Source organism: Triticum aestivum, chromosome 1D (assembly GCF_018294505.1).
Source record: "Triticum aestivum cultivar Chinese Spring chromosome 1D, IWGSC CS RefSeq v2.1, whole genome shotgun sequence".
Classification (NCBI taxonomy): domain Eukaryota; kingdom Viridiplantae; phylum Streptophyta; class Magnoliopsida; order Poales; family Poaceae; genus Triticum; species Triticum aestivum.
Window position 1 is genome coordinate 59,827,917 of NC_057796.1, and position 72,089 is coordinate 59,900,005.

Below are 72,089 nucleotides of genomic sequence, written 5' to 3' on the forward strand. Positions count from 1 at the left end.
GTTTGTTGAAAAGTTTCTGTAATCAAGATTCACAAAGTTTCCGTGAGCATGAACAAAGTTCAAGGAGCTCCCCCACTTCAACCATGCTCTTGTCTCTCTCACTTTCACTTTCCTTTTTGAAAAAGTTTTGGGTTCCCCTCTTTATTTTTTTGTTTTTAAACTAAATGAAAGAACTCAACAGAAATAAATGACTCTCTAAAACTTCCGGGTTGTCTCCCTGGCAGCGCTTTCTTTAAAGCCATTAAGCTAGGCATATAATGCTCAAGTAATGGATCCACCCGGATCCCAAGGTATATCAAAGCCAATTTTAATTAACAATGATCCGTAATTTAGTGGTGGGCACAAAGTAACATATATCATGTAATGTCGAAGTTTAACTCTCCTCCTATGCATCGGCATGTCATAAAAGAACAATTCATGCACACAAAGTAAAGGCCAATGCATAGTATAAACAGTTTCTTGCAATTTTATCGTGTTGGAAACATAGAGAGGTGGAGATATAGTTCCTCTCTCATAATAATTGCAAGTAGGAGCAGAAAGCACATGCATATTATATTCATCAAATTCATCATGTGCAACGGTAAAAGGCAACCCATCAATATAATCCTTAATAAGTGCAAACTTCTCCGATATAGTGTAGTCGGGAGAATTCAAAAAGATAATAGGACTATCATGCGTGGGTGCAATAGCAACAATTTCATGTTTAACATAAGGAACTATAGCAAGTTCATCTCCATAAGCATAATTCATATTGGCATCTTGGCCACAAGCATAGCAAGCATCAAGTTCATCAAAAAGGGATATTTCAAACGAATTAAAGGGATCATAGCACTTATCATAGCAATCATCCTTCGGTAAGCACGAAGGGAAATTAAACAATGAATGACTTGAAGAGTTACTCTCACTAGAAGGTGGGCACGGGTGATCAATCCGCTCTTCCTCCTTTTGTTCTTCGCTCTCCTCCTCATCTTTTTCATCCAATGAGCTCATAATGTCATTAATTTCTTCTTCCATAGACTCCTGCAAAATACTAGTCTCTTCTTGGATAGCGGGGGAGTCCTCAATATAAGGTTTAACATAGGCTTAGAAGCATAATTATCATAGAAATATTCAAGTATGGCAAAATTTTCAGATTTGTAAAGAGTAGCATCATACTTTTCAATCAAAGAAGCAATTTCATAAGCACCCTTAAAAGCAACAAATTCTTCAATTTGTTGAACATCATAGTAATTATAAACACCCTTAGCATACGAAGATACGATTCCATTATCACTAAACTCACATTGGTAGGGAAGGTGTTTCTTAGGGTTTTCAGAACAACAAGTCACATCATATATTTCACATAAATTCCAAGCATAGCATTGCAAACAATGAATCTGATCCAGTAAAATTTTCCCTTTTTGAGATAAGAGGTGTCGCACAAAACAAGCATGCTCATCTAAAGATTTGCCCTCAACTAAGCTAGTTGGGGTTTCAGCACGAGCACAAAGGGATCAAAGATGATCCAAGTAAAAGGCTTCAGGAGTGTGATAAATTTTGAGTGGTTCTTCAACCATTGGTTCAGTAGGTACAACTAATCTTTTTTGGCATTTTGCGTTTCCTACCCATAACTAAAGATAGAAAACAACTAAGAACAACAATTAAAAATTACTTAGTGATAAAGCAAACAAGCACACACGAGAATATTCACCCCACGCTATCACTCCCCGGCAATGGCGCCAGAAAAAGGTCTTGGTAACCCACAAGTATAGGGGATCAATTGTAGCCTCTTTTGATAAGTAAGAGTGTCGAACCCAACGAGGAGCTAAAGGTAGAACAAATATTCCCTCAAGTTCTATCGACCACCGATACAACTCTACGCACGCTTAACGTTCGCTTTACCTAGAACAAGCATGAAACTAGAAGTACTTTGTAGGTGTTTTTGGATAGGTTTGCAAGATAATAAAGAGCACGTAAATAAAAAGAGGGGCTGTTTAGATAAAGAAGCAATAAAGTTAGTATAGCGAGTGTGGAAAAGTGGTGGTAGGAGTTGCGAAATTGCCCCTAAGCAATTGACTACTTTACTAGACCGATAGCAAGTTTTATGTGGGAGAGGCCACTTCTAGCATGTCATCCCTGACTTGGAATTCTATGCACTTATGATTGGAACTATTAGCATGCATCCGCAACTACTAACGTTCATTAAGGTAAAACCCAACCATAGCATTAAGATATATTGGTCCCCCTTCAATCCCGTATGCATCAATTTCTATGCTAGGTTGAAGCTTCTGTCACTCTTGCCCTCCATTACATAGTCCTATGAACATACAACTAACCATACGGTGTGATCCACGCGCGCGCTCATATGATGGGCACCAAAGGACAGCAACATAACCACAAGCAAATTAAACCAATCATAGCAATTCATCAATTACCGATAGGACAACGAAAATCTACTCAGACATCATAGGATGGCAACACATCATTGGATAATAATATGAAGCATAAAGCACCATGTTCAAGTAGAGGGTACAGCGGGTTGCGGGAGAGTGGACCGCTCTAGATAGATGGTGGAAGGTGATGAAGATGTTGGTGAAGATGACGGAGGTGTTGGTGTAGATTGCGGTGATGATGATGGTCCCGGCGGTGTTCCGGCGCCACCGAGAGAGAGGGGGAGAGAGCCCCCCTCCTTCTTCTTCTTCTTCCTTGACCTTCTCCCTAGATGGGAGAAGGGTTTCCCCTCTGGTCCTTGGTCTCCACGGCATGGAGGGGAGAGAGCCCCTCCGAGATTGGATCTGTCTCTCTCTGTTTCTGCCTTCTGGATTCTACCCTTTCACGGTTTCTTTTATAACCGGAGATCCGTAACTCCGATAGGGCTGAATTTTGGACACGGTCTCTATCCGGAAATTAGCTTTCTTGCGGCGAAAGAAGGGCTCCAACCGCCTTACGGGGTGTCCACGAGGGTCAGGGGCGCGCCCCTTGCCTCGTGGCCCCCTCGGGCATCGTATCGCGTTGATTCTTCTTCCCAAAAATCACATAGATTCCAAAAAAAATCTCCGTCAGTTTTTATCCCGTTTGGACTCCGTTTGATATGGATTTTCTGTGAAACAAAAAACATGCAACAAACAGGAACTGTCACTGAGCACTGGATCAATATGTTAGTCCCAAAAATAGTATAAAAAGTTGCCAAAAGTATATGAAAGTTGTATAATATTGGCATGGAATAATCAAAAATTATAGATACGACGGAGACGTATCACTCTGCTTCCCGCCCTTTGGGCTGCTGAAAAGAGACCTTCAGTCCCAGTTGGTGGCACCAACCGGGACTAAAGGTGGCGTTGGTCCCGGTTGGTGCGACGAACCGGGACCTAAGCCTTTCCTATATAAGAAACACTTGGCGAAAATTTAGAATTTTTATCGCCAGTTGCCCCCCACGACGCCGACCTCCTCGACGCCGCCAGGCTACCCCACCGCCGTCGCCCGTGCCCCCGAGCCCACGCCGACGCCGTCCGCCGCCCCTGAGCCCACGTCGACGCCGTCCACCGCCCACGCCGTCGCCCTCCGCCGCCCCCGAGCCTGCCCGGCCGCGCCCCTGCGCCACGACCCGCCCCCACCGTCACCATCGTCGTCGGCCACGCCCCTGCCCCGGCTCGCGCCCCCCACCGTGGCCGTCGCCAACGCCCTTGCCGCCCCCGCCGTCGCCCTCGCCGGCCGCCCCCGATGTGAGCCCCTGCTGCCACGGCTCTGGTCATTGCATTTTTTTTCATATAATGTGTGTTATTTTTTTGCTCATTGCATTTTTCCATATATATAATGTATATATGTATGTGGTAGCTATATGATGAATGGATGTGGCTACGTATGTATGAATATAATGTTCATAGCATTTTTTGTTTATATATCTTTTTTTCATATATGTATTAATTTTTTATTTAGGTTATTAGTAGATGACGATTTTAGGTTCGTGCATTTTAGGTTAGTGTAGAGGAAAAAGTAAAATTAGTACTTGAACTAGTTGATTTAATAAAACTATTTTATTTTATTTATAATAAGTGCTTAGTAGTTAAACTAGTTGATTTAATAAAACTACTTTATTTTACTATATATAGAAGTAGTTTATTTTTAGTAAGTACTACTTTATTTTATTTATAGTAAGTGCTTAGTAGCTAGTTGAACTAGTTGATTTAATAAAACTACTTTATTTTACTATATATAGAAGTAGTTTATTTTTAGCAAGAAAATTAATAGAACTGGTTTATTTTTTAGTTCAAGCAATTATTCCCGCATCGACGTCGACGATGCCTATCCCGCATCCTCGTCGTTGACTCGGCGGAGGAGGCCGGCTTGATCAGAGGGGCCATGTCCGGGACTGGGCTCCGCCGGGCTGGTATTGGGAGGTGCTACCTGCCGGGGGGCGTAGGTTGGTGAGGAGCCAGCCCGTCGTTGACCCGATCCTTGTTTGGTGGCGGTCGCGTGGGCCAGTGAAGGTGCCGAGGCTTCCGGACATCGCGGAGGTGCTACGTCACCGTCTCAGCGAGGAGGACGAGCACGTCCATCACTACATGGTTGCGTTGGAGGGTAGGTTCGACAATACCTGGCAGGTTCTTCAGGGATCTCACTGGAGCTATGATCCTGTGATAGTTCCTTCTCTTTGGGTGTCCACCGCCCGCGCCGATACCCGTCGGGCGCTACGGTTCTAGCTGTATTAGTGATGCTATATGTATGATAGTATTCAAGGTGTATTAGTGATAATATTCGACGATGTACGGACGCAGGAGATGATGTAGTTTTTCTTATAATTGAATGCATGCTAATTTGAATACTACTTTATTTTACGATTTGGTTTTGCTTATTGAATGCTCAAATTGGAAAAGTACTCCTACTTTGAATGCTAAAATTGCAGAGCACTATGCAAGGCGTATGCATTTGACTAGTTGCTAGCTTATAGGGTTTTTGTTTTTGCAGAAATCTAGGAGCCCCTCCATCATCCCCGCTGTCGTCCCCGTCACCGACCCCCCTCCGACCTCGAGGTGAGACCAGCCAAATCTCCATGTCAATATGAGTCCTATATATATGAGAGGATGATATGTCCTTTTTTAGGAAGATAATTAAACGATATTTTGGGTTGACTTTAAGTTTGTCGAGTCTCCACCATATATGAGAGGACGAAGAATCCCGACTGTTGTCGTGGGGGTAGCTTCTCCTTCGTTCCCGTGTGCTAGACAATTTGGTGTAATGCACTCGGGAACGAAAGGAGGAGCTACCATCACCGACGGTCGCAATGTCAGAGAGGAATCAGTGAGGGAGAGTCTCCACCATATATATATGAGAGTACGAAGAATCCCAACTGTTGTCGTGGGGGTAGCTTCTCCTTCATTCCCGTGTGCTAGACAACTTGGTGTAATGCACTCGGGGATGAAAGGAGGAGCTACCATCACCGACGGTCGAATATGTACACCACATGAGCTGAGTGTTTTCAAGAAAAGACTCGACAGACCGATAGTCAACCCGTGTTGAATAATAATGATCTAATTTAGGTTTTTAGTACATATATTTAATTGTAAAAGTTTAATATTTGAATTATGAACATAGGAAATGTCGTACTCGGACGACGAAAGTCTTCCGGGGGAGTGCGACTGGTGCCACGACGACTGAGGTCTGTGCGACAGGCCTCACCTGGACGAAGGTCAGTGCTTCAGCATTAAGCTGGAGGAGACCTTTGATGTTGAAACGGTATGCAACAACGACAAGTGTTATTTTTTCGTAATTAAGCACGACTTCAACTATTTCAACGTGTAATTTTCATCTTTTACAATTCGACTAGCTTATCCCATGCCATGCAAGACGCTATGTCTTGGAGAGGATGGGTTTTGAAGACCATGAAAATATGGAAACAAAGAAAATTCACCTAAGGACCCATCATGATATGGATTTTGAAGTAAATCTGTATAATTCTGAGAGCGTAACCCATTTTGGTTGCAAAAATTGGGAAGCATTTTGCAAGATGTATGATTTTGATGAGGGTATGCTTGTCGCCATGGATCTTGGTGATCCTGACATCGACCAAGACAATATGGACATTTGGGTCCTTGTTGATACGCCTCCAATTCTACCGCTACGTGAGTTTCTCAAACATAGTTATTAACTAAGTTATATTGTTCATTTCAAAATAGTTGACAGCTTATTTCCATTGACAGCTTATTTTGATTGTTCGAACAATGTGCGGAACATGGTAGACAGAACCTACTACACCGATGGCTCTGAGTTAACTTATAAGGAGAAAAATCATCTGGTCGCATTTTGTACTGATTTTGAGAATTACAATATCTATTGTAAAACTCCTCCACATTATGGTCAATACGTGCCACTAGTGCACGTGTTGAACTATGGTAACATCCATGGAGATGCCATGGTAAGATTTTTTAGTATTACGACATCTGTGCATCTTTTGCATAAATTGTTTTAAAACTTAACTACATTGCTAACTACGAAGTTATTACTATATGTTTTTCAACAGGAAATCCCGAATGATTGCGTGCCTCATCTGATGTATCAGAGTGGTCGCCTTGATGTTTTGAACATACGTCCAGGTCATCCTACGAATCTCAACTGTCCATACCGGATTTCTAAAAGAAGTGGAGACATGAAAATAAAGGAATGGAAAAAATGTATGGACAGTCGTAAGGAGGTTCTTGGAAGCAAAAGGGAGCGAAGCGCAAGAATTGGAGACAGGATGATCTCCATTCTCCATAATGGAGAGTCAGGGTCTATATTGTTTTATGCTATTTTACCTTAAAGAGGGTATTTAGGTCCTACCTAATACTGATGATCATGTGCCTAGAACAATTAAGTAGGGTTGGTTCGATGACTATGAGGATGATGATCGTATGACTTGTTATTAATAATGAGTAGAAGTTGTATGATGATGATTAGTAGGACTTATTATTATTATGATGCATGATGCGGGCATGAAGATTTATTATATATCAGTGGGTGAAATGAACATGGATTGGATTGAAGTGAAGGCAACATGCATGCGGTGCATGTCGAAAGTAGTACTAATCCAAACTTGATCAAGTTAGGATTAGTATTACTTTCGACATGCACCACATGTTGCCTTCAGTTTAATCTAAGCCATGTTTAGGCATAGCAGTAGCGTTGGTAAACCAAGCACGGAAATAAGAGAGGACACTTCTCTCTGTTAGCTAGCTAACACACCCTAAATTACCCCCTAAACCACCCCCTTTCAAAAAAAACAAAAACCTCAGCTCCTGCCAGCTGCTGACGCGTGGATGCCTATTGGTCCCTGTTGGTGCCACCAACCGGGACTAAAGGCCCTCCTGCCTGGGCTCGCTGCACCATCCACGTGGAGGCCCATCTGTCCCGGTTCGTGTAAGAACCGGGACTAAAGGCCTAGGGCATTAGTAACGACCCTTTAGTCCCGGTTCAAAAACCGGGACAAAATGGGCCTTACGAACCGGGACAATAGGCCCTTTTTCTACTAGTTTAAGAAACAAAGTGCTATGTTGTTCAAAGTGGATTCTGAAAAAGCATATGATAAAATCAAGTGGCCTTTTGTGCATAAAATGCTAAAACTCAAAAACTTCCCGAACAGGTGGTGTGATTGGATTATGCACACCATGAGAGGGGGTCAGGTGGGAGTTAAAGTCAATGACAGTGTGAGCCCTTTTTTGAAACTCATAAAGGGCTTAGGCAAGGAGACTCTTTATCTCCTCTGCTTTTTGACTTAACTGTTGATGCTTTAGCCATCATTTTGGACAAAGCTAGAACAGAAGGGTATATAAAAGGAGTGCTTACTGATTTCCATGAAAATGGTGTGAATATGTTACAATATGCAGATGATACCATATTCCTATTACAAGATGATGAGGAATCTGCTAGAAATCTTAAATTCATCTTGACTGCTTTTGAACAGATGTCAGGACTGACAATTAATTTCCAGAAAAGTGAAATTTATCTGTTTGGGGAAGATAAAAACAAAAGTGAAAAATACCAAGAAATGTTTACATGTGCTTTGGGGGGGGGGGGATGCCTCTGAAATATCTTGGATTACCTATTTCTCATAAAAGAATTAGAAGTAACATGTGGAAAAATATGACTGAGAAAATTGAGAAAAGATGCCTCTGAAATTGCTTAATATAGCTGGCAGAGTTACTCTAGTGCAGTCTTGTCTTACAAATATTCCTATTTATATGATGTCCTTCTTTCTTCTTCCTGCTGGAGTGAAAAAAGTGGACTTCTATAGAGCCAGGATGTTGCAGCGGGCTGAAGAAGATAAAAAGAAATACCACTTAGTTAAATGGAAGACTTGCTGTCTACCAAAACAACAAGGGGTAATGGGGGTAACGAACTCGGAATTATTCAATATTGCTTTACTTGCTGAATGTTTGTGGAAACTAGAAGATGAGGAGGGATTATGGAACATATCATTAGAGGAAAATACATCAAAGACAAATGTCTGTCTAGAGTGGACCACAAGAATGGAGCCTCCTAATTCTGCTCTAGTCTCATCAAAATTAAAAAATACTTCTACCCACATATAAAAAAGAAACTAGGAGATGGAAAAAAACACTAGGTTCTGGGAAGACTGGTGGGTGGGAGACAAACCTTTGAAAGATGCTTATTCTTCACTATATTTTATTAGTAATGATCATGGCATCTCTGTTAGAGAAGCCATTGATAAAGGATGGGGGCACTTTTATTTTTAGAAGATCTCTGTTTGGTGATACTGGTCTTACATGGAAGAGTCTAAGAGAAAGATGTCAAGAGGTTCTCATGTATGGAGGGAGGGATAGACCTATGTGGATGCTTACTGCAGATAAAAAATTTGCTGTTAAATCCTTATACCTTCATCTTATCAAGACTGATGTGGGTTTTCCACAGAAATTCTTATGGAAAACAAAGGTGCCAGCAAAAATTAATTTTTTCCTGTGGTTGTTGAATAAAAAAAAGTATTCTGACAAGAGACAATTTATTGAAAAGGGGGTGGAAGAGTGATAAACATTGTGTTTTCTGCGGGAAAGATGGGACTATTGATCATCTATTCTTCTCCTATTCGGTTGCTAGACTAGTATGGAATTTAGTTGGGAGTGCTTTTGATCTAAAACAAATTCCGGCCAATTTAAAAGATTGTTTTGGTAGTTGGCTTAGTAGATTTCAGAAAAATGATAAGAGGCTAGTTCTGACTGGCACTTCAGCCCTACTTTGGGCGATCTGGATTTGCGAAAATGATATTATCTTAGATAGAAAAAAGATTAATGACCCAATGTGCATCGTTAAAATGATGTGCAGCTGGATTACTGACTGGGTTATTTTGCAGAAAATGGACCCAGAGGAAAAAATGTTATGCTAGGAGCAAGACTCATAGAGCAGGTGGCAAGTGAAATTTACAGGGCTGCTCAAGGAGGGCGCTTTGGTGTGAAGAGTCTGGAGCAGTGATGGTGGTGAATGACGATGGAGGACGCCTGGTTCCACCTAGTCGTTGGTTTATGTGTTAGATGGCTGTCTTTTGGATGTAATAGCTTAAGATGTAATGCTTCCTGTCAAAAACTGTGGCCGCTGTTAGATCGTAGCTTTATGTTTGTGTTGGAGCTCGGTCCTTAAAATGCACTCGTTATGCTGGTTTCTTTAATGGAAATCGAAGGGGAAACCCTCTTTCGCTCAAAAAAAAAAAACTTCAAGCAGCTGCTCAAAACTAAGCTGAGTGAAAACCCTCATGTCAAAGAGATCCGGGGGGCCGGTCTCATCATTGGCATCGAGCTCGACGTACCAGCTGGTCCTTTAGTCGATGCATGCTTGGATGCTGGTGTCTTTTTGCTGACGTCCGGGAAAGGCAATGTGGTGAGGCTTATGCCTGCGCTCATCGTGTGGGAGAAGGATCTGAAGCAAGCTGCAGAGGTGATAAGGGAATGCCCACCTGCTCTTGAAGCCTCTACCCCTGGTGATAAGGGAATAAAATGTCAAGTTGGACTATTGTGATGTTGAAGTTCTATTCAAAGTTTGGAAGGAAACAATTCCTGTGTTGTTGTCGGTATAAGTCTTTTACAAGGATGGCATGGACATTGCACATCTCTTGACTGAAAACAGGAACATCAGTTATGCAGAAGCCTAGCAAGAACTCCGACGATGGGCGCGACAGTGTAGGTCGATGGCTCGCCTTGCTGGTAATTTCCCCGAGAATCGTCGTAATGGTCGTTGTTGTCAGGCCCTCCGACGATGGCACCGTCGAGCACATTCAAGTTGGGCGCAGACCTGTGGAAGTAGTCGGCTCCCTTGCCGCAGGAGATCTTCCCCGGGTTGTTCTTGGTGGATGGCAGCGAGGCGCCGCGGTGGTGCGGCTGCAACGGGTACCGCTTTCCAACCCCAACCATGTAGCTCATCTTCATGGGGTTCTTGCCAAGGATGTAGTCAACCTGTGACCGTGCGAACGAGACGAGCTGCGCCGGCGGCAGCCTCACGCCGCCGCACTGCAGGGAAGCCCTCGCCGCCGCCAGTTGGTCGGCGTGCGTGACGAGGACGAACATCGCCGTCGTGACGTCCTGCAGGTTAGACCAGGGCTGCAGGTAGAGCATGCCGCCCGGGGTTAGCCGCCCGCTGCGGCCGTCGCCGTGCTGAAGGACGTTGCAGAGGAAGCTCTCCACGTTGCTCCTCATCTCGGCGTGGCGGCCGTTGTTGGGCAGCTTCCCTTGGAGGATGAGCTGCAACATGGCCGGCACACTCATCAGTTACTGAAACTAAAAGTTGCCGTCGGCCAGACCTACTAGGATCATCATGGTACACTTACCTTGGCGACCAGTGCCTGGGCTCCGACGAACTTGTCATCCCAACCCAAGGACTGCGGCACCCCGCCGACGTTGTTGGCGCCGGCGATGTAGGCCTTGTACTCCTGGTGGCCGGTGGCGATGTAGAGCCAGATAGCTGCCCACAGCAGCTCGTCCTGTTCCAAACAAGTTTCAGTATTTTGCTTTACAATTATGCTATGTTTCTGTTCATTATTATGACATTAATTAGTGATGTGCTTCCTACCTCGTCGCCGCTGCTACTGTAGAAACTTCTGGCCGATGGAATGCTGTTCTAGTAGAGGCCACGGTGGTTCTTGGCGAACTGAAACAACTGCAGAAGCAAGTGACTCAAGAAATTAGCTGATACAGTTTCGTCTGTCTGTGTGCACAAATACAAGTCCACCTTCAGTTTCCTAGCAATAATTAATTCATTTGACATTCATTTTTTGCCACTATATGACCACAGAAGCCGTCCAATTTGTGTTGTGCATGCATATAATGGCCCAATTTAAAGGGCAAATTAATATGTGCGCCGCTCTATTTTCTTACATAGTGCGGCCATCCATGGTGTAATTACACCATGATTACCTACTGTTTTTTGACCATCCATTGTATAATCTCTCTGCATGTAAGTAATGCGCACCTGTTTCGCGTGCTTCAGAAGCGTCGACGCGTACCGGGGGTCGCCGCGCGGCCCCGTGAACGCGACGGAGGCCACGGCCAGCGCCGCCGCCGTCTCGGCGGCGACGTCGGAGCCCGGGTGGGTGGTGTTCACCATGTAGGACCTCCGAGGCGTGTCCATGTCCTCCGGCCGCTCCCAGCACGCGTGGTCGGAGTCGCCGTCGCCGACATTCACGTAGAGCACATCGGGGCGGGCGTGTGCCTTGGCCAGGTAGTCGGCGCCCCACCGCACCGCCTGGAGCGCGTGGCCCAGCTCCCCCGCCGCGGCCAGCCGGCTCCGGTGCTCGACCACGCTCCACGACAGCATCGTCACCGTGAACGCCATCGGGAACCCGAATTTGACGTTGTCGCCGGAGTCGTAGTAGCCGCCCGTGAGATCCACCTGCACGTCGATCGATCAAGCATGTCAGCATGCACGAACCAAACATGTACAACGTACCACACATGCATGCATCGCCGACGTGCTTACCCCGTGGTCGGCGCCGTCCTTGAGGGCCGAGTTTCCGCGCCACTGGACGCGCTGGGTCGGCGGCAGCCTGCCGGAGCGCTGCGCCTCGAAGTAGAGCAGCGACTTGGTGAGCGCGGCGGCGTAGTCCCGCTGGGCGGCTCCGCACGCCATGGTTGCCAAAAACCCTACCACGGCGGCTACGAGCAGCAACCCTAGCGCTACTCACCATCTTCGTCGTCCTCGGCGTTAACTAGCTAGTAGTTTCTTTCCACTTAGGTCCTACCGTTGTATTGTATTGTACCACCGCGTTGTGTGTGCAGTGGAGTGATCAGCGAGTATGCTATGCTCCTCCCGTCGATGGGACGACTGTATTTATAGGCGCAAGTAAGGAGATGGGCGAGGAACAAGCTAGGTTTCAATCCACTATGAATTGGTGAAACAAATCCGATCCATCAGAAATGCACGCATTGATATCCTAGAATAATTACGCGCCATGCATGTGCGGGTGTTGATTTGTTTTGACGATGTGCGGAGATTTTGTGACCTTCAGAAACCGGGTGCCAAATGTAAACATATCCTCCCCGTATCTGAACTTATTTGGCGGAATTAACTTTATTGGAGAAGGTCGATATTTCCTACAGCCAGTTCATATATTTTTCGGACACATTTCAGATCATGCATTTATCGGTGTATATGGATCTCTTTTGCGAATAAAAGGACTATATTGATTACTCTGAGTTTTTTATACTATCTTTGGAGATCGAAGAGTTAACACACAAGATGGACAATGAAAAACGTCGCACTGCACTGCGCCTGCCTGACTTGGTCTTCTTGAGTGAGAGAACGGATGGATATCATTATTTTAGAAAAGGACTATGGATATCTGGGAATCAATGACTGAGCTCTTTATCTTATTGCACAATATGACATGGGTAGAAGGGGTTTGCTACAATTGGCAACTTTTATGTGAGTTTGAGAAAACACGAGATTAATCCATGAGATAACACCCTAAGCTTCCATCAAACAAGCAACACTACAATACAATTAAGAAGCCTATTTAGAACATGAGCAATGTGAGGGCTGTCTAAGAAGAAAATAATTACATTATTGCATTTTTTTGAGAATGACATTCTTGCCATTAATCGGTGCTCATCCTTCTCTTTTGCCCTTAATTTTCGTGTGTGCCCTTATGCTCTTGCTCTTGTCATGATTTCGTCCTGTCGAAACCGTTTGACCGTTAATGCGACGTTGGATTGACTGTTCTACCCCTACGATACCACTCGCTGATGCGTGGGACCCAGACATAGCTCGATCACATTGGCCAATGCCATGTGGGACCCAACACATCTATCCTTTTCAAATGGCATATCACATAATTGAACTTAACACGGTATTAAGCAACAACTCATAGTACAAATGACATACCACAAAATTGAACTCAACACTTCACTTAATTATATAGCAGTTCATAGTTAATACGAGTCAATCGAATTGAACCTTCAAATCCAAAATACAACCCTAAATAGTTTGAACTACACATAATTAAACTTCACTAACTAAACATCGCCGAAACAGGAGGGAGGCTCCAAAGCCACCTAGTTGTCATCCCGGGAGCCGGATGAGGCTGCCTACCGCCTCGTCCACCTTATAAAAGGAGATGACGCTGTCGCCCTCCGAACAATTGCCACCACCCAAAACTGTGGCCTCTCAGCGTTGAGATGTTTTTCTTTCTTATTAGTCCTGATAATCTCGGTATGCCACTTGCACGTGGGGGCTCAAGGTAGTATAAGAATATTGATTCCCCTGGTATTAGAGCATCTCCAACAGATGATGTATAATAGGGCACCCAATGATAGTTTTAGGGCACCAGATTTTGTGTGTGTAACAGATGATTTAAAATAGGGCACCAAACATTTCTGCCATAGCAAATGATGTAAAATAGGGCATATAGTCATTGCATATTAGGATATTTCAAAATACCAAATGTTCTAACTTAAACACAAGTTCAAATTAAACGTGATAACACTACGAAAGTACTACGATAGACTCAGTACTATCCACACACTATTCATCACCATCATCTCCATCGCCGCATGGTTCCAAAGCTCCATGAACGACTCAATCTCTCTATCGACCTCGAACTCTTCTTCGTCGTCGTCGGACTCAAGCATGATCACAGAGGGGCTTGCCTCGTCCTCCCCCTTGATCACTGAGAGGCCAGTTCTTTAATTTTTCGGACACGTTTCAGAATGCATTTATCGATGCATATGGATCTCTTTTGCAAATAAAAGGACTATATTGATTACTCTAAGATTTTTATACTATCTTTGGAGATCGAAGAGTTAACATACAAGATGGATAATGAAAAACGTCTCACTGCACTACGCCTGCGTGACGTGATCTTCTCAAGTGAGATATCGGATGGATACGTTGGAATCAATGGCTGAGCTCTTTAGCTTCTTGCACAATGGGATGGGTTTTTACTACTCCAATAGCCAATAGATTAGTAGTAGTTTCTGGGCCTCATAGAAGGGGTTTGCTTCAATTGGCAACTTTTCTGTTAGTTTGAGAAAACAAGATATCAATCCATGAGATAACACCCTAAGCTTTCATCAAAGAAGCAACACTGCAATACAATTAAAACGCCTATTTAGAACATGAGCAATGTGAGGGCCATCTAAGAAGAAAATAATTACTCTTTATAATAGATCTGGTCCTTTTCGAAAAAAGAAGCCTATTTAGAACATGACCAATGTGAGGGCCGTCTAAGAAGAAAATATTTACATTCTTGCCTTTTTTTAGAGAATGACTCCGTCCTCTCAAAGCCGTTTGACCATTAGTGCGACGTTGGATTGACCGTTCTGCCTCTGCGAGCCCACTCACTGATGTGTGGGACCTAGACCTAGCTCGATCACAATGGCCACTGCCATGTGGGACCCAACACATCTATCCTTTTCGAATGGAATATCACATAATTGAACTTAACACAGTACTAAACAACAACTCATAGTTGCAATGACATACCACAAAATCGAACTCAACGCTTAACTTAATCATATACTAGTTCATAGTTAATACAAGTCAATTGATTTGAATCTTCAAATCCAGAATACAACCCTAAATAGGTTGGAGTACACATAATTAAACTTTACTAATTAAACATCGCCGAATCAACAGTGAGGCTCCAAAGCCACCTAGTCGTCATCCCTTGAGCCGGATGAGGCCTCCTACCGCCTAGTCCACCTTATAAAAGGAGATGACGTTGTTGCCCTCCCAACAGTTGCTACCACCCAAAACTTAGGCCTTTGAGCATAGAGATGTTTTTTTACCGGTCCCGACAGTCTCCGATATGCCACTTGCATGTGGGGGCTCAAGGTTGTTCGAGTTCGCCCTCAGGATCGATCACATCAAATCAGGAACATACACAACAGAAAAACGGATAGCCAAGTATACGTCTCGTACCCTAAAATTTCCTCTTTAGTTTTTTCCTTTTCTCTTCGTTGTTACAGATCTCACGCAACGCTGCATATATATACGCATAGCCAGGACTAACTATCCTACTCGAAGCTGACTCACCCAAGTCAACATGTACCAAAACTAGCACACAGAACCGACTCAACCGAAACTATTCCAACTATATGATGCACCGCGCGTTGCTGCGGAAATTTATTACATATTTTTCGAGTAACATGCTAGTCAATAAGATGATAATAGTTGGATATAATATTATAATACCTCAACACTGCTGCAGGGATTTGTATGAATTAATTGTACCAAGAATGACGTTAGGATGTACTGGAAATTTCCTAAAGATCCCACGTGTGTGGCAATGACTGCGACCAAAGAATCGGCGACAATATGCATGTTTAGCATCTGCAGCAACCAGCAGAAGGCATAATAAAGTAGAACAAAGTATATCATAGAAAAGAAAGATAAAGGGCATAAATATGATTTCTTCTTTCAAACTCCAAGAAGCTATTACTCAGTTTCATACATGTAACTAAGAAAACAGTAGTAAAAATGAAAATTGGTTGTCAACTTTTCTCAAGAACATCTTCTCAGATCTAAATGCTAGTAGAAGGATCGACAAAAGCTTACAATTACGGATAAATGTCAAATTTGGTGCTTGCAAAGATTATCTGAATTATTCCTTTGACGGTTGAGTTAGTGAACATCATGTTAAGAGGTATAGGTCTGATTGATACCAAGAACGTGATGCTCAAATGCGTTGTAGATAAATCAAATAGATATCATGCATACTGCGGGACTAAATATTTTAGGTGGCTTCAAGAACCTAACTAACCCTGTTAAGTTGCATATGCCTACAGTAGTTCTTAGCAGCTGCACTGGGGCTGGTCAAGGGGACTGGTCGAATAGCATGACCCTACGAAGAACTTTCTGGGATATCCATTTTGTGCATTCTTACGAACATAGGGCCTCAATAAAAATATTTATTAGAAACCTGTTATCAACTAATGGAATAATGGTCATTTTGTTTCGTCCGGCGTGCTAATCAAACTTAACACTGTTGTAACGAACTGGCTTATACAATCGATCTTTTTTTGGAAATGGAGGCGTACCCCCGACCTCTGCATCATAATGATGCATGCAGCCATCTTATTAAAAAATCTCAATGTATCACAAAGTCATAAAGGTATTACAGCTCGTAAGCGGAGCAAAACAAATAAAAGAAGTACATGCTCAAAATCACAACCAGTAAAGCAAAATAAAGGATAAGCTCCCTAGACTCCTATCCTATTATGCGACCGCCATCCGAACCGGTTGAATATAGCCCGTGCTACCATCTCCCACTGGTTGCACCCAGTAACCAAAGGCTCCCTGGAGTCCATAGGAGTGAGTAAGGACTACGTACGGATCCATGCGGTAGCTCTGAAGATAACCTGCAAGAAAGTTAAATTGTGTTGTCTGATAAAAATCAAATCATTCCTACAATTCCATATAGCCCACAGAAGCGCACATATTCCAATCCGAATACGAGCACGTTCCAAACAACGATTCAATGTCAACTGGAGGAGTAATGTTGAAGGCTATATGAATGGTTCTCCAAAGTAATTTGGCGAGTGGGCATTCAAGGAATAGGTGTCGTATTGTTTCATCATGATCACAAAAACAACAACGTGAACTACCTACCCATCGCCTCTTGATTAAGTTGTCCTTGGTGAGTATTACTTGCTTCTGGAGAAACCACATAAAAAATTTAATACGGAAAGGCACCTTAATCTTCCAAATATGCAACAATCTTGAGATTGGGCCAGAATTAATCAAATCCATATAAAAAGATTTCACCGTAAAAAACCCCATTCTTAGCTAGCGTCCATTGCGTCGAATCCGGCTGGTCAGAAAGTTGAACATCTATCAATCTCCGAACCAAGTGCAACCAGGCATTCCATCGCTCACCAACTAACGCATGTCTGAACTGAATATTCAAGGGGATCGTTTGGAACACCGTGGCTACGTAATCCTCCTTGCGTTGCACAATGTTATAAAGGGTGGGATATTGTACGGCCAGGGGTGACTCTCCTAACCACGTATCCTCCCAAAATCTTGTTGACATCCCATTGCCAACCAAGAATTTGACCCTACGAAAGAACAAATCCTTCGTTCTCATAAGCCCTTTCCAGAATGGCGAGTCGGTTGTGAAAGTGCAACTATCCCTGGGTGGTTTTGGTAATTATTAACAACATATAGCTCATTGAGCTAATGATATTTCAAGATAAATATTTCAGGAGAGCTCAATGATTGGCATGGCATGGATTAGGAATGTGGACCCCTCAAAATGCTAAGGACACATATTGGCTCAAGCTCAAGACTCTATATTTTATTTTTAGTGATCCAAGATCACATTGAGTCCATAGAAAAAGCCAATACTATTAAAAGGGATGAGGTGTTGCTTAATGGGTTACTTGCTCAAAATGCTTAATGATATGCTCCAAAACCCTCAACCACTTTCTCATATGACATATGTCCCAAACCAAAAGTCAAACTCGGCCCCACCGAAACATTCTATCCGGCGCCACCAAGTTCTCTTGACATAACCACTGCCACAAACCCTAGCCAGTTCGGTCTCACCGATAGGGATCTCGGTCTCACCGAGATGGGGTTGCAAACTCTCTGTTTCCCTTCATAACGTTTCGGTCCAACCAAGATGAGCGATCGGTCCCACCGAGTTCGAAATGCAAACTCTCTGTTTCCCCTTCGTAACGTTTCGGTCTCACCGAGATGAGCGAATCAGTCCCACCGAGTTTGCCTGGCCAACTCTCTGGTTAGCTTATTACCAAAATCGGTCCTACCGAGTTTGTGTAATCGGTCTCATCGAGATTACATTATGCCCTAACCCTAATGAAATCGGTCCCATCGAGTTGACTTGTCGGTCCCACCAAATATCCTAACGTTCACATTTTGAACTAAATCGGTCTGACCGAGTTCCATTATTCGGTCCCACCGAGTTTGGCGATTTGTGTGTAACGGTTAGATTTTGTGTGGAGGCTATATAAACCACTCCACCCACTCTTCATTCGTGGAGAGAGCCATCAGAACATGCCTACACTTTCAGCATACATTTTCTGAGAGAGAACCACCTACTCATGTGTTGAGGTCAAGATATTTCATTCCAACCACATAAATCTTGATCTCTAGCCTTCTCCAAGTTGCTTTCCACTTAAATCATCTTTCCACAAAATCCAAATCTGAGAGAGAGAGAGTTGAGTGTTGGGGAGACTATCATTTGAAGCACAAGAGCAAGGAGTTCATCATCAACACACCATCTATTACCTTTTGGAGAGTGGTGTCTCCTAGATTGGTTAGGTGTCACTTGGGAGCCTCCGTCAAGATTGTGGAGTTGAACCAAGGAGTTTGTACGGGCAAGGATATCGCCTACTTCGTAAAGATCTACCCTAGTGAGGCAAGTCCTTCGTGGGCGATGGTCATGGTGGGATAGACAAGGTTGCTTCTTCGTGGACCCTTCATTGGTGGAGCACTCCGTGGACTCGCGCAACTGTTACCCTTCGTGGGTTGAAGTCTCCATCAACGTGGATGTACGATAGCACCACCTATCGGAACCACGCCAAAAATCTCCGTGTCTACATTGCGTTTGCTCCCTCCAAACTCCTTCCTTTACCTTCATGTGCAATGTTTTACATTCCGCTGCTATACTCTTAGACTTGCATGTGTAGGTTGATTGCTTGACTAGTGCTAAGTTGCTAAAATCTGCCAATACTTAAAATTGGGAAAAGGCTAGATTTTTATTTGGTCAAGTGGTCTAATCACCCCCCTCTAGACATACTTTCGATCCTACAAGTTGGTCTCATGGTAACCTGGGCTACCGTTTTCGACTGCAAATATTTATTGCGCAAAATCTGTGCCCCCATGCCTTCCGGCTCTGTCTCCAACCTGTAGAGCCATTTGCTCATAAGGCGTTTATTCTTGATTTCTAAGTTCTCAATACCCAGACCGCCCTAGTCTTTTGGCCGAGAAAGGATGTCCCATCGCGTTAGTCGGTATTTCCTTTTGGCCTCATCTGACTGCCCGAAGAAAGGAGACCTGAAGAAATCAAGTCGCTTACGTACCCCTTCCGGAATTTCGAAGAAATATAGTAGGGACATCGGCATACTGGTCAGTACCGAATTAATCAGCACTAGCCGACCTCCATAAGACATATTAAGTATGGGGAAAAAAATGCCAACACACAGTAGGTGTGTCTCATGACAGAAACATCGACCCATCTCTGAACATGCTCAAGGAAGCCAAGACAAACATATTCAATAGGCCAAGTGCATGATATAGTAAAGAAGCAACAGACTAGAGGAAGTGTGAGAATGGAGAGATCAGGAACATGGTACGTGTTGCAGCCGAACTATGTTACAATTTTGTGACCTTCAGAAATGCACGCATTGATATCCTAGAATAATTACGCGCCATGCATGTACGGGTGTTGATTTGTTTTGACGATGTGTGGAGATTTTGTGACCTTCAGAAACCGGGTGCCAAATGTAAACGTATCATCCCCGTATCTGAACTTATTTGGCTGAATTAACTTCATTGGAGAAGGTTGATATTTCCTATAGCCCAGTTTATATATTTTTCGGACACGTTGCAGATCATGCATTTATCGGGAATAAAAGGACTATATTGAATACTCTGAGATTTTTATACTATCTTTGGAGATCGAAGAGTTAACATACAAGATGGATAATGAAAAAGGTCACACTGCACTACGTGCATGACTTGATCTTGTCAAGTGAGAGAAGGGATGGATATCTGGGAATCAATGACAGAGCTATTTAGCTTCTTTTTTTTGCGGGGGAGCTATTTAGCTTCTTGCACAATATGAGATGGGCTTTTACTACTCCAATAGCCAATAGATTAGTAGTAGTTGTTGGCCTCATAGAAGGGGTTTCCTACAACTGTCAACTTTTCTGTTAGTTTTTGAAAACAAGATATAAATCAATGAGATAACACCCTAAGCTTTCATCAAACAAGAATCACTGCAATACAATTAAAAAGCCTATTTAGAACATGAGCAATGTGAGGGCCGTCTAAGAAGACAATATTTACATTCTTGCCTTTTTTGGGAGAGAATGACATTCTTGCCATTAGTTGGTGCTCACTCTTCCCTTTTGCTCTTTTATCATGATTTCGTCCTGTCAAAGCCGTTTGACCATTAGAGCGATGTTGGATTGACCGTTCTGCCCCTGCGAGCCCACTCATTGATGTGTGGGACCCAAACCTAGCTCGATCACATTGGCCACTACCATGTGAGACCCAACACATCTATCCTTTTCAAATGGCATATCACATAATTGAACTCAACACATAGTATTAAACAACAACTCATAGTTCCAATGAGATACCACAAAATTGAACCCAACACTTAACTTAATCATATACCAGTTCATAGTTAATATGAGTCAATCGATTTGAACCTTCAAATCCAAAATACAACCCTAAATAGTTTGAAGTACACATAAATAAACTTCACTAATTAAACATCGTTGAAGCAGGAGGGACGCTGCAAAGCCACCTGATCGTCATCCCGAGAGCAAGATGAGGCCTCCTACCGCCTAGTCCACCTTATAAAAGGAGATGACACTGCTGTCGTCGCAAAAGTTGCTACCACCCAAAACTTTGGCCTTTGAGCATAGAGGTGTATTTCTTATTATCAGTCCCGATAGTATCCAGTATGCCACTAACACGTGGGGGCTCAAGGTAGTATAAGAATATTGATGACCTTGATATTAGAGCATCTCCAACGGATGATGTATAATAGAGCACCCAAAGAAAGTTTTAGGGCAAACCGTTTTTTTCTATGTATCAGATGATTTAAAATAGGCCACCAGACATTTTCCGCCATAGCAGATGATGTAAAATAGGGCACATGGTCATTGCATATTAGGAAATTTCGAAATACCAAATGTTCTAACTTAAAGACGAGTTCAAAATTAGACATAATAACACTACGAAAGTACTACGATAAAATCAGTACTACGCACGCACTACTCATCACCGTCATCCCCGTCGTCGACATGGTTCCAAAGCTCTATGAACGACTCAATCTCTCTATCCACCTCAAACTCTTCTTCTTCGTCATCAGACTCAAGCATGATCACAGAGGGGCTTACCTCTTCCTCCTCCTTGATCACCGAGAGGCTAGTCTCGTCCTCCTTATTGATCGCCTTCTAGCATTGCGCGTCCTGCTCCTCAGCCCAGCGGTGCGTCACAACATCCTCAGCTCAATGGCGGCGGTGGAGCGGTGTCCGATGTCATGGGAACGATTCTGACAGTCAGAAGTAGGGTACAAACAAGGGCTGATCCTAGCTACGACGCAAGTGTAACACAAGGGTTTTATGAGTTTGGGCCCCTCTCGGAGGAGGTAACAACCCTACGTCTCGAGCTCTGGGGGTTGTGTTTTCTTCTTGTATCTGGTGATTATATACCATGGATGCCAACCCTTGTCTTAATGCTACGGGGAGCTTATGTAGAGTGTGCCACCCGTTGGGCTAGCTACGTTACGGAGGGATTTGATGATTGAAGTCATTATAGGCATTACTCTTAGTAACTGATGCATTGAATACTAATAACTCATGAAGACATGCGCCTCTTGATGCTTCAGAGACCAAGCTGTCTGTCTGTCTTCCTTTGTCCAAATCCTCATGGACTAGCCGAGTGTCTTGACGCATCCAACGTTGGGGAACGCAGTATTTCAAAAAATTTACCTACGATCACGCAACATCTATCTATGTGATGCATAGCAACGAGCAGGAGAGTGTGTCCACATACCCTCGTAGACCGAAAGCGGAAGCGTTAAGTAACGCGGTTAATGTAGTCAAACGTCTTCGCGATCCAACCGATCAAGTACCGAACGCACGGCACCTCCGCGATCTGCACACGTTCAGCTCGGTGACATCTCTCGAACTATTGATCTAGATGAGGCCGAGGGAGAGTTTCGTCAGCACAACGGCATGATGACGGTGATGATGAAGTTACCGACTCAGGGCTTTGCCTAAGCACTACAACGATATGACCGAGGTGGAAATCTGTGGAGGGGGGCACCGCACACGGCTAAAACAATTGTTGACTTGTGTGTTCTTGGGTGCCCCCTGCCCCCATATATAAAGGAGCAAGGGGGAGGCCGGCCGGCCCTCATAGGGCGCGCCCCAAGTAGGATTCCTACTAGGAATCCTATTCCTAGTAGGTTTCCAACAAGGGAAGAAAGGGGGAAGGAAGGAGAGGGAGAGAGGGAGAGGGAAAGAGGGAGGCACCGTCCCCTCCTAGTCTAATTCGGACTCCTCAAAGGGGGGGGGGCAGCCAGCCCTAGGGCCCCTCTCCTCTCTCTCTCACAAGGACCATGTTGGCCCATTAGTTCCCCCGGGGGTTCCAATAACCCCTCGGCACTCCGATATTTATCCGGTGTCCGAAAAACATCGTCCAATATATCAATCTTTATGTCTCGACTATTTCGAGACTCCTCGTCACGTCCGTGATCACATCCGGGATTCCGAACAACATTCGGTACATCAAAACACATAAACTCATAATACCGATCGTCATCGAACGTTAAGCGTGCAGACCCTACGGGTTCGAGAACTATGTAGACATGATCGAGACTCATCTCCAGTCAATAACCAATAGTGGAACCTGGATGTTCATATTGGCTCCCACATATTCTACGAAGATCTTTATCGGTCAAACCGCATAACAACATACGTTGTTCCCTTTATCATCGGTATGTTACTTGCCCGAGATTCGATCGTCGGTATCTCAATACCTAGTTCAATCTCTTTACCGGTAAGTCTCTTTACTCGTACCATGATGCATCATCCCGTAACTAACTCATTAGTCAGATTGCTTGCAAGGCTTATAGTGATGTGCATTACCGAGAGGGCCCAGAGATACCTCTCCGACAATCAGAGTGACAAATCCGAATCTCGATCTATGCCAACTCAACAAACACCATCGGAGACACCAGTAGAGCATCTTTATAATCACCCAGTTACATTGTGACGTTTGATAGCACACTAAGTGTTCCTCCGGTATTCGGGAGTTGCATAATCTCATAATCATAGGAACATGTATAAGTTATGAACAAAGAAATAGCAACAAACTAAACGATCATCGTGCTAAGCTAACGGATGGGTCTTGTCAATCACATCATTCTCTAATGATGTGATCCCATTAATCAAATGACAACTCATGTCTATGGCTAGGAAACTTAACCATCTTTGATTAACGAGCTAGTCAAGTAGAGGCATACTAGTGACACTCTCTTTGTATATGTATTCACACATGTACTAAGTTTCCGTTAATACAATTATAGCATGAATAATAAACATTTATCATGATATAAGGAAATATAAATAACAACTTTATTATTGCCTCTAGGGCATATTTCCTTCAGTCTCCCACTTGCACTAGAGTCAATAATCTAGATTACACAGTAATGATTATAACACCCATGGAGTCTTGGTGTTGATCATCTTTTGCTCGTGAGAGAGGCTTAGTCAACGGGTCTGCAACATTCAGATCCGTATGTATCTTGCAAATCTCTATGTCTCCCTCCTTGACTTGATCGCGGATGGAATAAAGCGTCTCTTGATGTGCTTGGTGCTCTTGTGAAATCTGGATTCCTTTGCCAAGGAAATTGCACCAGTATTGTCAAAAAAGATTTTCATTGGACCCGATGCACTAGGTATGACACCTAGATCGGATATGAACTCCTTCATCCAGACTCCTTCATTTGCTGCTTCCGAAGCAGCTATGTACTCCGCTTCACACGTGATCCCGCCACGACGCTTTGCTTAGAACTGCACCAATTGACAGCTCCACCGTTCAATATAAATACGTATCTGGTTTGTGACTTAGAGTCAGCCGGATCAGTGTCAAAGCTTGCATCGACGTAACCATTTATGACGAGCTCTTTGTCACCTCCATAAACGAGAAACATATCCTTAGTCCTTTTCAGGTATTTCAGGATGTTCTTGACCGCTGTCCAGTGATCCACTCCTGGATTACTTTGGTACCTCCCTGCTAAACTGATAGCAAGGCACACATCAGGTCTGGTACACAACATTGCATACATGATAGAACCTATGGCTGAAGCATAGGGAATGACTTTCATTTTCTCTCTATCTTCTGCAGTGGTTGGGCATTGAGTCTGACTCAACTTCACACCGTGTAACACAGGAAAGAACCCTTTCTTTGCTTGATCCATTTTGAACTTCTTCAAAACTTTATCAAGGTATGTGCTTTGTGAAAGTCCAATTAAGCGTCTTGATCTATCTCTATAGATCTTGATGCCCAATATATAAGCAGCTTCACCGAGGTCTTTCATTGAAAAACTCTTGTTCAAGTATCCTTTTATGCTATCCAGAAATTCTATATCATTTCCAATCAACAATATGTCATCCACATATAATATTAGAAATGCTATAGAGCTCCCACTCACTTTCTTGTAAATACAGGCTTCTCCAAAAGTCTGTATAAAACCATATGCTTTGATCACACTATCAAAACATTTATTCCAACTCCGAGATGCTTGCACCAGTCCATAAATGGATCGCTGGAGCTTGCACACTTTGTTAGCATCCTTTGGATTGATAAAACCTTCTGGTTGCATCATATACAACTCTTCTTCCAGAAATCCATTCAGGAATGCAATTTTTACATCCATTTGCCAAATTTCATAATTATAAAATGCAGCAATTTCTAACATGATTCGGACGGACTTAAACATCGCTACGGGTGAGAAGGTCTCATCGTAGTCAACTCCTTGAACTTGTCGAAAACCTTTCACAACAAGTCAAACTTTGTAGACAGTAACATTACCGTCAGCGTCAGTCTTCTTCTTGAAGATCCATTTATTCTCTATGGCTTGCCGATCATTGGGCAAGTCAACCAAAGTCCACACTTTGTTCTCATACATGGATCCCATCTCAGATTTCATGGCCTCAAGCCATTTCGCGGAATCTGTGCTCATCATGGCTTCCTCATAGTTCATAGGTTCGTCATGGTCAAGTAACATGACCTCCAGAACAGGATTACCGTACCACTCTGGTGCGGATCTTACTCTGATTGACCTACGAGTTTCGGTAGTAACTTGATCTGAAGTTACATGATCATCATCATTAGCTTCCTCACTAATTGGTGTAGGAGTCACAGGAACTGATTTCTATGATGAACTACTTTCCAATAAGGGAGCAGGCACTATTACCTCATCAAGTTCTACTTTCCTCCCACTCACTTCTTTCAAGAGAAATTCCTTCTCTAGAAAGGATCCATTCTTAGCAACGAATGTCTTGCCCTCGGATCTGTGATAGAAGGTGTACCCAATAGTCTCCTTTGGGTATCTTATGAAGACACATTTCTCCGATTTGGGTTCGAGCTTATCAGGTTGAAGCTTTTTCACATAAGCATCGCAGCCCCAAACTTTAAGAAACGACCACTTGGGTTTCTTGCCAAACCACAGTTCATAAGGTGTCGTCTCAATGGATTTAGATGGTGCCCTATTTAACTTGAATGCAGCCGTCTCTAAAGCATAACCCCAAAACGATAGCGGTAAATCAGTAAGAGACATCATAGATCGCACCATATCTAATAAAGTGCGGTTACGACGTTCGGACACACCATTACGTTGTGGTGTTCCGGGTGGCGTGAGTTGCGAAACTATTCCGCATTGTTTCAAATGAAGACCAAACTCGTAACTCAAATATTCTCCTCCATGATCAGATTGTAGAAACTTTATTTTCTTGTTATGATGATTTTCCACTTCACTCTGAAATTCTTGAACTTTCAAATGTTTCAGACTTATGTTTCATCAAGTAGATATACCCATATCTGCTCAAATCATCTGTGAAGGTCAGAAAATAATGATAAACGCCGCGAGCCTCAATATTCATTGGGCCGCATACATCAGTATGTATTATTTCCAATAAATCTGTTGCTCGCTCCATTGTTCCGGAGAACAGAGTTTTAGTCATCTTGCCCATGAGGCATGGTTCGCAAGTACCAAGTGATTCATAAGCACGTGATTCCAAAGAGTCCATCAGTATGGAGTTTCTTCATGCGCTTTACAACAATATGACCCAAACGGCAGTGCCACAAATAAGTTGCACTATCATTATCAACTCTGCATCTTTTGGCTTCAATATTATGAATATGTGTATCACTACTATCGAGATTCAACAAAAATAGACCACTCTTCAAGGGTACATGACCATAAAAGATTTTACTCATATAAATAGAACAACCGTTATTCTCAGATTTAAATGAATAACCATCTCGCATCAAACAAGATCCAGATATAATGTTCATGCTTAACGCTGGCACCAAATAACAATTATTCAGGTCTAAAACTAATCCCGAAGGTAGATGTAGAGGCAGCGTGCCGACAACGATCACACCGACTTTGGAACCATTTCCCACGTGCATCGTCACCTCATCCTTAGCCAATCTTCGCTTAATCCGTAGTCCCTGTTTCGAGTTGCAAATATTAGCAACAGAACCAGTATCAAATACCCAGGCACTACTACGAGCATTAGTAAGGTACACATCAATAACATATATATCACATATACCTTTGTTCACTTTGCCATCCTTCTTATCCGCCAAATACTTGGGGCAGTTCCGCTTCCAGTGACCAGTCCCTTTGCAGTAGAAGCACTCAGTCTCAGGCTTAGGTCTAGACTTGTGCTTCTTCACTTGAGCAGCAACTTGCTTGCCATTCTTCTTGAAGTTCCCCTTCTTCCCTTTAACCTTCTTCTTGAAACTGGTGGTCTTGTTGACCATCAACAATTGATGCTCCTTGATTTCTACCTCCGCATCCTTTAGCATTGTGAAGAGCTCAGGAATTGTCTTATCCATCCCTTGCATATTATAGTTCATCACAAAGCTTCTGTAGCTTGGTGGCAGTGATTGAAGAACTCTGTCAATGACACTATCAACTGGAAGATTAACTCCCAGCTGAGTCAAGTGATTATGATACCCAGACATTTTGAGTATATGTTCACTAACAGAACTATTCTCCTCCATTTTATAGCTGTATAACTTATTGGAGACTTCATATATCTCAATCCGGGCATTTGCTTGAAATATTAACTTCAACTCCTGGAACATCTCATATGCTCCATGACGTTCAAAACGTCGTTGAAGTCCCTGTTCTAAGCCGTAAAGCATGGCACACTGAACTATCGAGTAGTCATCAGCTTTGCTCTGCCAGGCGTTCACAACGTCTGGTGTTGCTCCTGCAGCGGGTCTTTCACCTAGCGGTGCTTCCAGGACGTAATTCTTCTGTGCAGCAATGAGAATAATCCTCAAGTTACGGATCCAGTCCGTGTAGTTGCTACCATCATCTTTCAACTTGGCTTTCTCTAGGAACGCATTAAAATTCAAAGGAACAATAGCACGGGCCATTGATCTACAACAACATAGACATGCAAAATACTATCAGGTACTAAGTTCATGATAAATTAAAGTTCAATTAATCATATTACTTAAGAAATCCCACTTAGATAGACATCTCTCTAATCATCTAAGTGATCACGTGATCCAAATCAACTAAACCATGTCCGATTATCACGTGAGATGGAGTAGTTTTCAATGGTGAACATCACTATGTTGATCATATCTACTATATGATTCACGCTCGACCTTTCAGTCTCAGTGTTCGAAGGCCATATCTGCATATGCTAGGCTCGTCAAGTTTAACCCGAGTATTCTGCACGTGCAAAACTGGCTTGCACCTGTTGTATGTGAACGTAGAGCTTATCACACCCGATCATCACGTGGTGTCTCGGCATGACGAACTGTAGCAATGGTGCATACTCAGGGAGAACACTTATACCTTGAAATTTAGTGAGAGATCATCTTATAATGCTACCGTCGAACGAAGCAAAATAAGATGCACAAAGGATAAACATCACATGCAATCAATATAAGTGATATGATATGGCCATCATCATCCTGTGCCTTTGATCTCCATCTCCAAAGCACCGTCATGATCACCATCGTCACCGGCTTGACACCTTGATCTCCATCGAAGCATCGTTGTCGTCTCGCCAACTATTGCTATCACGACTATCGCTACCGCTTAGTGATAAAGTAAAGCAATTACATGGCGATTGGATTGCGTACAATAAAGCGACAACCATATGGCTCCTGCCAGTTGCCGATAACTCTGTTACAAAACATGATCATCTCATAAAACAATTTATATCATCACGTCTTGACCATATCACATCACAACATGCCCTGCAAAAACAAGTTAGACGTCCTCTACTTTGTTGTTTGCAAGTTTTACGTGGCTTCTACGGGCTTAGCAAGAACTGTTCTTACCTACGTATCAAAACCACAACGATTTTTCGTCAAGTGTGTTGTTTTAACCTTCAACAAGGACTGGGCGTAGTCACACTCGATTCAACTAAAGTTGGAGAAACAGACACCCACTAGCCACCTGGGTGCGAAGCACGTCGGTAGAACCAGTCTCGCGTAAGCGTACGCGTAATGTCAGTCTGAGCCGCTTCATCCAACAATACCGCCGAATCAAAGTATGACATGCTGGTAAGCAGTATGACTATTATCGCCCACAACTCTTTGTGTTCTACTCGTGCATATAACACCTACGCATAGACCTGGCTCGGATGCCACTGTTGGGGAACGCAGTATTTCAAAATTTTTACCTATGATCACGCAAGATCTATCTATGTGATGCATAGCAACGAGCGGGAGAGTGTGTCCACGTACCCTCGTAGACCGAAAGCGGAAGCGTTAAGTAACGCGGTTGATGTAGTCGAACGTCTTCGCGATCCAACCGATCAAGTACCGAACGCACGACACCTCCGTGATCTGCACACGTTCAGCTCGGTGACGTCCCTCGAACTCTTGATCCAGCTGACGCCGAGGGAGAGTTTCGTCAGCAGGACGACATGATGATGGTGATGATGAAGTTACCGACGCAGGGCTTCGCCTAAGCACTACAACGATATGACCGAGGTGAAAATCTGTGAAGGGGGGCACCGCACACGGCTAAAACAACTGTTGACTTGTGTGTTCTAGGGTGCCCCTGCCCCCGTATATAAAGGAGTAAGGGGGAGGCCGGCAGGCCCTCATAGGCCACGCCCCAAGTAGGATTCCAACTAGGAATCCTATTCCTAGTAGGTTTCCAAAAAGGGAAGAGAGGGGGAAGGAAGGAGAGGGAGAGAGGGAGAGGGAAAGAGGGGGGCGCCGCCCCCTCCTATTCCAATTTGGACTCCTCAAGGGGGGTGCGGCCATCCCTAGGGCCCCTCTGCTCTCTCTCTCACAAGGCCCATGTTGGCCCATTAGTTCCCCCGGGGGTTCCGATAACCCCCCGGCACTCCGATATTTATCCGGTGACCCCCAGAAATAATCCGGTGTCCGAATAACATCGTCCAATATATCAATCTTTATGTCTCGACCATTTCGAGACTCCTCTTCATGTCCGTGATCACATCCGGGACTCCGAACAACCTTCGGTACATCAAAACACATAAACTCATAATACAGATCGTCATCAAACGTTAAGCGTGCGGACCCTACAGGTTCGAGAACATGTAGACATGATCGAGACTCATCTCCGGTCAATAACCAATAGCGGAACCTGGATGTTCATATTGGCTCCCACATATTCTATGAATATCTTTAGCGGTCAAACCGCATAACAACATACGTTGTTCTCTTTATCATCGGCATGTTACTTGCCCGAGATTTGATCGTCGGTATCTCAATACCAAGTTCAATCTCGTTACCGGCAAGTCTCTTTACTCGTTCCGTAATGCATCTTCCCGTAACTAACTCATTAGTCACATTCCTTGCAAGACTTATAGTGATGTGCATTACCCAGAGGGCCTAGAGATCCCTCTCCGACAGTCGGGTGACAAATCCTAATCTCGATCTATGCCAACTCAACAAACACCATCGGAGACACCTGTAGAGCATCTTTATAATCACCCAGTTACGTTGTGACGTTTGGTAGCACACTAAGTGTTCCTCCGGTATTCGGGAGTTGCATAATCTCATAGTCATAGGAACATGTATAAGTTATGAAGAAAGCAATAGCAACAAACTAAACGATCATGGTGCTAAGCTAACGGATGGGTCTTGTCAATCACATCATTCTCTAATGATGTGATCCCATTAATCAAATGACAACTCATGTCTATGGCTAGGAAACTTAACCATCTTTGATTAACGAGCTAGTCAAGTAGAAGCATACTAGTGACACTCTGTTTGTCTATGTATTCACACATGTACTAAGTTTCCGGTTAATACAATTATAGCATGAATAACAAACATTTATCATGATATAAGGAAATATAAATAACAACTTTATTATTGCCTCTACGGCGTATTTCCTTCATCCGGGTGGATGAATGTCTTCCGAGTGGATGAATGTCATCCGAGCGAAATGAATCTTGATTACCACCCGTCTGGATTGGTATCCCAGGGATTTCGGTGTCTGGTGTTGTGGGCCCTAAATTCGTCCTAGATGTACTCTTTATGACCCTACTTGTAGTGGGAAATGGCAACCCCAACATTAGCCACAGAGTTCGTTGAGATTTTGTAGAACGAGTGTACTAAAAACTTGATTCGGCCCGAGTACTGCAGAGGCACTCGGCGCCTGTCGTCAAGCTTTAGTTAACCATTTGAACAAAACTCCAACGGATTCTAGACCCAGTGCTTCTCGACTGATCGGGGATTTTTTTTTTTTGGGAAGGTCATCATGGCTAGATTTATTGATCATCAAATAAAGATACATCGTCTATGAGTTTGTTAACTAGACAACCCGGAGGATCATCCAACCATGAGCTAGAGAATTTATTACAATAACTAAACTTAGCTAGCACATGCTTCGCTTGATTTGCCGATCTATTACAATGCTTAAACTTGACCTTCCCAATTGTTGCACCAGCATCAATGCACTCCACAAAAATAGCTGCTACCGCGTCCCACCATCTTGTCTGTCCATTACAAAATTTTATGACATCTCTCATGTCTGACTCAGCCTCAACCCGGTGGAATCCCATATTATTAGCAAAAACTAGACAATCTCTTATGGCCGGAGCTTCAATGGTAACCACATCTGCTGCAATGGGAATAAACTTACATTGGGACACCAAAAAAGTTCCTTTTCCATCTCTCAAAACAGCAACAGTTGCTCCAACGCCCTCATCGGTATAATATGGCGCATCTACATTCCACTTGATGAACTTTGGCTCTGGCTTTACACCAACACGGCACATAATTTGCTATCTTCTTGGCACAAGATTTCTAGAAATTATTAGCAATAGCCAGGACTAACATGGACCATCTTGCTGGTGGGGGACATGGATCATTGTGAGTAATTCAGCGGCGCATCCACCATAGGTACCCACAGCCGACAGCAATAATTTGTTTGAGGCTAAATCAGGCATTAGTTGATAAGGTGATTCCGGCTGTAGCAGAAAATGCTCAAGGATCACTGAACCGGAACGGTCCAGCGTGAGACCCATATATAGATATAATATCACTTATTCCCAACCTCCGCCATAGTTGGTGTGTGTGGGAACATTGGAAAAAAAAAGATGCCTGGTATCTTCACTATGCTGATGGCAAATGGGACAAGCTCCTGTTGACCCAACATGACAGTTAGCAAGGATACCTTTTAAAGGGATAATTCCATGGAGTAGGCGCCAATAGAAAATTGAAACTTTACGCACAAGTTTGCATAGCACACTCCATACTGCGGGCGAGTTTGAACTTCCTGGGGTCGTTGTAGTGTTTGCATGCCGTCTATAAGTATGTAACCACTGAATATGGTACGCTGATCTGACTGTAGAAAGACCTTTCTTTTCCCGGTGCCAAGCTATGAAATCATCGAACGCATTGTGGTTCAAAGGAATTTGAAGGGATCCTGCAAATGTCTACTGGATTAAAAATTCATTTGATCAACTCCTCATCCCATGTTCCCACGTTTGAATCAATTAGATCACTTACACTTGTCAACAGTTTATGACCACGGGGTGTAATGATCTTCCTATCTGGGCTAGAAGGGATCCATGGATCACTCCAGATATTAACCACCTCTCCTGATCCAATTCTCCATATATAGCCTCTTTCAAATACTTCTAGTCCCTTCATAATGCTTTGCCATGTAAATGATGAGCCATTCTTCAAACTTGCTTGCAGAAGGCTACTATTTGGGAAATATTTTGCCTTCAATATCTTTGCACACAATGACTCTGGATTTGTAATAATTCTCCGACACAGTTTCGCCAACATTGCCAAGTTAAAAGAATAAAGATCTCTAAATCCCATTCCTCCCTCACTTTTTGGATAACAAAGTTTCCACCAAGCATACCAATGCATCTTTTTGTGTTCCTCATCATCTCCCCACCAGAACTGGGCAATAATATCAGTTATCTCCTTACATATGCCTTTAGGAATGCAAAACACATACATAGCAAAAATAGGAATAGCTTGGGACATAGCTTTAAGTAGAATCTCCTTACCCCCTGTAGACAATTGTTTTTCCATCCATCCTTGGATTCGCTGTCTAATTCTGTCACAAAAGTGTCTGGAGCAATCACTCCTGTCAGCCCCAACTAATGCAGGTAATCGCAAATATTTATCAGAAAGTGCCTCACTATCAATATTTAACTCTTGACAAATTTCAGATCTTGTGAGGACACTTGTATTAGGACTGAAGTAAATGCTTGATTTTGCCGAACTCGCCATCTGACCCAAACTCTGGCAGTAGGTATCTAGAACTTGCTGTAAGGAAGCTACATTTAAAACATCTGTTTTCATGAGAATCAAAGAATTGTCAACGAATAAAAGGTATGATACTAACGGTGCATTTCTACACACTCTAATCCCCTCTATGCCACCAGCTTCTTCTTCAAACTGCAATAAACTAGACAATCCCTCTACGCAAAGGAGGAATAGATATGGGGACAAAGGGTCCCCTTGCCTAATCCCCCTAGTAGGGGTAAATATATCAGTCTCATGTGAATTGATTCTTACTTTATACCGCACTGATTCAACACAAGCCATCATCATCTCAATCCATTGTTCATGGAATCCAAGCTTCTGCATCATGTTTCTCAGAAATATCCATTCAACCCGGCCATAAACTTTATGCATATCCAGTTTAACTGCACACAAACCTGCTTGGCCGGATCTTTTATATTTAATCTTATGCATGCATTCATAAGCAATAAGAATATTACCCGATATGAGTCTCCCTGGGAAGAAAGCGCTCTGGGTTGGGGAGATTATTTCAGGGAGAATGCTTTAACAAAAAAGGGTTTCCCCCGCTTTGTATTACAAAGCAACCAACACTGCTTACATAGCAATGCTCGGGCGAGAAGCACAACAAGCCCAAAAGAAAAGAGAAAAAACAAAGACGAAGAAGAAGAAAGAAATGCCAACAACGGCAGCTCGACAAAGCGCGGGTGACCCGCCACCGCTGCGCCCTCCGAAATCGACCCACCACAGACCAAGGCTCCAATCCGCCGCGTACCAAGCAGCATCTCTAACAAGGGATGCGACGTCGACGACGCTGCTGCCCGGACTTGTCCTAGGGTTTCCCATGGCACGCGGAAGGGAGAGGGGGATGGATACCTCGGACACCCTCCAGGAAGGGATGGTGGCAACCGCAGGTGTCATCGCATCGGAGCAGCACCAGAGCCACGCGGGAGGGAACTACCTCCACCGCCGTCATGCGGGAGGCCTGAGTCTCCGGCACCGTCGTGGTCGCCGTCCGGACACAGCAGGGCATACCAGGCCACCCCTGGCCCGGCCAAGCCCAAATCGGGCCCGTAAAGCCCCCCCGGCCACGCTGGAGTAGGGAGGCACCAGCACCGCCAGCATCCACCCACCCATCGCCGCTCCCCAGCCTCCCAGAAGCCACGCCGACGACCCTCCCCACTGCCGTCCCCCAGATGGGACCCGGAGGGCCCAGATCTGGGCCGAGTGGGTGCCGCCAGATTGCGCTGCCGCGCTGCCCCGCTGCCAACGGCAACACCGTCGCCCAGTAGGTCACCCGCCACCACACCGGAGAGCCCCGTCGCTGCGTCGGACCGCCGCCGCCTAGGAGCACCCTGCGGTGCTGCACCGCCCCGCGTCAGTGTGACCCGAGAGGGGAAAGGCCCGTGGCCGCCGCCGCCAGTGCCGCCCGGGCCAGGCCCGACGCTGAACGCCAGCGACGGCGGCAAAGGGGAGGGGAGGGGGAGGGCTCGGAGAGGAGGCGCTGGGGGCGCGACCGGTCGCCCGTGGGGGCGGTGTGGTCGCGAGAGCAGAGGGAGATTCGTTTCCCAAGACGAACGTTCGGGAGAATGCTTTTTAATCTCAGTGAAAACATTTTTTATATGATTTTGTACATGACATTGCATAAACTAATGGGTCTGGATTGCGTTACCAGTTTTGGAGTGTCAATCTTTGGGATCATAATAATGCATGTATCATTCCACTCCGCTGGTATTTGCTTAGAATTGATTGCTAAAAGGACTTCATTAGTGATCTCATCTCCCAGGATGTGCCAATATCTTTTAAAGAATACCGCATGAAGGCCATTCGGACCCGGCGCTTTTAAATCACCAATAGTGAAAACTGCTTGACGTTTTTTTTTTGAGAAAAGGAGAATGACCCCCGGCCTCTGTATCTTGGCGATGCATACGGCCACTTTATTAATTATTCTCACAAGACCTTACAAAATCAATACAACAGTAAGACTAAAGCCGCCGTCTAAGCAACAAACTGTCGCTACACCTATCCAGTTGATGAAGGCGCGCAGATAGCCTGGGCCTAATACCAAACAGACATCGCAACCAAGCCTAACATCTAAGACCTGAGACCCCAACCTAGCCACTTGCCGGGTCTGGGGCACACACTGGTCCGGCGTGCTCTCAGAGGCCGCCGCCAACTGCCACCGCTCCATCTTCAGAACTGTGTTGATGCATCAACCATGCTTGATCCATCTATCGTCGACGCCACCACGGCGCCCAACGGCACTTCCTCCCTGCGCGCAAACAGTTGAACACGTCGCCACTGATACATCTCAGCGCCATGCTGCCAAGTACGTATCACTAGCCGACACAGCTTGAAGTCCTTGGAGGATCTGTCGTGCGTAGCACCTGCCGACCAGGCATGATCAAGCGTAGCACCTGTCGGTCAGGCATGACTTGACATCTCCACCGAAGCTTCGTGCAAGACGAAGCCACTCCACCTCCTGCCTCTGACTTCCAGCGCTGCTCCACAAACGATGCTCCCAAGAGAGAAACGACACCGCAGTGCCACCATCGTTCGATCTGGGACACCAGATCCTAGGGTTTCCCCCGGAGCAGCACGAGTAGGTCGACAGTAATTACACGACGATGCCTTCATCAAGGTAACGGCGTAGAACGCCATCGCCTGCCGTCGGCTCGGTTTTCACCGGCAACCATGTCTCCTCAACTCGCAGCCGGGACTAGATGATGGATCTCGAGATCCGATCACCAACCTTCTGGCCGACCACCGCCGACGAAGAATATGTCCACCACCACTGGCTACACCGGCCAGAACAGATCTGCTATGGGTGCCGCCAAGCAGTCCACCAGGCCCTCGACGCCGCCGCCGATCTAAAGCCAGATGACATGCCGCCGAAGACCGCATCGCGCCGCCGCCCGATCCAGGCCAGCCGCCCGTGGCCCGAGGCAGGGCCGACCACCGCCGTCGTCGAAGCCAACGCCGTCACTTCTAGATCGGCCGCACCTGCACGCATGTTGGGGTCCCGCCACCCCTAAGACGCAGGAGGGAGGAAGAGCCCCCGCCACCACCGTTGGCCTTCGGGCGCAAGCCGGCGGCGTCCTCCGGCGGCGGTGGGAGGAGGGGAGGAGGATGGGGCTAGGCCCCGGCGGCGGCTAGGGTTGGGGAGCCCAAGTCGCCCGAGCGGGGGGCGACCCGAGCCTCTGCCAACACGTAAGTCCCGTATTCTCAAACCCCACCTCTAAAACTGCTTGACGTACATCCTCTGCCGTGAATGGAGATAACAGGAAGACTTCAGAAGTGAAAAGGTTAGTAAAATAAATTTGAATATGAGGAGACAAGGCAGATGTACCTTCCAACTCATTCCCACCATCAACTTTCAGTTTTTTAAATAAAATTCCTCTTCCTCCTAGCAGACGCATAAGCATGAAAAAATTCCGGTCTCCTTTTTTTAACCGGTTTGTCGTTGATCTTTGCTGCCATTGGATCTCCTCCAGTTCAAACAGATATTCAGTTAACTCTTCCAATTCTTTTTTCTCTGCGTCATTTTCATCATTTATAGGTCCAGACATAGCTCCCTCAAGATCTCCCGGGGCTTTCCGAAGTCGTTTTTTTGGTTTCTTCAAAACCCTTTGGTCCCAATCATAGAATTGACTATGCATCCATGTAAGCTTTTCATATACTGAATTTGCCGTCGGGGCGGCCGGAACCTTTGTCCATGCATCTAATACAGTGTCATCAAATGACTTCCTAGAACCATCTAGCTTCGAACCTTTTTACATGCACTTCACTCCCAGCCTGTTGCGAAGCACTCAAGTACTCCGTATCAACCAAGAGGAGGCGGTGATCAGAATGATTGTACTATAGATTTTCAAGCGCAGCATGAGGGAATAACATAGACCATGAATTATTTACTAGCCCACGGTCAAGCCTTTCACGGATTCTACCTCTTTGCCAAGTGAAGCAATTGCCTACAAACCCAAGATCTTTCAGATTGCAGTCATCTATTGTGGACTGGAATCAATGAAAAAAATAGCGCGCTACAGTAAAATAGCGGCTACCTCAAAATATGCTATTAGCGTGCTATATCGCGCTATAGCATGCTATTAGCGAGATGTTGTACACTGATATATTTAGCGAGGCAATTCTCACAACGCTATAGCGTGCTATTAGCGACGCTATAGCGCGCTATTTTTTTCAGTGCCTGGAATGCATGCATATATTGTTGTGGGCGTGGGTCCCCCTCTTTCTCATGTAAAAACTGAATCTCATTCAAGTTACCTATTAGCAACCATGGGAAACTGTTACTTCGGTGTATTTGCCTCATTCGGTTCCATGTTTTGTACTTATTCTCCCAACGGAATTCGCCATACATACCAGTCAATCTCCACTCTTGATTTTGTCCATCCTCTAACTCTGACATCAATAAACATTGGGTCCAAATCAAGCTTATGAACGCTGATATCCTTTTTCCAGTACAGTGCCAACCCACCGTTCCTACCATCACTCTCACAAACTAGTTTATGATCCATCTTAAGCCGTTTCCGTGAACATTCTGCCGGATAACTTTTGAGGTGCGTCTCCGACAAAAAAAGCACATCGGGGTTACATGTACGCTGGACATCCAGCAATGCTCGAATTGCCGGGGCGTTTCTAAGTCCCCGACAATTCCACGCTAGCAGTTTCATTGCGTCCAAAACAATCGAACAGACTCAATTCTCCGTCAAGATCAAAGGCACATCCACATACTAAACAGACCACAAAACCAACTACTCCAGCAACAAAACTCCACAACACTAAGACTCTGAATGTCCCCAGAGCGAAACACTAGACGACTAGGTGAAGCCGACTAGGACAACCGATCCATGCCCAGACCTGAACCAGCATTCATGGAAGGACCGGAGAAAAAACAGCCGATCTCGCGAGCAAGATGGCTGGAGATGATTACGAACCCCGTACCGCCATGCGGAGAGGTTAGAGAAAGCTGCGACGTCGCCCCAGCCGCTGAAGTGGCGGCCGACGGCCGCCGCGAACAAGACCTAGATCGGCTTTAGAGTCGCCGCGTACGAGAGTTTCCTGACTAATCAGGGAATAGTTGACTGCGAGAAAAAACTTGGTGGCACTCATTCATCTCCCGAGGAGACTGACTAGAGATTCGAGTGTGGGTGTGCCATGGGAACCCGAGTAGCGATGCTGGCATGTCGTCTGACTCTTCGGAAAGATGCCACTCATTATTCTGAAGGAATGCCGGCACGGGCTGACTGCAAGTCCTAGTTTATGAAATTTACGCCTTAGAGCCTAGAAGAAGGACCGAGTAGATCCGCGGAGGAGCGTCGATCTCATCCTATAACAGTCCTGAAGATGAATTTAGGCAAAATTTCGAGCATCTGTCCCAGTGGACGTCGATGTTTTAAACATCTTCGGCTGACCGAGTATGTATCTTTGGAAAGATATCTCTGGTGGTGGGATCAACAGATTGATCATCAACAAAATTTGTGCATCTGAAATTTCGCGCGAACATCTCTGCAAAATCACCGCGAACATGGGGAGGTGGGCAGTGGTGCCTCAATTTCTGCCCCACACGTCGGCATCTGTCCCACCTCTGTATCGCGGAATTCCCAGGCACCGTTGGATTACTAAATCAACGGCGGCGGACTGCCCCAATGGATTTAGCCAGGACTAGGGGATTCCCACGCTTGAAAGTTGGCCTGAGCAAGGCTAGGGGATTGGCGACACGCCACCTCGACCTTGGTAGACTTGGTGGAGACCTTCTTCACCCTCTTGGTGGCTGGCGCTGGGTTGGAGGTCGCCCCCCATCGGTCCGCGGCGCGCCGGCGGGTGTGCTGGTCTGGGTCCGGTGCAGGGGCTTGTGGTCCTGCCGCAAGCCACTCATCTTTAGGGGCCGCTGCCGCGCCCTCCTCCTCTCCCTCCTGGAGCTCCGGTGCTGCCGTTGCCAGAGCGTCCATCCCGACAAAGTTAACCCCGTCAGGTTCTTCCCCAGCGGATCCTTCTGTGGCTTGCACCTCGCTACCGCCCTGGGAAGAACTTCCATTCCTAGCTTTCCCTTTGCCCTTCCCGGCCTTCACGGCCTTCTCCATCTCCATGAGGCGGGCAGCCTTGTCCTCCTCGACCCTCTTCAGAATATACGCCACCTCCACAGTGGAGGTGCGCTTGTACATTTCACCCTCAGTCCTGGTGGCCCTCTCCACCAGGGCGCTTGATCACTGAAGCTCTTCGTCAAGGGAAGGGAGCTTCCAAGTGCTAAATACTCCCTCGGCGTTGTAGTCCAGCATCCACTTCAGTATCTGATCCCGGGCAGAGTTGATGTTTAGGGGGATGATAGTTGCCGGGAGTTTGAACAACTCAAAGCGGCCAAACAGTTGGTCGCACAGCCAGCCGTGGCCATAAACTGATAAATTGTTGGCCAGCCCCGGCAGCAACCTCATCCTGTCTGCCACGTCTCCATACAACCACGCAGGCCTATCCCTTTCCTGTAGCAGCGAGATGCGGCGGAGAAGGAAATCTGCCCCCACATGCTCAATGGTTAACCCGGCAGCCTCCAGGCGAGTGATCCTATTGATTGCCGGGCGCAACCTATCCTTAGTGAGCCCTTTCAAGCTCCAATCCTTGCCGCGCTCGATGCATTCCTGTCGTGCTTCACGGAACTCGGGGGCTTCTTTCTCCTAGATCCAGCATCAATCCCCTCTCCATTCATCCCACCTCTCGCGTTGGTACCCCGAGAGATAATCCCAATTAATCCTCTTCGACCGTGTCATCCAACTGATGATTCCGGAGCGGTTGACTTTGCTCTCGACCCTCGAAACAAAATCGTGCCGGAATAGATCCACATAGGGCATCACTCCGATGAAGTTCTCGCACAAATGCGCAAAGATGGCCATAGTCGCCATTGCATTTGGCGTGAAATCAAGGAGATGGAACCCATAGAAGTTTATGATTGCCTCGAAGAACCCAGAGAAGGGGGTACAGAGGCCGCAGATGAAGTAAGCGGCAAAGAAACGATAAGAATCGGGGGGATCCACCTCACCCGCATCATAGACTACGGGCGCGCTGTGCCCTTTCTCAACAGTCCGCCCCACAAATACCCGTACTTTGCCGGAAGAACGGGGCCGCTCAACGTCGACGGAACAAAGACGACGACCTCACGCCACTTCTTGTTCAGCTCCGCCGACTTCTTGCTTCCCTCGGCGGCAGCCTCCTTCGTCGCGGCCGTCGGCTTCCTATTCTCCATGGGTTTCTTACCCATTCTTGCAGCAGCGCGGGGAGGGAAGGGATTCGTTGGGGCGGGTGGCGGCGGAGGGAGCAGCGAGATGAGGTACTATCGGTTGGCTCGCGGAGGAAGAAGATGGAGGAGCGAGGCGAGAGACAGGTGAATCCTGCCGCTTCGATTTTCCCCACTCTTAAGAGGGGGGAGCAGGGCAGAGGCGCGATGCTTCACAAAGTTACCATTTTTACCATAACTGCAACAGCGCCACGACCCCACGACGCCCAGTAATTGCGTGAAGTGGACGTTGGATTGACTGGTCGCCATGGCGAAACGACGCGCACAACCCTTTCCTGCCACGTGTCCGCACACTGTTTGGGTCCTAACCCAACGTGCCATGCGACACGTATGGCCAAGTCCCGGGGCTTATGTCGGGGAAAATATACATGGGTATGCATTTCCCCTGACTCGTGCATGGACAGGCCAAACCCAAGTCGGAGATTGAAGGAAAAGAAGTTTGAGGAACCAACATGCAGTTCAGAAGAACCAAGATCAAGCTAGAGGAGCAATATATCGGAAGAGAAGGGCCTTCCTTGCCGGGCAAGCGAGCCTGGCAAGGGGCGAGGCCACCACCAGAAGCAGACAACCAAAGCACCCCGGCAGGGCCTGCCGGGACTCACGGAAGCAAAACCACCCCAGCAACCACTCAAGCACGACCCACGTTGTCAATCAGTGCGGTGTCAAGCCGCAAGGTGATTAAGTGGCAGCCATTCGCCACATGGCGGCCATTTCCTACAGAAGAAACCCACAGATGACACCCATCCTGCGACGTGTCAAGAGAACAGGCGCGGGGCTGGCGAGATAGCCCGGCAAGCCTTGCTGGGCAACCAGTGATGTGACACTAAGCGATGCATTTAATGCACCCTGTCAGCTGCAGAGTTAGGTATGATATCACTGTTTTACTATCATATCAGTAGATAATGACCACTTTGCCATTGTGGTGACCCCTTGATCTATAAAAGGAGGCCCATGGCACTCGTAGGAAGGGTTGGAAAGTTGAAAAACCCACACCCCCATACGCGCGTAGTCGCTGCTGCCCTACGGCGACCCTTGCCGGGCAAGTGAACTACGTTGCACCATCCCCATTCCACCATCAATCCACTAAAGCAGGAGTAGAGTTTTACGCCTCGCGGCGGCCCGAACCTAGGTAAATTGCTTGTGTGCTCTCAGTCGTGCTGCCGTGTGCTAGGTAAACGCAATGTCCCCCAGCAAGGGGCCTCCTGGTCCCATAGGTGGCCGCGGATATCCCATGACAAGGAGATATCAAGACGTGTTGCCCAGAAGACAAACAGGTGGAACGTGCAAATCCCAAGAGTTGCGACGGTTGTTCCTTCCACCACTATGCCTACTATGACTACAACATCCATTGTTGTGAGCACTACATCACCTCCACAACGTGACCTGTCACCACCTAGAGTGCCTACATCATCTGAGTTGACCATAAGAGGTAATGACAAAGGTATTAATCTTCCACGCCCACATGAGTATGATGAATGCCTTGTCAATTTAAATGCACCATGTGATGAACTACACATTACTTTAATCACACAACCTAGTTTAGAGGAATATGTTCCTGACTTGACTTCGCCATCTGATCAAATGAATGCAATAACATCAATTTTGAGTGCACCCACTGAATTAGTTGTTGATGCGAAAGAACCAAGTGAATTAGGGAATAACTCCAATTTTGATCAAATACGTTTGAAAATAATTGTGCCAATGTTTAATCATTTTGATATGACCTCCAATCTTGGTGATGATTCTGTGTCGAATAACTTGTTGCATGTTTGCTTATTTAAGCATGTTGTAGCATGTAAGTTTTGAAACAATTAATGTTTATTCACCAATGTTGGGATGGTTTAATGATAAGCATTTTCCATCTTGTGATATGAATAAGTGCTTCACTTATATGTGCTAACTGAGTTGCAATATTTTCATGCCTTTGACTTCTTGTTATAATATATTGGCTTTATATTTCACGACTTTTGAAGGGTGCTCATGTGTAACTGTGTCACATGTGCCACAATTGAGATCAGTAAAAATGGATGACATATACGTATACAACATGTACGCCTTGTCTATTTTGTTAACCATGTTTCAGATTAAGCAACGCCGAGGACGACTTTGTTTTCAAGAAGGGAAGGATGATGAGGACATGGCTACCATAGTTACACCCACAACCCCTGCTCCTATACCTATTGGACCAATTACTAGAGCTCACGCATGCCAGTTAAATTATCAGGTACTTTCATTTCTTGGTAATGTTTCTAATGTTCATGAGAATGTGATGCTGCCTAACATGGATACATTTGTGTTGATTACAGTTGAAGGGCCTAGCATGGACAAGAAGGTTGAACATTGGAGCATGATCAAGCATAGAGATGAAGGCACACGCGAAGGGAACAAGAACAGAGTTTCCAGTGAAGATTTCTGCACTTTGAAGCCACCATGATGACATACAAGAAGATGGACCAAATATACAAGATGCCCGTTCACAAAATTTTTGTCCATAGCTTATTATAGGTGTTGTGCCACCTTATTTTTGCGCCAGGCCCATGTAATTTCGAAAGAACTCTTATTAGGCTGTTTCTAGGGTCTGTATTTTAGGGGACACGACTCAGGAGTTTTTTTAGTCCCACCTTGCCAAGGGTGGACGAAATTCCCTCTCTTTCCCCTATAAATACAGCCCTTAAGGCATCGTTTAGACTTGGTTTTATTTAGTTAAAAGTTAGTCATCGTTGCAACTTCATGTACTTCATTTGTGTCCAACGACCAGACGAAGACCGCTTTTAGACCCCCACTTTTATCAACACTTCAGATTTATATTCGCAATATTCAGATTGCCTTATCATATTCTTGCTTGTTCTTCAATTGCTTGCAGGAATAGACCTTCATGGTCAGGTTGATCGTGTTCCGGCGTGGTCAATATCCTCTCGGAGTTGGTTTAGCGATCGCTAAGGTGCAACGTTGTGCATGTTTGTAGTCAGATCGTGAAAGTCGTCCCCACCAAATCGACAGTTATCATCTCATCAAAAGATCGAGACACCCTCACCTTTATCACGTTGACCACGCCGGGCCGATAACACCAACGTGGTGGACGACGGCGAGACCCAGGAAGGGAGTGACCCAGAGGCGGCGAAGCCACAAGTGGAGGGATGTGGGTGTGTAAAGGGATGGCCTGGCTAGGGGTGGGAGCAGTAGGGGGCGGTGAGGCCCGCATGGCAGCATAGCCGGCCACGGGAGGTGGGAGCAGGCAGTCCCGCCGGTGCTGGATTTTGCGGCTGGAGCAAGAAGACCAGAGATTGAAGAAGCACGACGGCCGTTGGATTGACATCCAATGACCACTTCTGCTAGAATCGTTTGTTGACGTATATAATAAGTAAAAAAAAGCTTGCATACATGTCAACTTAATAGGCCCATAAGTCAGCCCATTTCCTATTTTTTGATAATTTACAGCTCATTTGCAACTTCTTATGCAATTTATTGAACTCCGATTTCTTTTTGTTGCCCACGGCCGGGGTTAAAATTTTAAAAATTTTGCATATTTCGGTTGGGTCCAAACTATTTTTAATACTGAAATGTCGAGCCAGATTTAAAGTAATTGGAAGATATATTTAAATTAGGTTAAAGCCCAATAAATTGGGATATGAAAATGCAAAAAAATTCAGAAATTTGGAAGTAATTGCCAATTTGCCTTGTGTTTTTTTATATTTATTGCCCATTTCATATTACTTTTAAGATTTGCACTCGTCTTGAAAGACTTGCAGCCTAGCAGGGCGGAGAAAAATAAGTAGGCCTGGGTTGGGTATGCCTGGATCGGGTATTCTTCAGAAAAAATAAACTGGGCTAGCCATTGTGACAAAGAAAAAATATCTGGGCTGGTCATGTGATGAACATAAAATAGAAGCCTGGGCTAGATGGGCCACAACCCAGTTGAAACCCTGCTCCGTCTCAACAATAACCAAAAAAATATTGCTCGAGCAGCTACGTCCCAGGTGTCAGCCACTCTTGTGTTGTTCTCTTGTCTATTGACTATACGCTGACAATGTCGTGGGTCCCAGATGTCAGCAACCCACTAGGAGGAAGCATTTTATTTTGTTATACGCTTACATTGGAGTATATAAAAAATGAGGAACTTGCTTGTGTACGGCCATGGACATGGTGGGTCCCTACTATCATCCTCTCAACGTACAGTTCTCTCCCGATTCCTCTTGTTTGTTGACCATGTTGACAACGCGAGAGGCTGGCGCCACGGTGAGTGAACCAAAGCGAGCGGAGGATGATGGCGAGGCCTCGAGCAAGAACAAACAGGAGGTTGGGAAGATGTGGTGGTGAAGTCGCGGGTGAAGGGGAGTACAAGGGTTGACTGGTTCGGGTGCGGGGTGGGGCTGACGTCGGGGTAAATGATTTAGGAGAAGGTGGGGCGGCGATGCATGCACTGAGGTGGGAGCAGGTGGCCCCATCGACGCTGGTTTGGTTTTGGCTGCTGGAGGAAGACAAGACTGAAGAAACACGACAGACTGTAAAAGCAGCAGCAGTACTTAACATCCTTAACTGAAACCAACAGGGGCACTTAACAACCATAGCTGAAAGCAGTATGAGTACTTATACAGGTTCAACTGTACAAAGCACGCCTCGAACTGTGCTACTTTGCCTATAGTTAACCAAGGGTGATGCCACCAAGCCCCAGGACAAGGCCCAGGCGCCACCCCGCGCATCCACAACCTTCTAAAAGCGGCTTCATCTCGCAATGTGGTCAATAAACAGGATATTTGCTTGAGAGCCATGGAAAAGCAAGAGCATAACCTTTTGTCGTATTCTCCAAGATGGACGGTCCTTCATTATTTGAGACCACCCATGAATAAGTATCTTTTCACCTCCAAGGGAAATGGAGTAGGTTGACATAAAAATCATGTTGTGACCAAGCGCAAGTCTGACCCGACCATGGTCAGGCATCTCTATAGGAACAATAAAACTGGGCAGTTTCTGTTTCAAGAAGATCATAGCTGTCAAACTGTGTATAAGAAAGAGTTTATGAACAACATATATAAAAGAAAACAACTCATACCATAAGTTTCTTGACACAGTTGGACCTGTTCAACGTGTGCACCAGTGGCACACATATGCCACGTGGCCTTCCACCATTGAAACACCCCACAAGGACCTCAAGACGATCAATAAAGTGTATGAACTGGTGGATGTCGTCCCAGTCAACTTCAGCGCGATCAGTAACAGTCGAGTTCTTATCAAATAACAAACGTGTAGTGTCCTAAACTTTGTAATAACCTACACGTGCCACCAATTATAAGAAATATTAGTTAGAAGTAGCATCTTCGTGAGAGAAGGGTATCACAAATTGTTGCTACTTCTATAGTCAAATTGTGATTAGTTAGATAAAATAGGTGGATTAAGAAGTAATTGAGGCAACATGCAAGAACCAGATACAAAACTAACATGGATGAACTACTGGAACGACGTTGGGGTGGAAGGTCACAGTGAAGATGAGATCAGGTTCTGCTATTTACATCAACATTCATGTGCCAACTTTCAGTCTGTAACACTTGAGAAAGTTTATCCAAGTTCGGCCATAAAAAAGCAGTGATCTTCTTGGTTCATGAACCCAACTACGAACTTATATCCATGGCGTGTCTTCAGTGTGACCATTAAATTGGTGTATTCAGTTATGGCAAGGGCGACCATCTTGAGTACATGTGTTCTGGCAGAGCAAGGGATGCACTGCAGGAAAAATAATATGAGAACACAATTTGTTCGCTATCCAAATCTAGACATAATTTCCCGTTTCACGTCAATGTTGACCATGGTACTAGTACCTTTTATCCAAATACTGAAATCCAAATTTCTAAATAAGTCGACATGATGTTCAAAAACTCCAACCCTCCCTGATAGAAAAGAGGATTGTAGGAACATACTGTGCGTGTTTTAAAATCCTGTGTTAGGATGAGAAGGAACAAGTGTGGTGTCTCGCCAAGGGCGTGGAAACCTGTAGGGTCCTCGAACTTTGGGCACTGCAAATGAAACACACTAGATTCATTTGGAAGAAAAATGCATCAAGGGCGACGACTGCCATCCTAGGATTGCTGACAACCAAAGGACTAGGATTTATCAGGGATGGATGAAGAATTCGTACCTGGTTCTCCATGAGAAAACCCTAAGCAATCACTAAGAGGAGGTTTTGTCTGAACAAGCAGACGAGGGAGAAGGGGATTCAGGCCCAGTGAAATATTGCTGCTTCATCCGTGCAGCTTACTGCTTCTGCTGGAAAGGTGGGGGGTTTTGTGATTTGACGGCTCATTGGGCATTACTGCGGCGCTACAACCGGGGTGAGTCTACCGTGCTGTTGTGCACTCTAATTTGGTGCATGGCAAGTGGACCCCATTGCCGGATGCCCACATATCAGCGAAAGGAAGTACAAAGGCAGGAGTAACTAGGTACAAATAAAATATTTTTGATAGAGAGATACTCCCTCTTTAAAGAAATTTAAAAATCCTTTATATCACAACTTTATACATAAGAAAAACCAAGGGGAATATATATAACATAATATGGGGATTAGATGAGAATAAAATACTCAGATAGGCTAACGGGTCTGGACTTTGGGCCACAGGCCGGTGGGCCCACATGTTTGGGGGTCCATGTGTTCTAACTGAACACATTTCATCCGGTAAATATTGCAAGCCATCTGTACGGCTCTGGTTTTAGATGCTGCCGCAAGGCGAATACAGGAAATTAAATAAAGCACGACAACTGTTAGAATGAAATCGAATGACAGTTCCTAACCAGCAATCAGAGTTGCAATTCTTTCAGGATATCCTATGTGATAAATAATATTGTCGTACTACTTATGCACACAGGACACTTGTTTCACCATGCCATACTATTACATCAAAAGCTCTCGGAGGATAGATCAGTTCGGCAGTTGCGTGCCGCTACTAAAGAATTTGTAAGTTGAATAGGACCAGCTCTCCTTGCCGAGAAAGTTCGATTTTCACATCATCCCCAACCACAATATTTGATAGAGTTTTGAACCTTGACCATCCTTAAAAATCAATCATCATGCGACCATCCTTTGTACTTATGGTATATTGCGCAGGTTCATTCACACAAAGGCTACGCATGGTAAGAGAAACTTGGCCACGGTCGCCCGGATTATTGAACGACTCCCTCATTGCTCTAGGAATTCTCTGTTTGCAAACAAGAAGGCATACACAAACAGTTAGATCAACACAGTGAATCATGTGAAACAACATGGAAAGAAAAAAGAACAAAGCACTTGGGCTGCTCATACATCTCCAACGTATCTATAATTTTTTATTGTTATATGCTGTTATATTATCATTCTTGGATGTATTATAACCATTTTATAGTCATTTTATATCACATTTTGCTACTAACCTATTGACATAGTGCCAAGTGCCAGTTGCCGTTTTCTGTATGTTTTTTACATCGCAGGAAATCAATACCAAACGGAGTCCAAACGCAGCAAAACTTTTTGTGGATTTTTTGGACCAGAAGACATCCAGTGGGCCGGAGAAGCACCTAGGGGGGGTGCTCCGAGGGGAGCACAACCCACCAGGGCGCGAGCCGCGCCTAGGTGGGTTGTGCCCACCTCGGGTGCCCCCCGAACCACCTCTTTGCTCTATAAATACTCGATTATTCCAGAAACTCTAGGGGAGTCAACGAAAATCAATTCCAGCCGCCGCAAGTTCCAGAACCACCAGATCCAATCTAGACACCATCACGGAGGTGTTCATCATATCCATTGCTGCCTCTCCGATGATGCGTGAGTAGTTCTTTGTAGACCTACGGGTCCGTAGTTAGTACTTAGGTGGCTTCCTCTCTCTCTTTTGATTCTCAATACAATGGTCTCTTGGAGATCCATATGATGTAACTTTTTTTGCGGTGTGTTTGTTGGGATCCGATGAACTTTGAGTTTATGATCAGATCTATCTTTTTGTCCATGAAAGTTATTTCAGTCTTATTTGATCTCTTCTATGCATGATTGCTTATAGCCTCGTATTTCTTCTCCGATATTTGGGTTTTGTTTGGCCTACTTGATCTATTTATCTTGCAATGGGAAGAGGTGCTTTGTAATGGGTTCGATCTTACGGTGCTTGATCCTAGTGACAGAAAGGGAACCGACACATATGTATCGTTGCTATTAAGGATAACAAGATGGGGTCTATTTCTACATAAATAGATCTTGTCTACATCATGTTATCATTCTTATTGCATTACTCCATTTCTCCATGAACTTAATACACTAGATGCATGCAGGATAGCGGTTGATGTGTGGAGTAGTAGTAGTAGATGCAGGCAGGAGTCGGTCTACTAATCTTGGACGTGATTCCTATATAATGATCATTGCCTGGATATTGTCATGATTATTTGAAGTTCTATCAATTGCCCAACAGTAATTTGTCCACCCACCGTTTTCTATTTTTCTCGAGAGAAGCCACTAGTGAAACCTACGGCCCCCGGGTCTCTTCTTTATTATATTTGCCTTTGCGATCTATTTTTATTTGCTTTTATTTTCAGATCTATTAAACCAAAAATACAAAATACCTTGCTGCAATTTATTTATTTGGCGTTTGATCTATCAATTTATTACAACTTTCTCATGTCCGTTTGCCAATTTCGGGCGCCGTTACCGAAAGGGATCGACAACCCCTTTAACACGTCAGGTTGCGAGTATTTGTTATTTGTGTGCAGGTGCTATTTACGTAGTGTTGCTTGGTACTCCTACTGGTTCGATAACCTTGGTCTCATCACTGAGGGAAATACCTACCGTTGCTGTGCTGCATCATCCCTTCCTCTTTGGGGAAATACCGACGTAGTTCTAGCAGGCATCAAAAGGAATTTATGGCGGCGTTGCTGGGGAGACATCATCAATATCTACCAGGTTCCTAATCAAAAATCTCATCTCCTCGCAATTTACATAATTTGCCATTTGCCTCTCGTTTTCCTCTCCCCCACTTCACAAAAATTTGCCGTTTTATTCGCCCTCTTTTTCGTTCGCCGTTTTCTTGCCGGATATGTTTTTGAGTGCAAATCTTGTTGCATAGTCACAATGACTCAAGAGAACACCAAGTTGTGTGATTTCTCAAATACCAACAACAATGATTTTATTGGCACTCTGATTTCTCCTCTCACCACTAGTGCGGAGTCTTGTGATATTAATACTGCTTTGCTGAATCTTGTTATGAAAGATTAATTTTCCGGTACTCCTAATGAGGATGTCGCGTCCCATCTTAACACATTCGTGGAATTATGCGATATGCAAAAGAACAAATATGTGGACAATGATGTTGTTAAGATGAAATTATTCCTGTTTTCTTTACGAGATCAAGCAAAAGTTTGGTTTTCTTCTTTGCCTCGCAATAGTATCGATTTTTGGAATAAGTGCAAAGATGCTTTTATTACTAAGTATTTTCCGCCCGCGAAAATTATTTCCCTTAGAACCCAGATCATTAATTTCAAGCAACTTGAACATGAGCATGTTGCACAATCTTGGGAAAGGATGAAAATGACACTAAGGAATTGCCTAACTCATGGATTACAAAAAATTTATGCGGGGTTGAATTTTGTTTCTCGTAATCTTTTAGATTCCGCCGCGGGTGGTACTTTTATGGAAATTACTTTGGGTGAAGCCACCAAATTGCTTGATAATATCATGGCAAATTATTCACAAATGGCACACCAAAAGAGCTCCTACTAGTAAAAAAGTTAATTCGGCTGAAGAAATTTCTTCTTTGAGTGAAAAAGTTGATGCTCTTATGAAATTGGTTGCTAGTAAAACTGCTCCTATTGATTTTAATGATGTGCCTTTGTCTACTTTGATTGAGCAAAATAGCGATGCCGTAGATGTGAATTTTATCTCTCGAAACAATTTCAATAACAATGCTTATAGAGGTAACTTTAATCCTAGGCCTTTTCCTAGTAATTCCTCTAATAATTATGGTAATTCCTATGATAATCCTTCTTATAATAATAATAGGAACACCTATGATCTTGAGAATAATATTAAAGAATTTATCAATACTTAAAAGGTTTTCAATGCTACAATGGAAGAAAAGTTGAATAAGATTGATGACTTGTCTAGAATGTTGATAGAATTTCTCATGATGTGGAAAATCTCAAGATGAAATTTTTGTGCCTAAGGTAGTGGAATCCATTAAAGCTCTTTATGTTTCTATGGATGAAAGTAAGAAAAGAACCGCTATGCTTAGAGCTAGAAGAGAATTTTTAGAAAAAGCGTTTTCTAGTGATTGCTTTCATAAAAGTGATGAAGATCTTAAAAGGATTGGTGTTTCTTCTATTGATTCCTTGTTTAGTAAAATTAATATTGATGATAAAGGGACTGGAGAAGAGTCAACTTTAGCTACAAGGCGTCTCGATAATTCGGAGAGTGAAAATCTTGTTGAGAAAATTGATAAAAGTGGGTTTGAAGAGGTCAAGACTTTAACTAGTGATGTGCCCACTCTTTTGGATTACAAAGACTTTAATTATGGTAGTTGCTCTTTGATTGATTGTATTGCTTTGTTGCCATTAATGATAAATTCACCCCATGCTTATGAACAAAATAAAGCTTTTACTAAACATATTGTTGATGTGATGAAAGCTTTAGAAGAAAAGTTGGAATTAGAAGTTTCAATTCCTAGAAAATTACATGATGAATGGGAACCTACTATCAAAATCAAGATTAAAAATTATGAGTGTTTTGCTTTATGTGACTTGGGTGCTAGTGTTTCAACAACTCCGAAATCTTTATGTGATGTGCTTTGTCTTACTGATATTGAAGAATGCTCTTTAAATTTGCACTTGGTGGATTCTACTATTAAAAAGCCTATGGGAAGAATTGATGATGTTCTTATTCTTGCAAATAGGAATTATGTGCCCATAGATTATATTGTTCTGGATATTGATTGCAATCCGTCTTTTCTAATTACTAGTATCATGCCCGTGCGTTGCAACGAGAGAAAAAAATCCCGCATCCGTGAATTTTTGTCTGTAAAAACTACAATATCATGAATTGTCATCTCAAACCACACATTCGTTGTATTTGCTAAGGAAATTAAAAATCAATCAAAAAATAACTACATGTTGAGAGATCATTTGATATAAATTAGTGCTACAAAGGATGTTGAGCACATGGGCCATGTGGTAATAGTGTTGCTGAGATATTTGGAAAAACATAAACTCAATGCAGAGTAAACTTGATTGTTGTATATAATAATTAAACCTTATATCAAACTGCATTAAACAACCTAAAAGATGTGTTCCTAGAATTCCAATCCTTTCATTGGTCATAGATATAACCGAGCACAAAATATTAACTGATTACTTTTAATCTGGGTTGTATAGATTGAATATGAACAAATGATCGAAGCTATTAAAAATATCTCAGTTAGTATGTCACAAAGTAAACAAATCCTATTCAAAGATATAAAGCATATAACAAAAGGCTTTAAGCATCATGCATCACAATATACACCTCTTGCATGAAAGCACAAAACTTACATAGTGCTACTTTGCAACGCAAAAACCTAGTTACTCCCCATTAACACTTAAGTTTGAAACATGATATATGTAGGGTGTAGCAGGGTAAGCATTATCACAACTGGAGCTGGAAAAAGGGAGCATAAAAAGAGACTCTTTGCACTAAACAAAAGATGCACACCATACCTTTCTTTTTCAGACCTCATATAGCAACATGTCTAATATCCGAAAATATTACAAATACAATCAACTCTACAATAAGAATTGTCGAATTCACCGTAGAACATATCACTAATTTAGTGCCTAGCTGCAAACCGAAGAATCGAACGGCCATGATAACTTAAAAACTAAAACCAAGAAAAAATAACATATCACTAATTGATTAGATGGCTATTGAGAAGTAAGGCATTTAAAAGTTAAAATAAACCATTAGTGTCGACGATTGTTAAGTGGTACTCCCTCTGTCCCAAAATCTTGATTGGCAGCTCGGTTCCTCCGCTGGCAGGAACAGCGTCCAGCGTAGAGATCTCGCGCTGCTCCTTCGAGCATGGTCAACCATGCAGTCTGTTCATGGTAATGGTGACTGGAAGAAAAAGAAGGACGCTGGTGCCGTGTTGTTTTCAGAAGCTGACAACAGTGCGCCATGCTCGTCGCCGTCCATCGAAGCAACAGCAGGCGTCAAGTTTGCGGCACGTCGTGGCGGACGGGAGGTGGTACTGCACATCAGTGCCTATGTGGCCACGCCGCGGGGCGAAGTACCTAGAGAAGCGGCGTCGGGGCCAAGAGCCGCCTCGATCCAAGGAGCTGGGAGGATCGGCTGTAGCCGCGCGTGGTGGTGCCGTGTCTCAGTCTGGAACTCTGGATGTGCTTGCCGAGTGCACTGCCGCCGCGTGTGACACGTTGTGCCTCTGGTATGGATGTTCTTGCCAAGTGCACTGACTTCTTGTGCCATGCCGTAGCTGGTGGACTCGCCGCGCCATTACATGATGTGCCCCGTTGTGGTCATAGGCAGCGGTCGACCGGTCCTATAGCCGCTGGTGAAGCCAAGTTCGCGCCTTGGCGTGTGCATGTGCTAAGGCATTGTTCCTCAATTAAGATGTGTGCTTTCCTGCTTTAGGCTAGCTTTACACGTTCCTGTTGCAGCTTGTGTCTACATGGTTAAGTTGCTAACTCGAATCATCCGGCGGTTGAGCGGAGGAGCTGAGAAGGCTGACGGGGCGGCGGCGGGCAGAGGAGCTCCCATGGAGAAAGGGCTGACAACTGCTAGGCGGAAGAGCTCCGGTGATGGAAGAGGACGACGGCCGGCGGCTGGGCAGAGGAGCTCCGGTGATGGAAGATGATGACGGCCAGCGGCTGGGTGGAGGCGTCCCGCCGGGGAGGCGTGCTTATACAGGCGGTCGCACGGGGTGAAGATGATGAGGGTGACGGTGACCTCAATACCACAGGGCAGGGCTGGCTCAAACGCCTTACAATTTGGGAACGCACCTGTTGGTTCCCTCGATCCGCTGGCTTTGCCATCTCCCGTCGACTCCTTCATCCACCACTGATGTCTACCGACCAACGACCTACAAATCACGTGCGCACTGAGGCCCCGGGCAAGCGTCCTTCTTGAAGGTGGACTCCTGGTGCGTGACTGCGGCCGTAGGGTGCCGAGGCAGCCACCGGGAGATTGCTGAGGGGAGGAGGTCCCAGCGGCATCGATCCCCACCCTCAGGAACGAAACCCTCCAAGACCCGTCAAGCGGTTCCTTCTTTCCCCGTGTCTTAGCATGGTTCTCAACAAATTCGAGCGATTCTTATAAGCTAGCGAAGAGAAGGGAAAGAACCGAACCGAGATGCATGCTCGACCAATTTTTGGCTCAGGCTTGGCCCAATTAGGGACGCACGGAAAACGTAAATAAAGAGAGAAATATGAGTCGTCGATCTTTATGTTAACACAAAATTAACGGATATAAGACGATGACTTATGGAGAACTATGAAAGCCTCTGTCCTTTAATATTAGGTAAAGATTCTTGGTAGACCGTTTTTACGTAGTATTGGTGCCGTGATTGATATGAAAGAATGCAATATTAAATTCCACTTTCCACTAAGGAAGGGTATGGAACAATTCCCAAGAACAAGAATTAGGCCACCATATGAATCAATCATTAGGGCATCTTATGGATCTAGACACAAAGATGACAATACTTAGATCCTTGCTTTATGCCTAGCTAGGGGCGTAAAATGATAGTGCCTGTTGGGAGGCAACCCAATGAATAAAATTTATTTTGCCTTTTGCTTTCTGTTCTTTAGAGTTTGCACAATTATGCTACTATTATGGTTGTGTTTTTTGTGTTTTATTTAGTGTTTGTACCAAGCAAAGCCTTTAGGATCATGTTGGGTGATAGTAGATTTGCTCTTGCTGAAAAACAGAAACTTTTGCACTCATAAAATAATTCTCATTTTTAACAGAAGAGTGATTTTAATTTGATTCTTTTTGCAGAAGATCTATATACAAATTTTTCACATGGTCCTAAGTTTTCAGAATTTGTGGAGTTAAGAAGTATTCGAAATATCCAGAATGCTACATACTATTCTGTTTTTTACAGGTTCTGTTTTCTTTGCGTTGTGTGCTTGTTTCGATGAGTCTATGGTTTTCTTTGATGAGTTTTTGCCATAGAAAAGTTGGAATATAGTAGATATAATGCAATAATAAAATATGAATTGGTTTGCTACAATACTTATAGTAGTGATTTGTTTTCTTATACTAGCGGATCTCATGAAGGTTTTGTTGAGTTTTGTGTGATTGAAGTTTTCAAGTTTTAGGTGATGTTACAATAGATGAAGGAATAAGGAGTAAGAAGAGCCTAAGCTTGGGGATGCCCATGGCATCCCAAGCTATTATCCAAAGATAAGCAAGCAACTAAGCTTGCGGATGCCCCGAGTGGCATCCCCTCTTTCTTCTAACGACCATCGATATTTTACTCGAAGCTATATTTTTATTCGTCACATACTTTGAGTTTTGCTTGGAGCGTCTTGTATGATTTTAGTCTTTGCTTGTTTTGCTTTTTGTTTTGAGTCATGAATCCTTGCTGGACACACTTGTTTGAGAGAGCTAATATTATGTCATGACTTGTTAGAATTGCTCTCTATGCTTCACTTAAATCATTATGAGCTATGGAATTGCTCTAGTGCTTCACTTATATCTTTTTAAGCAAGGTGTGCTTTAGAATTCTTGAAGAAATGGTCTCGTGCTTCACTTGAGTTTATTTGAGAGTTAGTAAATTTTTTAAGAAATTCTCTCTTGCTTCACTTAAATTAATTTGAGAGAAAGAAATATGATGCTCATGATCTTCACTTATATTTGTTTGAGCTTATCAAAAGCAACACATGAAAATTAGTCCCAAAGTGATAGATATCCAAGAAGGATATAACAAAAACTTTCATGAAGATCATTCGACAAAATAAGCTTGATTCCTTGTAATATTTTTGAGATATGATGATGTGATATGTGAGTCATGTTGGTGAGTAATTATGCTTTAGTAAGAATATTGGTGTTAAGGTTTGTGATTCCCTATGCAAGCATGAAAGTCAATAGTTGTGCAATGAAATTACATCCTACTTGTGGTGCATTATTCGGTGTTAATTATGCTTAATGTTCGCTTATGAGATTATTCGTTTCTTGGTTGGTCGCTTCTCAATCTTTTGCTAGCCTTCATTTTGCACTAAGTATGATCTCTACTTGTGCATCCAAAACCCTTTAAACCAGTTTTGCCATATGGGAACACTATATCTACCTATATGCGGTATTCTTTTGCCGTTCTAAGCAAATTTGTATGTGCCATCTCTAAGTTTCAAAAGAAACTTCTCTTTTGTGTGATCGTACCGCTCGCGAGGAGGTGAGGGTGGCTAATATTTTCCATGCTAGATGTGTTATTCTCACAATGAGTGTTTATTCACTTGTCATTTGCACGAGAGTAAGGCAAAGGTATTAGGGATGCCCAGTCCCGAAATGAAAAAAAATTACTTTATGTTGTCAAATAATAAATTCCTTGGAAAGTGTTGGTATGGAGGGCACCCGTGGATACAGTTAGCCATGGAAAATGATAGTATGGTGGAAAAAGGAATGAACTTTATTTTCTGTTTGGGAACCGCCTATGATATATCTAGCATGAAAAGTGTTGGGAACTCTAAGTCATTTTCGTTGGTGGGAAAAGCATGCCTCCCAAAATGTTTTTATCTCTAGTTTTTTCACTTTGAGCTCTAGCACCTCTACAAATCCCTACTTCCCTCCGCGAAAGGCCTTTCTTTACTTTATGCAATTTTTATTTTTAATTTGAGTCTCCATATTCTCTTATAAAGCACCAACTAGGGGGCACTATGATCGTACTTGAGCATTGGGTGTAGTTAATATGCGAGTGTGTTTCATGAATGGATGAATGATTGAGCATGATGGGCTATGGATAGCTTATTTTAGTGTTGATATTTTGAAAGACATGGTTGCTTGTTGATATGCTTGAGTATTTAAGTTATCATATCAAAACTGGACTATTGCTTTGAACCATATAAAAGTCCAAATGTTCATGCTATAAAGAAAAGAATATGAGATGACATGTTAGGCAGCATTCCACATCAAAAATTCTGTTTTTATCATTTACCTACTCGAGGACGAGCATGAATTAAGCTTGGGGATGCTGATACATCTCCAACGTATCTACAATTTTTGATTGTTCCATGCTGTTATATTATCGTTCTTGGATGTTTTATAATCATTTTATAGTCATTTTTTGGTACTAGCCTATTGACATAGTGCCAAGTGCCAGTTGCTGTTTTTTTCATATTTTTGCATCGCAGGAAATCAATACCAAACGGAGTCCAAACGTAGTGAAACTTTTTGTGCATTTTTTTGGACCAGAAGACATCAAGTGGGCCGGAGAAGCACCTGGGGGGGGGGGTGCTCCGAGTGGAGCACAACCCACCAGGGCACGCTTGGAGGCCCAGGCGCGCCCAGGTGGGTTGTCCCACCTCGGGTGCCCCCTAACCGCCTCTTTGCTCTATAAATACCCCAATATTCCAGAAACCCTAGGGGAGTTGACGAAAATCAATTCCAGCCGCCGCAAGGTCTTGAACCACCAGATCCATTTTAGACACCATCACAGAGGGGTTCATCATGTCCATTGGTGCCTCTCTGATGATGCGTGAGTATTTTTTTGTAGACCTACAGGTCCGTAGCTAGTAGCTAGATGGCTTCCTCTCTCTCTTTTGATTCTCAATACAATGGTCTCTTGGAGATCCATATGATGTAACACTTTTTGCGGTGTGTTTGTTGGGATCCGGTCAACTTAGAGTTTATGACCATGTCTATCTTTTTTATCCATGAAAGTTATTTGAGTCTTATTTGATCTCTTATATGCATGATTTCTTATAGCCTTGTATTTCTTCTCTGATATTTGGGTTTTGTTTGGCCAACTTGATCTATTTATCTTGCAATGGGAAGAGGTTCTTTGTAATGGGTTCGATCTTACGGTGCTTGATCCCAGTGACAGAAAGGGAATAGACACATATGTATTGTTGCTATTAAGGATAACAAGATGGGGTCTATTTCTACATAAATAGATCTTGTCTACATCATGTCATCGTTCTTATTGCATTACTCCGTTTCTCCATGAACTTAATACACTAGATGCATGCTGGATAGCGGTCGAAGTGTGGAGTAATAGTAGTAGATATAGGCAGGAGTCGGTCTACTAATCTTGGACGTGATGCCTATATAATGATCATTGCCTGGATATCGTCATGATTATTTGAAGTTCTATCAATTGCCCAACAGTAATTTGTCCACCCACCGTTTCCTATTTTTCTCGAGAGAAGCCACTAGTGAAACCTACGGCCCCCGGGTCTCTTCTTTGTTATATTTGCCTTTGCGATCTATTTTTATTTTCTTTTATTTTCAGATCTATTAAACCAAAAATACAAAATACCTTGCTGCAATTTATTTTATTTGGCATTCGATCTATCAATTTATTACAACTTTCTCATGTCCGTTTGCGAATTTCTGGCGCCGTTCTCGGAAGGGATCAACAACCCCTTTAACACGTCGGGTTGCGAGTATTTGTTATTTTGTGCAGGTGCTATTTACGTAGTGTTGCTTGGTTCTCCTACTGGTTCGATAAACTTGGTCTCATCACTGAGGGAAATACCTACCGTTGATGTGCTGCATCATCCCTTCCTCTTTGGGGAAATACCGACGTAGTTCTAGCAGGCATCAACAGGAAGTTCTGGCGCCATTGCCGGGGGGACATCATCAACATCTGCCAGGTTCCTAATCGCAAATCTCATCTCCTCGCAATTACATTATTTGCCATTTGCCTCTCGTTTTCCTCTCCCCCACTTCACAAAAAATTGCCGTTTTATTCTCCCTCTTTTTCATTCGCTGTTTTCTTGCCGGATATGTGTTTGAGTTCAAATCTTGTTGCATAGTCACAATGACTCAAGAGAACTGGTGCCCGTGCCAGTGCGACTGGTAGGGCCGCCGCTGCTACTAGAAGTGGTGCTCCTTGTGGAGTTGGTGTCGGTGTCGGAGCTGGTGCCCATGTCGATGCCTGATCCTCCAGTAGATCAGCAGGATCCGCTGACGCGGTCGATGCCCAATTCTCTGGTGGATCAGACTGAGCTGCTGCCACTATCAGTGCTAGAGCCAGTGCCGTCGGAGCAGGTGCCGGTGCTCGATCTGATGTTGAAGGTGGTACCGATGTGTGAGACAGCAGCGATCGTCTCTGGCTTGCTATGATTTCATACTTCAGCTTTCTAACTTCGCTAGGCCCCATGACCTGGATCCAGTCTTTTTCTTCACTTCTTTTAAAAGCGAGAAGGACTAATTGTGGCGTGTTCGTTAAAACAAACTACAGTTCATCATAGGGCTTCCGATTGTACTCTGATAACAGACTGATCCAATTGTGTCCAGTAATATATGTGATGGATAGTGCCTTCGTTACTGACACATCATAAGAAGTGAAACCTGCTAAAATAACCATCATAGAGCAAACAAAATGGCTTATTATGTAACGAATGTGACATGGCAGAACCTACATCACAAAATTGCAGCAAAAGTAAGAAAACATGGCAGTAAATCAATAAGATTTACTTGATGTGACATGAGTGAATCCTTACTAGGATATCACTATGTTCAAGTTCTAAATTGGAGGTTGATCTTCTAATTACGGGTGGCATGCAGGGCCCCCACTTACTCCCACAAGAAGGACAGTCCAAAGGTCGTGACAACTCGTATGGAGCGAACATCCATGGGACCGGAAATCCTGGTGGGTGCGATAAACCCTACAATGCATACATATATTGGAGTGTAACCATAATTGATAAACCATCCTCACAAAAAATATGATCTAAATACTTCAAAATATACATGCTGAATTGAGTGGACAAACATTAACATAGACTGTTCTCAGGATTCACCACAGAACAAAAGCGGCAGTACTAAACAATACAAGGTTCTCACACACAAATCAAGTACTAAATAATATTACTTACTACAGACAAGCAAAGTTGCACTAATTAAACCCTGCAGACTATTTCTAGCCACTTACCTACGGGATGTACCCCACATATCTGACTATGCCATGGACTTCATGAGTTATGTCTACCAGCACCTTCGCCATCTCGTCAACCTTGGAGAACCTAACAGAGTGGTCTTTCCACTCATAAACAGGACAATGAAGACATGCCGCATCAGATTTGTCAGGAAGCTTTACAAGAACCACACCCATTGTAATCAAAGGCATATCTAGGAAATTTTTGTGGTGAAGTACAACCTCGAGAACACGTATGGAAATAATGCTACAGGAAAACACTTGTTCACGACAATAGCTAGATAGTTTAGTAGTAGAACACATCCTCAGGTCTTCCAGTTCACACGGCAGGACTTTGAGAACTTCATATCCACCGCGGACCTGGTTCTACTTCAAACAAAAACCAAATATTTTAGTACTACCTCCGTTCGGAAATATAAGATGATTTCCGATAATTTACTCCATATAATACTACATATACGCACAGAAATGTGTGAACGAATACACTAGAACATGTCTACATGAGATACACAAAAAAGTTACAACATCTTATATTTGTGAACAGAGGGATTACTTGCAATATCCATAACACAAGTTACTGAGGCTACTATACTCTCTTCCAAGGCATGAGAGCTAAAATCTTGCATTTCCTACAACTAGCATTGATGTTCATAAAGTAGTTGAAAGTAATCTATAAGAAATCAGTTTTATGTGAAAAAATCATATGTATGTCAACCTCTCGCATGTTTTGCTCAAAAGAGCCATTTAGAACCGTCATTTGGCACACAAAAATCACATGCAAGATCACTCAGAAAGCTGTACTACAAGTACTAGTACTGCGTGTACATTACACAAAACCTCGTATATTAGCAAGCACTCTGCAAGTTAGATGAAAAAACATGATCAAGATCGCCAAAAAGATCAGAAAGAAGATATATTACCTGGACTGGCTTAACGAGGGATCCTGGAGAGGGGGGTTTGGATAGGGTGATGGCCTTGAGCTTGTCTGCAGTAGTCTCGGCGGGATGCTTGCGCTTCTTTGTACCCTGAGCCTCGATGGTTTTGGCCAGAGCCAAAGACATCACTTTGGCCAGTGCTCTAGGGTCCATCAAGAAACTGTCAAATAGAAATAAAAGAAAAGAAACCATAATCACAAACCAAAAAGAAGAACAGAGAGGGAGTTAGGATCGGTCGCGGGGTTGCAAGACCGGGCCTTGGCCATAAGCAACACCATTGATGCGCTCACCTTTCCTTCTTTCGGAGAGAAGAACAATCGCAGAAGCGCGTTGGGATTTTCTTGAAGAAATGAGGAACAAGATGAGGAAGAAGCGAGTTGGGGTTTTCTTCAAGAGAGGGAGATGAGAGAGAAGAGTGAAATGATGGTTGCTTCCTTCGTCCAACTTACTGCTAGAAAGGTGGGGGTTTTGTGATTTGACGGCTCATTGGGCATTATTGCGGCACTTCGACCAGTGCTGATAGAGGCGGAGGTGTCCCGATGTTTCGATGAGAAGGTGATTATTGTTTTGGAGGAGTAGACTTTGATGATCCGACTACGAACGTGTGAGGACGTCGCGCCTTAGCAATCGCTAAACTAACTCCGAGAGGTTATTGACCACGCTGGAGCATGATCAACCAGACCACTAAGTTCTATTTCCGGCAACGAAACGAAGAACATGCAAGAAACCAAGATTGCAATCTGGATATTGTGAATATAAGATTAAAGGTTTATTGATCAAGGTGGGGTTCTGGGACGTCTTCGTTTGGTCGTTGAACACAAATGAAGTATGCGACGTTGCAGCTATGGCAAACTTTAATCTAAACAAAACCCAAAGTCTAAATGGTGCCCTAAGGGCTGTATATATGGAGGAAGAGGGGGAATATCGTGGCCCTTGGGGAGGGGGTCCAAAACCAACCCTAACTCTTGTTTCCCCGCACATACGGACTCTAAAAACAACCTATACTCAAGCATTTCAAAATTACATGGGCCTGGCCTAATAAAAAGGTGACGCGGCACCTATAATAGCTTCTGGACAAAATTTATGAAGTGACATCTTGTATATTTTGTCCAAGGCTTCATGCACTGATTATGGTGGCTCCAAAGTACTGAAATCATCACTTGTAACTCCGTTCTTCTTACCCTTGCGCATGCCATCATCTCCATGCTTGATCTTGCTCCAATGTTCATCCTTCTAGTACAAGCTAGGCCCTTCATTTGTAAGCAAGACAAATGTATGCAATATAGGCAGCATCATATTCTCATGAACATTAGAATCATTAGCAAGAAACGAAAGTACCTGGTAATTTAATTGGCGTGCGCGAGCTCTAGTAATTGGTCCAGTATGTATAGCAACAGGGGCTGTGGGTGTAACAATGGTATTGATGTCCTCATCATCCTCCCCTTGAAATGAAGTCGTCCTCGACAAAAGCTCATCTTCATCACCCAAATAAGGCTTCAAATCTGCAATGTTAAGAGTGGGACTAACCCCAAAATCTGCAGGCAGCTCAAGTTTATATGCATTATCATTTATTTTCTCTAACACCTTAAAAGGACGATTAACACGTGGCATTAGCTTTGATTTGCGCAAATCAGGAAATCTATCCTTACGCAAATGTAACTAAACAAGATCTCGAAGTGCAAACACAACATGTTTTCTACCCTTATCTCCATCAAGTTTATATTTAGCATTCGTACGCTCAACGTTCTCCTTAGTTAAGTCATGCATTTTTAAGATCAATTCAGCACGTTGTTTAGCATCAAAATTAACCTTCTCTGAAGATTGAAGAGGTAACAAATCAATAGGTGCACGAGGTAGAAAACCATACACAATCTCAAAAGGGCACATCTTAGTAGTAGAATGCAGCGCACGACTATAAGCAAATTCAATATGAGTCAAGCATTCTTCCAAAATTTTCTTGTTATTCTTCAAAATAGCCCTAAGCATAGTAGACAAAGTTTTATTGACTACTTCAGTTTGTCCATCATTTTGGGGGTGACAAGTAGTACTAAAAAGTGGTTTAGTCCCCAACTTAGCCCATAAACATCTCCAGAAGTGGCTAAGAAATTTTGTATCGCGATCAGAAACAATGGTATTTGGCACACCATGCAAGCGAATAATTCCACGAAAGAACAAATCAACAACATTAGCAGCATCATCGCTTTTATGACATGGTATAAAGTATGCCATTTTCAAAAATCTATCCACGACAACAAATATGCTATCCCTCCCCTTCTTTGTTTGAGGTAAACCTAAAACAAAGTCCATAAATATATCCTCCCATCGAACACTGGGTACAGGCAAAGGCATATATAAACCATGAGGACTGAGTCGTGACTTAGCTTTTTGACATGTAGTGCAGCGAGCAACAAAATGCTCAACATCCTGTCTCATCTTTGGCCAAAAGAAATGTGTATCTAGTATGTCCTCCGTCTTCTTCACGCCAAAGTGTCCCATTAATCCTCCTCCATGTGCCTCCTGCAACAACAAAAGACAAACGGAGCTAGCTCGGATGCATAACTTGTTAGCACGGGACACAAATCCATCATTGAGGATGAACTTGTTCCATGTTCGTCCTTCTTTACAATTCTGCAATACATCTTTAAAATCAGCGTCATGCACATATTGATCTTTGATGGTCTTCAAACCAAATAGTTTAAAGTCAAGTTGTGAAAGCATAGTATAACGACGAGACAATGCATCAACAATAACATTTTCTTTACCCTTCTTGTGCATAATGACATAAGGGAAAGTCTCAATGAATTCAACCCATTTAGCATGTCTACGGTTCAGTTTTGCTTGACTTTTAATGTGTTTCAAAGATTCATGATCAGAATGTATAACAAATTCTTTGGGCCATAAATAATGTTGCCATGTTTCTAAGGTCTGAAGAAGAGCATATAATTCTTTATCATAAGAAGAATAGTTCACACTAGGCCCACTCAATTTTTCTGAAAAGTATGCAACAGGTTTGCCATCTTGTGATGACACACCTCCTAATCCAATTCCACTAGCATCACATTCAAGCTCAAAAGTCTTATTCGAATCAAGAAGTTGGAGTAAAGGAGCATGTGTCAATTTATCTTTCAATACCGTGAAGGCTTCTTCCTGTGCGGTACCCCAAACAAAAGGCACATCCTTCTTTCTAAGCTCATTGAGAGGTGCAGCAATGGTGCTGAAATCTCTCACAAAACGCCTATAGAAACCAGCGAGTCCAAGAAAACTCCTCACTTGTGTGGCCGTTTTGGGCTGCGGCCAACTCTCAATAGCTTCAATCTTGGCTTTATCAACTTCAATTCCCTGTGGAGTAACAACATAGCCAAGAAAAGATACTGGGTCGGTGCAAAAGGTGCACTTCCCAAGGTTACCAAACAAACGTGCATCACGTAGAGCAATAAAAACAACACGTAAATGTTCCAAATGTTCTTCCAAAGATCTGCTATAAATCAGCATATCATCAAAATAGACTACCACAAATCGTCCAATCAAAGCATGTAAACCTTCGTTCATTAATTTCATAAAAGTACTAGGTGCATTAGTTAACCCAAAAGGCATGACTGACCACTCATATAATCCAAACTTAGTTTTAAATGCTGTTTTCCATTCATCTCCCAATTTCATACGAATTTGATGGTATCCACTACATAAATCAACTTTGGAGAATATTGTAGAGCCACTCAATTCATCAAGCATATCATCTAGCCTAGGAATAGGATGACAATAACGAATAGTAATATTATTAGTGCCTCTACAATCAACACACATATGTGATGTACCGTACTTTTTTTGGCACTAGTATAATAGGAAAAACAAAAGGACTAAGAGATTCGCGTATATAACCTTTGTCGAGCAGTTCCTATACTTGGCGCATAATCTCCTTCGTCTCCTCAGGATTGGTACGGTATTGCGCATGGTAGGCAGCGCAGCACCGGGAATTAAGTCAATCTGGTGCTCAAACCCTCGAATAGGCGGTAATCCAGGTGGCACGTCTCGTGGAAAGACATCAGCGAACTCCTGCAAAATGTTAGTGACAGCAGGAGGAAAAGAGGGAGGCATGTCCTCGAATGAAAATAATGCCTCTTTGCACACAAAAGCATAGCAAACAGATTTGCAGAAATCTAGATCATCAATATCAGATTTGGTGACAAGTAAGCATCCAGTTTTTAATTTAATTTCAGAAGCAACACTAGATGATGGTTTATTATTAGGCTTCATTTGTTGCTCAAATTCTTTTGCCACAATATGATTTTCACTCTTATTTTGCTCCTGTTTTGCTTTACTAGCTCTATTAATATCATCTTTCAAAATGGAATCACGAGACATAGGAAGCAAAGTCATATGTTTATCCTTATGAACAAGAGTATACTGATTGTTTCTACCATGATGTACAGAATTTTTATCGAATTGCCATGGTCTACCAAGTTATAAGGAACATGCTTGCATGGGTACCACGTCACAATCAACATAATCATCATATGCAGCGATACTAAAATGCATATGAATAGTATGTGTTACCTTAACCTTGCCGCTGTTCTTGAACCATTGGATGTAGTAAGGATACAGATGGGGTCTTGTGGTGAGAGACAACTTCTCCACCATCTCCATACTAGCCAAGTTGTTGTAACTCCCTCCATCAATGATGACGCGAACAGAACGTTCCTTCACAACTCCCTTTGTATAGAACAAATTATGCCTCTGATTTTGCTCAGCTTGTGTTACATGCACACTCAAAACACGTTGAGAAACTAAACTCTCATAGCTGTCAGCATGTTCAGCAGCCATGTATTGCGTCTCATGTTCAGAATCATCATCATCCCGTTCTTCACTTGCAATAAGAGCCAAAGTTTCCTCATCATAGTCACTAGCGGACTCATACCCACCATCCCTAGTAACAATCATTATACGCGGAGATGGACATTTGCTTGCATAGTGACCTCCACCCTTGCAACGACGTTATATAACCTCATGTGTTTGCCCTGTTGACGCCATGGATTAAGAAGAGCTCTGTGCGGGACCAGAAGGTGTGCTCCTGGCAGATGGTGGTGGTGGTGCCTGTTATCTTATATCTTGGTTGGAATTGGCGGTTGAAGTCAGTGGTGCTGCAGTAGGACGTGTGGAAGTAGAGGATGTACGTGGTGCCCATGATGAAGGTCGACCTGCAGAAAAATTAGTTCGCGCCAATGCCTGTCGATCCTGCACTTCACGTTCAGCTTTGCAAGGAAGATGGAATAAACAAGTGATATTATTATACTCTAGAATGGTCTGAATCTCTATATTTAATCCACCCATAAAACATGCAAGCATAGCTTCATTATCCTCAACAATACCACATCTAATCATGTCAGTTTGTAATTCCTGATAATATTCTTCTATAGATTTTTTTCCTTGTCTTAAACGCTGCAATTTTTTAAGTAATTCACGTTGATAATATGGTGGAACCCAACGAGTATGCATAGCAGTTTTCAAAGCATCCCAAGTAGCTAGAATATGATATAATCTGCAATGTTTAGACCACCATACACATGCAAAGCTAGTGAAAGCACAAACAACAACAGCAACACGTCTCTCCTCGGGGTATTGTAAACATGTAAAATGTTGTTCAGTTTCTAACTTCCAAGTAAGATATATATCAGGAACATATCTACCCTCAAATGGTGGAATATTCAATTTCAGTTTAGGAAGATGGTCATGGTCTCGTAGCTGAGGTGGTGGTGCAGCAGCCCTTGCATTGCGATTATATGCATGAGGTCGACCTGGTGGTGGTGGTGGTGGTTGCACGTAGTTCTGATTTTGATCAACCTCATCCTCGTAATAGTCCTCCTCCGCTACAGTAGCAGCAGGAGCTGCAGAAGCATCAACAATAGTAGTAGGGGCACCTGAAGTTTGTCCTGGTTTAAGAGGAACACGCTGCGCTCGCGCTGCTAGATCGCAGAGTGGTGGTTGTTGATGTTTTTTTGACCATGGTAGTTGTTGATGTTGTTGCAATGATGCAGCAAATGCGGGTGGTGGTTGTGGTAGACACGCGAGTACTTCATCGAACTTGGCATCCAACTTGGTGTCAATTGTCTTGTCAATGTCATCAATCCTCTCCAGTGCCTTTCCAAAGCTGGCCATCACGTCTTCCACCTGTTGACCCAACATTTGCTGAAATTTATCATGAAGCTCCTTCTTCGTCATGTTCTCCCTGTCAATCTAGGCGGCTTGTGGTCCTGCCATGGTTAGCAACAATAGAAAACAAACAAGAATACGATCCTACAGACTACTAGAAAGTGGTGGTGGTGGGGTGTCACAAATCCGTCAAGCAAATCTCAAATTCTTACCAGTTCTTACCTAGCAGCAGGTGGTGATCGACAACCGTTGTAGTCAAAACTCTCAAAGCTTGGATAGAGCGATTGCCAGGTGGTGTCAAATGCACGATGTAGATGTATGTGGAGCTGGGAAGGCTTATGATATGGTAGCAAAAATGTCAGCAATAATCAATTCAGAGATGCAAAGTTGAATAAACGCTCAACGACAGTACTGTGCTGGTCCTAGGCTAGACAGTGGTAGAGACGCGAGCCTAGAACACTAACAAAATCACGGCGCTGCACGGAAACATGGGAAAAGCACACTCTGATTTTTTCCGCTCTTTCTGCGTTTTTTTGCGCTCCTTTATTTTGCCAAAAATCACTATAATGACGAGTGTCTCAAAACTCTTCCCAAGTCAAAATAATAGGATAGGCACGAATTGTTTTTGACTATTTTTTTGGAAATCAGGGCAGCGACGACCAAAAAGTGCGATAAAATATTAGTATGATGGCATGTGTATCAAAGGACTCAGAAAAGCCTAAAATAGTATAGGGAAAAAATATTTTCACCAGCCGAAATTTTGGCCTAAAAACTGCCCGGGGTTCTCAAGACTCTTTTTTTGAAAGCTACTCACGCAAGGAAACACGAATCGGAAAATAGATGGATCTCAAAAACAAACCTAATATGAATAGAACTCAGATTGGTGGTGGTATATGGACTCGGAGCGGTGGTGGTATATGGACTATATGGACTCGGAGTGGTGGTGGTCCGAAACCAACGCTAACTCTTGTTTCCCCACACGTACGGACTCTAAAAACAGCCTATACTAAAGCATTTTGAAATTACATGGGCCTGGCCCAACAATAAGGTGACGCAGCACCTATAATAGCTTATGGACGAAATTTATGAAGTGACATCTTGTATATTTCGTACAAGGCTTCATGCACTAATTATGGTGGCTTCAAAGTCCTGAAATCGTCACTTGTAACTCTGTTCTTGTTACCTTGCGCATGGCATCATCTCCATGCTTGATCTTGCTCCAATGTTCATCCTTCTTGTCCAAGCTAGGCCCTTCATTTGTAAGCAAGACAAATGTATCCAATTTAAGCAGCATCATATTCTCATGAACATTAGAATCATTACCAAGAAACGAAAGTACCTGATAATTTAATTGGTGTGCGCGAGCTCTGGTAATTGGTCCAGTATGTATAGCAGCAGGGGCTGTGGGTCTAACAACGGTATTGATGTCCTCATCGGGTGTAGTCTACCATGCAGTTGTGCACTCTAGTATGGATTAATTTAGTGCATGGCAAGTGGACCTTGATGCTGGTTGTCCGACACATTGGCGAAAGTGAGTAGCAAGGTTCCCGACGACCGTCGAGGAGGATCTGGGCGGTAGAGCGTGTCCACACTTTCTGTAAAAATGATTATAGCAAGCATTTCCACTTTTACGACGGAGGAGTGTGAAACACAGGAGCCACTTGAACTTACACAGTACTCCTACTACTAGGCATGTGCAGTGGTTCATACGTCAATACTATAACCTTGTTGCTAGTGTAGTAAGATATGACGATAAAAAATGATGTTGTGCGCATGTGAATTATGAACAGTAATGTAACTTGCCCCCTTTTTGACTGTTGGGTCGAGAATGAATGGTGAGATCAATGTTAATAGAACTAGGCCTACAATGCACAGAGAGTATGGTGCTATAGTAATCCATGGAACATGAACCATGAATCTGTGTTAGGTAGGGTGTATGAAGGTGCATGGGAGCAAAAGTTCCCTTCTCGACCCACTTTTGGGTGTTTGGCAGAGTGCATGAAGGGTACATGAGTCCACACTAGGTTAAAACAAATACACCAGGAGCATGCAGAGCATGCATGAAGAGGGGTGCTGAGATGAGCATGCGTTCGAACAACTATGTTGAGATGAGAATGCAACCAAACACACCCACACGCTTTGTGCTACAATGACTGATCTGCGCTGTCTGAGTTTGATACAATGGTCATGTTGCACCGAGACATGCCCATGCATAGGACGCCTAAACACCGCCGATGTCCCTCTGCTTCTCGAGGCGCACGACGATGGTGATGCAGGGTGCCACCGCCCGTAGAGGCCGTTCCCGATTGATGGGAGCCATCTCGTCAAAGACGATGTCCAATGGCGTGAATGGATATCAGTGACGAAGCCGTGAGAGGATTCACCCGGCAACGGCGACGGCCGCCCGCAACCCCTCCTTGTCCAGCTCCACACGCACCACTGTGCGGAGACGACTCAGCTCCTCGAGGACATAGGTGAAGAAGGAGACCAGTTCAGGAAGCCGCAGCTTGTTGAAGTCGATGGGGTGGTCGAACAGGTTTAGCCCGACGACATGCATGGTCGCGCTGGCACGATGGTAGGCATCGTCACATGGTCGCGCAGCCGCAACACGTGTGTGGCAACATGGTCCAGCAAGTGGTTGAGGCGATCCTAGAGCTCGTCACGATCGGTCCGCTTGTGCTCCAGACAGCTTGCCTGGCCGCCTATCGTATCTCCCGCTTTCTGCAGCAACGCCGCTGACGCCTTGAGCATCTTTGTGGTGGACGCTTGCCGCTTTTCAAGCTCCATGAACTCCCGCACATAAAAGAGGAGCATGGCACTCCTCTCCTCCTTGAGCTCATAGAGCTCCACGTCCTTGTCCCTGAGCTCCGTATCCTTGGCATGGAGCTCCTGTGTCAGGTGCCTCGCCTCAGACTCCGTGATCTAGTGCGCCGCCATGGAACCAGGTAGAACCAATGGGGAGAGGAAGCAAAGGGGGTGAAACGGCTGAAAGACATTGCAATCTACGGGAAGGCAGAGCGAGGGAGCCAGCCGAGAAGCGGGGTGAATCTTTTGGTTTTCACCGTGGGAAAATACTAGTCGACGAATTTTCAAATCAGCGAGCACCACCCGGGGTCATCATGACTAATTGCTGTCATGCCTGCTCCCATCAATCAAAAAAATAAAAATCCTGCCGCGCCTGCCGCACCCAAAGACCAGAGCACCACAACGATGGATATTAAAATTTACCTACCGGCAAGGAGATAAAAAAGGGGCAAATAACCAAATGTGGCATGGACCTAGATAATCGGCTGCACTAGCCTAACTATGGTGCTACGACCGAGGAGGACCCAGAAAACGCGCGTTAGGGCGTCCCATGTCTCGACAAGGAAGAAAATATGTGTGCACCACCCGGGAGGACCTAGAAACCGCACGGTAGGGTGTGCCACGTCTTGGCACGAAGGAAAAATGTGCGTGTAAAAATATACTGTACTACCTATGGTTCGACCTCGGGACCCAGCCAGTCGGTCGAAAGCACCCCACTAGCCACACAACTTCATCATGCTAACGTGGCACAGAGGATAGGTGTGGTTAGCACCGTCTCGACCAGCCACAACGTCTCTTGTTCTAGGCGATTCATCTATTTTCAACCATTTTTTAATTATAATAACACCACGACAAGCTCATGCCGCTCTTCGTGTGTGCATGTGTGTCGAAAGGTTGTACTGGATGGAGAGGAGAGAGAGATCGCAGACATGGGACCCACCAGTAAGTGATTTAACATTCATGCATGTGTTGACGAGCCACTCCCTCTACTCTACTCAACGTAATACTGTATAAAATCAAGTTATGCGTCAAAGCCAACAACCATTGCTGTTTCCGGCTATCGACATACGCTTTGTAGCCAGCTCACCGGTTCGAATCTCGTCCTTCACATTTGTTGGTTTTAGGTCCAAATTTGATCAATGACAAGTGGGACCCTCCATGTGTTGTTCTGATATTTCAGTGTAGGATGGTTTTTTCTGCACAAACACTTTGCGGGTTAGACAAGTTACGGCACCAGTTACGTGTATTTTGTAAGTTCAGGAACAGAAATGACAACAACATAGAATATCACATGCTCCCCGCAGCTTAGATGCTATGGTGATACGAGATTTTACGTCGCTGGATCTGAGATCCATGATATTCCATAAAGGAGATCTTGTGTGTCTACACCTTCGCAAGGAACGCTTCCTCAACAAACGCAAGTCCAAGCTTCTTCCTTGAGCCGATGGGCCCTTCAAGGTGATAGAGCGCTACAACAACAACGCCTACAAGATCGACATCCCATGCGACAAGTACTCTGTGAGCGATATATTCAACGTCAAGGATCTCTCTAACTACCATGGTGATGAGGTTTTTGATCCGAGGTCGGATCTTTCCCAAGGCGAGGGGGAGGGGAGATGATGCGGAGCATCCTACGATCATCCCCATGGACCTACCTTTGTCTCCTACGACGCCACATGGACCAACGACAAGAGCTCGAGCAAGGGCTATCGAAACTAAGGTGAACTCATTCCTCTTCGAACTACCGATTACTACATGTGAGACATGGCTACTACCTCAAGCGGATACTCTATGTGTGATCAGGTACTTGGAGGAAAGCCACGGAGCAACTACAACAAACAGACAAGACGACGAGGAAACCAAGTACAAGGACCAAGAGAAAGTGCTGCCAGAAGTTCTACAACCACCGGACGACCGGACTTTACCGGACGTTCGATGCCGGAAGCACCAGCCCGCCAGCCAAGTCCCAGCATGCGATCGCTACAGCGGCCAGACAACCGACATGGACCGGACGTTCGACACATCCCAGCGACCGGACGACCGAGCCCCTCCGGACGTCTTGTGTCACATCACATAACAGAAAATAATGGAATTCCGAAGACTCCGGATGATCGACAGCCCACGGACATCCGGACCCTCGTGAGCCACCGCACGTCCGAGACCTACCGGACGACCGACGCCTGTCTGCGCACAGTGTATTTCATGAGGACATCAATACCATTGTTACACCCACAGCCCCTGCTGCTATACACACTGGACCAATTACTAGAGCTCGCGCATGCCAATTGAATTACCAGGTACTTTCGTTTCTTGGTAACGATTCTAATGTACATGAGAATATGATGCTGCCTAAATTGGATACATTTGCTTTGCTTACAAATGAAGGGCCTAACTTGGACAAGAAAGATGAACCTTGGAGAAACTTCAAGCATGGAGATGATGGCATGCGCAAGGGGAACAAGAACGGAATTACAAGTGATGATTCCAGGACTTTGAAGCCACCTTAATGAGTGCATGAAGCCTTGGACAAAATATACAAGATGCCACTTCATAATTTTTGTCGAGAGGCTATTCTAGGTGCTGCTGTTGGGAATCGTAGCATAATTTTAAAATTTTCCTACGCTCACCAAGATGCATCTATGGAGTGTACTGGCAACG

The 72,089-nt window shown here is 44.2% G+C and overlaps 1 pseudogene; it reads right to left on the reverse strand.

Moving 5' to 3' along the window:
• Positions 1-10,091: 10,091 nt before the first annotated feature.
• LOC123157811 (endoglucanase 14-like) lies at positions 10,092-39,341 on the reverse strand (annotated as a pseudogene).
• Between the last annotated feature and the right edge of the window lie 32,748 nt (positions 39,342-72,089).